General features: G+C 43.9%; 1 protein-coding gene across 3 annotated transcripts; it reads left to right on the top strand.

Annotated features, from left to right (window-relative positions):
• The first annotated feature begins 11,331 nt into the window (after positions 1–11,331).
• Positions 11,332–43,132, top strand: TFCP2L1 (transcription factor CP2 like 1). Of its 3 annotated transcripts, XM_056349467.1 has the most exons (16): positions 11,332–11,528; positions 15,265–15,416; positions 29,913–29,989; positions 31,565–31,670; positions 31,944–32,050; positions 32,635–32,787; positions 33,674–33,784; positions 35,491–35,582; positions 36,832–36,882; positions 36,998–37,046; positions 37,143–37,236; positions 38,122–38,212; positions 38,861–38,961; positions 39,978–40,120; positions 42,191–42,242; positions 42,692–43,132. In XM_056349467.1, the coding sequence occupies exons 1-16, from the start codon at positions 11,467–11,469 to the stop codon at positions 42,727–42,729; spliced, it is 1,479 nt and encodes a 492-aa protein (XP_056205442.1). In that variant the 5' UTR covers positions 11,332–11,466; the 3' UTR covers positions 42,730–43,132. The 3 variants fall into 3 exon arrangements, with proteins under 3 accessions (XP_056205442.1, XP_056205444.1, XP_056205445.1); XM_056349469.1 differs by lacking the exon at positions 36,832–36,882 and having other exon boundaries at positions 11,333–11,528; XM_056349470.1 differs by lacking the exons at positions 11,332–11,528; positions 15,265–15,416 and adding an exon at positions 15,451–15,478.
• The last annotated feature ends 28,061 nt before the right edge of the window (positions 43,133–71,193 follow it).

Below are 71,193 nucleotides of genomic sequence, written 5' to 3'. Positions count from 1 at the left end.
TAATGCTGCCCATGAACTTGGTAACGTGTGACTTGGCCAATGCATCTTCTAAAAGCCACTAAAACTGTTCCTTTTCCTTGCCCAAGGGGCGCTGGCTCCAGAGTCACTGGGTTTCCTCCCTTTGCTTCTGGAGCTCGGGCTGCCCAGATTAAATCATGTATTGAAAAATTCCATAACAGCTTCTGACCTCAATGAATAGCATATTCAAGGCCACTGGAAAGCTCTTGCATTATCTAGTTCAATGGTTTTCAACCTTTTTTTTCTGTTTTGTTTTGGTTTTTTGTTTATTTCCAGTAGAGATGGGAATCCCCCAATATTCAGATCTATAGCCAGCTGGCCAGCTTGGTGCAATCACTTTCCACAGACACCTTAGGAGCAACCTGGGCCCTTGCAGGGTCTCTGGGTCACTGGTTGAAGTCTGCTGTGGTGTGACTCCCATCTAAGAGAAGTCATAAGATTGCATCTGCAATTGCTGGCATCTAAATCACTGTAGGAAACAATGCAGAGGAACACTTCTGGTCACGTTTATGCATGCAAAGCTGGGCTGAGCTGGAGCTGGCAGCAATACACCTTCAGGTTGGATCAGGCAAACAACAGGTGGTCTACAACGAAGGACAGCCTACACCCAGGTTGAGAAAAAGCCCCAGGCCATCGAAAGGGTGATAGCAGGAGGATAAAGGCTGAGACTGGAGTCCTGGGGCATGAAGGGAAGGGAGAAAGGGCACTGAGTCAGCCCTGGTGACCCACAGAGGTGGGGTGGGATGGAGAGACAAAAGAAGGCAGTTGTTGTCAGCTCCAGGGTTCAAAAAGCACATCCCAAAGCAATGAGTGGTGTCCCTTGCACTCTGTGTCACTGTGAGGGATCCCCAGCAGAACCTCGCACACATTTGGTGCTTGGATGATGGACAGATGCTTTTTTTCTTATTGTATGTGGGTACAAGGGCATGAGTGAAGGTGGATTTTTTTTTACAATAAAATCCCCTTCCCCTCCTCCAAAGTCTTATCTTGTGACTTGCTCTGTCATCATTAACCAACGGGCGAGTATTTCCCATGGTCTCCTCAGCAGATTGCACCCTGTGAGCAAGGCTGATGCTCTCTGTTCCAACCCTGTGCTGGTTGTATTAAAACACACCTTTTATTTTTTTTTTGCCTCTGAGCTAGGAGATTTGGCATGTCTCATGTGTCTTCCTCAGTATGTATCACTTGGGTAATCTTTGTACCTTCTGTATAGTTAATCAGATTTTAGATTTTTCTAAGTGAAAACTTAGAGAAAGAACTGTGGTAGTGAAATTATTGAGATTGGAAGGTCTGGCTAAGGAGTTATTTTTACTAAAAGCACATTTCTTTTGACTGAAAGGTGACAACCTGTGACTGTTCTCAACTGCCCGCTGCTGAGCTAGGATAACACCCCGTGTGTCACCCCGATGGCCTCCACCAGGAGCTATCTCCCCATATTGTCGTGTTATTTGCTGCTTGATTCCTCAGACTGGGACAGTTAACAAGCTACTTAAGGAATCCATCCCTCTTCTTTTTAAAATATTATCACAATATGGGTTTTCTTCTGGAATTCCCCATGGATTCCAAGTCATGCTGAACATTGGCACCAATGGCACAAGCTTCTCTTCAACACAGTTTATGCTTGGATTTGCTGGGTCAAACCCATGTAATTTTACCCACTGCTAAAGTTAGAAAAGTCTAGACAAGAAACCTCCAGGAAGAAGAACTCAAGAATAATTTCTTTGATGCATTTGGGAAAAAAAAAAAGCACAGGTGGCATGTATAATGACAAAATCCAAATGGTAGGCACTCCAAATAAATGAAGGCTATTGAAAAGCAGCTATGAAGATTAGAAATAAATCTGACTGCTTGACACTACCAAGTCAATTTGGGTTTATTCTGTTTATTCGTAACAAAAATATGAGTGCTGTCTCATGTAATAACCGTGGTGGTTGTTACTGCTCGCAGCAGGTGTTAGGAGCTGGATGCTGGGCGGTGGGGTCAGTTTCCCATTCAGTGTTACTACCTCCCTTCTGTTTGTGTTACAAAAAGTTACTTCCCAAGAGATGTTTATAAACAATGATCAAGTTTCTTAACCTTGTTTTGATAAACGAAAGCAGATGTTTGGCAGGATTCATCAGTTTCATCTCCAGTATTTATAGACAGTGGGATCTCACTGGCATGGTCCAGGGAGTCTAGGACACTATGCATCCTATCCTGAACAGATGTTTATGTTAGGTCAAACAAGGAAGACAGATCTATACCTTGTAAGCAACTACAACTATGACCACCGTATCCTCCTATTTCATACAGGTGTATGTATTTTTCACCTCTTTAATCCACCTACAATAACCTGCCTTCAAGACAGCAAATTTCTTTTACAATGGGCAACCTGTACCTATAGCGTGTAACTCTTGATTGAACTATTCTGTGATAATAGAGTTGCTTAGCTGATGCCTTATAAATAGACATGTCAGGAGCAGTTTATTCTATTCCCTGGTAAGGGGCAGCCTGGAACTAGTCCATGTTGTATTTCAGTGTCAAAGAAACCCACGTCCTGGGCTGAACCAGCAAAATTGTTTTATGGATAGAGTAATGTTGTATTTGTATGATCGTATGCAGAGGCTGGGTAGTAATTTTGTGTCATCTTGGCTCTGGTGATGGGAATAAAGAGGGTTGTGAAGGAGATGGTTTGGGTGTTAGACATTTTAGTCTCAGTTAATTGATTGCCAACTCATCTGAGGTGGTTAATAGGTTTGGAGAAGCTGATGGGATGTCTGTCTCAGGACATAATTATTTCTGTTATTCCTTTCTCCAGCTGAACCTAAATGTTGGTTAATTGGCACTGATTGATTAAAGGAGAACTAGGGAAAACTTCCTCTGAAAGTCTGAGGCTTGTCTTTACTATGAAATATGGGAGGACCTCTAGCCTGACATAAAAATCCTACTGAAGACAACAGTTTCTGCTTGGTACAGTGAGCTTCGATTAGATCCTCAGTGTCTGTTGTCTCTGGTCCAACAGCTCTTCTGCAATCAAACCTAAAGGAGACAAGAAATAGGTAGTTTTTGCCATGATATAGCTAACACTAGTGAATACTGTGCATCTGAACTGCTGTTGACCTTCCCTAACTACATCATGGGAAAAGTTAAAGCAATGGTCCCCAGGAGGGTTTTGCAGTGAGGTTATTTATTTCACTATGAAAACAAACTGACAAGCCTTGGTTTGGAAGTGAGGACGTAGCAGTGCTGCACTTTGGTCACTTGAACCGTCTTATCTGAGGATATTCATCACGGTCCGTGCCCTCAGACTGCCATCCCATCCGGATATGGGAAGTCTTTACGCACACCACAGGGGCACCTCAGTGGTCAGGTGATTTGTACGTTAAAAAGACTTGAAGTTGGTGCTGATTTGCCTTAAAAAATTTGCAAACGACAGTGTCTTAAACCACTGTAAGTACAGCTGCCCTGGGTTGTGTGGGAACGGGCTAAAATTGTCACATTCCTATTTCTCTCACGAAGTTTATTGTAAAGACGAGTCAATGTACCCCACTGCTGCTGTGGGAAGACAAAGGGTCTGATCCTTCTTCCACCTACATGGCTTTTACATTTCTGTAATCCACTATTTTTTGTCAAACGATTCTTAAGTTTATCTCTCTATGCATAAGAAGAAAGTGAAGCTGCAGACTTCAGCATAGCATATCCCACCTTGAAAGAGTTGGCATCTCCCTGGTCTGACTGTATGGCTGTTACGGAGACCTAGTCTGTATAGGCTGGGACTCATGGCCCTGGGATTTTTTCACAGGTCTGTCACTGTCTCAGGGATGGGAAGACAATTTGCCCTTTAGTTTCCTGACCCATAAGGTAAGACCACTTGCTTGCTCCCTAATGGTGGTAGGATATTTATTTGCATGTGTAAGGTGCAGCCACGCTGTGCGCCATCCTATGAAGTTAAAAGAAATGTATTAACTTTCCCCACAGGACCTGCAGAAACAAGAGGTGACACCTTGAACAAGCAGGAAATCTAGGATATTCTTGGGGAGAAAGGAATATTGAGGAAATAAGTGTATTTGTAACCAGCAGAAGAGATGAGTGTCTACTCACCTCACCTCACCTTACCTTTCAGGGGACTTGCGAGGCTTCATTATTGGACTTGGGAATTGCTGTGCAAACACAATAAAAAAGAGTCTTAAATTTGACTTATAAACATTAAGGGAATAATGTGTTGTTAGAATAATTGCACAAATTACTGTCATTGCAAAACTGCTTTTAGGTATGGGTATTCTAGTTGGGAATAATTACAGTCAGACTATATGTAATACAAGAAAACCACACTCCCTTTTCCAGTTTATCTTCTTCTTAGTCTTGAATTTGTTGTGCAAATCATCTAACTAGAGCATTTCTATAAGAAAAACTTCATTTTGATGGAAGAGCACTTTGAAGCAAAGACCAAATATTATAATAATAATGCTCATTATTTTCTCATATTTTGAGTTTTGACAAGTCATAGTATTTGTGAAGGACTAGTGGTCTTGTGAGATGTAAATTGTGATTCTGCTAAGGTACAAAGAGTTGTCTGAGAGACTACTGAAAGGCATTTTGAGTACGTGAAGAGTCTTAAAATGTTTTCCTTTCAAGGAATTTAAACCCTTTCTGAAGTGTTTAAGGGGAGATGAAAGGCTCTGTAATGTACTTCTTCATGCTTCGTGCTGTCCTACAACAGATAAATGCCCTGGGGTGGAGCATTTCAGATCTTTCCACATGCTCAACTGTGTCTAATTGTTATCCTGGAATTATTTCATGTCTGAGGAGTTTACATTGGAGATGATGCATCTGTTTGTCACTGTTGCTTTGCCAGGTCCAGATTATGATAATGCCTTTCCTCCAGAGTTAAAAATAACCACTTTTCAGATGGTTTTTGCTTAGAAGTCTCAATGGGGAAGGAAAGCACATGCAGTAGGACAGCATGTAGACTTTTTACCATGAGTCTCTTCAGAAGCTGGAAAGCTGTGGACATCCCACATGTCCTTGTGCATTACCTGTGTGGTAGAACCTGGACATTGCCTTGAGCAGGAACAGGACTGTGGGGCATGTACACTAAAACCTGTGTCAGGACCATAGTATCCCTTGCAGCTGGATTTCATAGACCCGTTGAAATGTTGGTGGGAAGGGACCTCTGATTGTTTCTAATCCAACCTGCACCTCAAAAGAAGGCTGCAGCCTACACTGCATTGAGTCAACCGTGGCACACTCCGCTGGAATCTTGAACACCTCCAAGAACGGAGATGCTGCAGCATGTCTGGTAACGTGTTCCAGTCCTCTAATAAAAAAGTTCTTCTTGGTGTTTGATCTAACCCCCCAGTCACAGCTTGTGGGCATTGCCTTGATCACTGCTGCTACTGAGAAGGGTTTGGCTCCATCATCTTTTTAAATGCCTTTGCATCGCCTGTGGGCTGCTGTTTAGTCCTGTCTTCATCAGCATCGGGCTCAGCAAGCCTGATGCCTTCAAGCTTTGCTCACAGGAGAAGGGCTCTAGGCACTGAGTGTTTCAGCAGTTCACTTGCTGCATCGCGTCCAGCTTCTCCATCTCCCACTTGAACAAGAGGCTGAAACAGGTGCAGCCTCACCAGCACCAAGCAGAAGGGCAATAACTTCCCTTGATCTCCTGCGCTTTGAGGAGTGGTTTGCCTCAATTCCAGTGAGAAGGAACTGTTGTCTCCTATTTAAGATGGCTTTCAAGATAACCCATGGGTCCTTTTCAGTAGAGCTGCTCTTCAGCCAGTTGGTTCCCAGCCTGAACTGGTGCATGGAGTTATTCCAGCTTGGTCCAGTAGTTTGCACATCTCTGCTAAACTTAATGAGGTTTGTATTGGCCTCGAGTTTCCCAGGGTCCAGCTGGATCAAAGCACTCGTGCTCGGCATGCCAACCACCCCACCCAGTTCGGTGTTGTCTGCAAATCTGCAGAGGGTGCCTTCTCCTTCTTGTTCAGGCTTTTAGGACTCTCTTCCCATGAGGAGAGAGTCTGGATTAGACATCTTCTGGCACCTCTTCTTCTGCTTTCACACCCCTGCCCCTGGCAAAGCTGGTTTAAGCAACCCCTGCTGCAGCCTGGCCCCAGCTGCTCCTTCCCCCCCTTCCCACTCCTTGGTTGAGCTGACACCAGCGTTTGGGGCAGGGTGGCAGACCAGACTGGTGGGTGGGTGTGGGATACACACAGCCATCACAGATATTTTCGTCTTGGCTACAGTTTTTTTGCTGCAAAGCAAAGCTTCCTCAGACAGCGGAGCTGAGAGCAGAGATGGTCTGTTTTCGGTTCTGGGTGATGATGCTTTGTCTCCAGCTGTTGCTCCCCACAAAGCTCCAGGTAGTGATGGTCCCCCTTTCTCTGCCAGCCTGGTGTGTGTGAGGATGCGGTGTATTTATACCACTCCAGCCAGGCCAGCCGAGGCTGCTAGGAGCAGGCAGCACACACGGTGACCTCAGGCAGAGGGACCGCAACTAACCCCTGAGACGTGTATCGGTCACAGCTGTTTGCAGAGTCAGTGCCTGCTGCTGGCCAAAAAGTACATGGGTTTTGTTGTTGTTGTTTTGGTTTTTTTTAAAGTCATGTGCTGCTTTCCTACTAGTGCTGTCAGCTCCAGAGCCCTTCTTGCAGCAATGTAAACACAGCTACTGCGTGTGCTCCATCACAGAGTGCCGGTCCCCGTAATTGCAGCCTGTAGTTCACAATGAGACAGCCAATGCCAACAGATGTATAATGAGCATTTTAAAAGCGCTTATTTTGTCATCCAATCATCGATCATCCTCATTGTGTAAATATTTTCTGTTTCCACAACAATATGACTTTAAAAGAAATGTTCACCAGGAAGAAAGAAAATTTTGATTCTGCTGATAAAATCAGGACAGTCAAAATGATTAATATGACATTGGGGAGAGCTCGCAAATGAGGCTTAATTTCTGTGGCAAAAAGACCTCGTGGATTCATCAGTGCTTGGTTGCGCCTGGAAATTCAGTGGCAGCTGGAAATTTGATGGTGACCTCTGATAAGCAGGAAAATCGTGAGCATTTTAATGAATGACTTGAATAAGAAAATAAATAAGCCAGTCTGTGCGGCATCCTTTCTGATATTTGTTTTGCTATTAAGTTCAGTTAATGAGGTTCTCATTGTGTCATGATGACTGTGTTGACAGCACATCACGACATATGACCATTGCTGGCATTTTGGCTGTCGGGGGAAGGGGATACATCGCCTTAGACACACCAGGTAGGACAGGGAGGTGGCTGTAACAGGCAAGCATTTGCAAGCCTTTGGTGAGGCTACCTCAGAGATAGTAAAGATAGGAAGATTCCTGGTGAGCATCTTTGTTCTCTGTCAAACTGGCCACAGGACGTAAAGGAATTCCTTTCTTTTCTTTTCTTTTTTTTTTTTTTTTAGGAGAAAAATCTAGTCTTAATTCACATCTAGAAAATGGGAATGGAGAAAGGGGGCTTTAGCCACAAACTTTGGGAAAGTTGTACTCATGGTTGATTACTTTCCTTGCTAAATTGTGCAGTCTGTTCTTAGCCTTGGTTTAGTAATTTGTACTGTTTATTCCCTGACTCTTGTATCTTTGCTGTGAGGTTTAGAAGCATTTGTTATGAAATGCTGAATTCCCATGCGAGTATTTATAGACTATGTTTGAGTCACCTGTTAATCTTCCTCTGGGTAAAACCAAACTAAGCTCTTTGTTTCTTTCACTATAAGGCACATTTTCAAGACCTTGTTCATTCTGTTTTTCCTCTTCAGTGTCCTTCTCAGTTGTAACACCAAGACTACATTCATACTCCTGGCAGTAGCCATTGCCCAGAACTGTAGGCCACCAGCTATGCTCCGAGGTGCTGTTCGGTAGAGGGCAATGGGAACCCCTCTAGGCTGGTTTCCATCTGAAAAGTGGAACTGCACAAGATGAAGAGACCTCAGGCATCAGTGGGCTACATGGGAGAGCCTGCACTTGCCACTGGCTGCCCCAAACCTTGTCAAAGGCAAAGCAATGATTTTCTGGCTTTTAGAACAATAAGGGCTGCATAACAACTGGTCCTTTCTTTGCTCAGAACATCACAGTTGATTAAAACCTTGGGTTTTCAGTCTTTTCTAGTTTCTGGTACCTTCAGTGTGTTCCAGGGAAGGCAGACCAAATTAACCGGTCACAGTACAGACACTTCTCTTGGTTATCTTGCGGAGCCTACTTAAACATGGTTCCCCTGTTTACTCCTGATCTCCAGGTCAGAGGCTGGAAACCTGTGAGCTAGAATACACACAGAGGCAACACAAAAGGCACCATGCTGATCCTTTTTCATAAAGCATATTCAGTGCTTGGGTGACCATCCCAGTAAGTCTTCCCACGTCTCAGCAGCTCATTTCAGATCCCTGCAGTTCATCCACACAGGCTGTAACTTTATGGCCCATGCATCAGGAAAGAGTTGGAGTAATCCCTGAATAACCTTGACTAATGCCATAAAGAGCTAATGGCAGCTTTTGGAAGCTCTTCAATACAGTATAATATTCAGCCTTGATACTTTAAGTTTATTTTGGGCTTCATGAACACAGAATTGCTTATCTGACATCGAAGCTACTGTTAGGCTTTTCAGAAGCAATTCAGATGTTTATGGTGGAATTCATAAAGGTATAGAGATGCTTTGTTTCCTTCGAATTTGGTGGCAGTTAAGTGCTTAATTACTTTTACCAGTCCATCTCTGCAGTGTTATAATGCTCCACGCTCACATCCCTTTAGCCCCTTGGCTAACGGAAACACTTTTTTTTCCAGAGGAGAAAGGGAATAGAATATGTGACTGTATCTCAGTCACTTCAGTGCAAAGTCTACTAAGTTGCCTCTAAGTGCTAAGAAATTGATATAAATTTTCACTTTTCAGCAAAGCAGATGAAAAACATACATGTTTTCCACTCAGTGCTTAGCTAAAGGGATTATAATGACAGTGAAGCAGCAAAACAAACTTCTGGGGTAGTAACATCTTAAACTGAAAGTGCAGGTATTAATGCTTGAAGGTTTTGTGTTTGGCGTATTTTTGTGTGTGCTTGTTTCGGGTTGTTTTTTGTTTCAATTAAAAGGATTGACTGACTTCAAAATATTTTTCCTTTTTATGCCAGCTTGAACTCACTGGCACAGTGCTCTTGAGTGCAGGCACAAATGGCTACAGGAAAATAATTTTATTTTTAAAATACTTTTTCACATAAGGATTATCCCTAGGTCCCTTCATAGCGTTACCTCAAGTAGAAGAATCCAATGAACAAAATACTCGCTCAATCCCTTTTAATCATATGAGCAAAGCATTTTACTGTGAGCTATTGAAAAAACATCTAAAAAGAGAGATAAAGAGCAATCAGCGCAGCAGAGGGAAAGAAATTACTTTCATCTGGGAGGGAGTAGGAGGGCAAAAGGAGGTTCGGGTGAGAATGCTGCGGTGGAGAAGACTGCTTCACTGAGGGGCTCTGTTAGGGAAGGAGGAAGAGCAGACGCTGGGTGATCAAGGGAGCCCCAGAGGGGAGCAGAGGACGACTTGGTCTGTATGATGTGGTGGGTTTTGAAGATCAGGAGAGTGTATTTATTTGATGCTGTGATGCAAACTTCCGCACTGGGGGAAGAGCAGGAGTTAGACCAGAAGAGGGCTGAGATTTCTTTCAGGAGAGGTAGACAAAGAACAAAGATGTCTTTTTAGTTCATCAGATTTGGCTAAGAAAGGGATGGGAGGACAGGAAGATTTAGAAGGCAGAGTGGCTGGTAGTCTCTGTAAATTTTATTAGCAGATCTCACCTTATTTTCTACATTCAGCAACAGGCCCGAGAGGAAACGAATGGGAATATTTTCAAGTAATTTTCCCTCCAACATACTTACTTTCTAGAAAGATAGCAAAAAAAAATATTGACATGCCAGACTTGATGGGATCCTTTGTTTTGTACTGAGCAGCTGCTGCTGCTGCTCAGATGTTGTGTGAGAAGAGCAAAGTATTTTTGAAAGCATAAAAAGGTGACAAGGTAACTCCAGCCATTTTGCTTTAAAAGAACCAGCTGTTTGCCCAGCTGTGTAATAAAAGAGGAAAGAGAAACTACACTGAATGGAATTTTTGTGCTACTTCTTAGTATATAACTGAGACAAACAGATATATATATAATGCATCTTAAAAACTTTAAGACTCATAGCACCTCTGTGAAGCTACTTGGTTACCCTTCAGGTTACCTCCTTCTTCACCTCATGACACATCAGGACACGGACTGCCAATGCCTACAGCTATACTGCATCCAACTCTTGGGCTCAACCTAATGATGATCTATAGGCGCAGTGTCAATATCGATATTCTATAATCGTAGCCGCATCTGACAGTGAAATGCCACTATCTCAGCTGTAAAGTATGGCAGTACATAATACATGCCAGGAGATGCCCTGGGTAAACTGCCTTTCTCAACTGAAATGTGACTGGGAAGCTTGTGGGTAGGAAGCCTTCTCCCGCAAAACTGACGGGAAGATTTGTAATGACTTGGGGTCGTTAAGGGTCTGTTTCCATGTCTGCTGGTGGATAACAACAGGACCTGGCTCTCCTTTTGTTTCCCCTCCCCAAACTATCAAAGGTGGGAAGGACCGATGGGACAGGGAGATGCCCCAGGAGCCGGGGTTTCGGAAAACGATGGGTACGGGCAGCCCTGTAGGTGAGGCTCAGGATCTGCGATCTAAAATGGTAAAGAACCAGTTTCTCCTTACGGAGCAGGGGAGCTGGGCTGGGAAAGCCAGAAGGGTTTTGGTTAGGGGTGGCTTTTGTCCCCCACACCGTCCTCTGGTTCCTTCACGTCCCCCGGCAAACCGCTTTGGAAAACGCCCCCTGAGACCAAGCCCAGGCCGGTGTGAGAGCCAGCCAGCCAGCACGGAGGGGAACCCCTCGGCTGCCCCTCATCGAGAAACCCCAGAGGCTTCGGCGGGACCCCGGCAGCGATGTCACACGCGGGCCCGCACGCCCCGCGGCCGGGCCTCGGGGGTCGCTTCAGGAAACACGGGCAGCTGGGGGCCGCGGGTCCCCGCGGGGCCGCTCCGGAGCGGGGACCCCCGCGCCCCAGCCCCGCCGCCGCCGCCCGTGGCGGGGGTCGCCGTGCGCGTCCCCGCTCGCCCAGGGGCCGCCCCGCCGCCTCCGCCCGCCCCGCGGGGCCCCCCCGCCCGCGGCCGCCCCGGCCCCTGCGTGCCCGGCCGCCGGCGGGGCGGGGCGGGGCAGGGGAGGGCTCGGCCCGCTCCGGCTCCCCGGCCCGGCCAACCCGCGGCCGCCGGGGCTGAGCCATAAAAGCGCCGGGAGCCGGCGGGGCTGCGGTTCCAGCCGGCCGCAGCCGTGCCCGGCGCCTCGGGGTGGGCAGCCCGGCTGGCCCCCTCCTGCCGCCCGGCCTCCCCCAGCCCCAGGGACGGCGCCGGGCCCCCTCCCCGCCCGCCGCCCCCAAGATGCTGTTTTGGCACACGCAGCCGGAGCACTACAACCAGCACTCGACCGGCAGCTACCTGCGGTGAGTCCCGGGCAGCCCGAGCCGCCGGGGTGCCCTCGGCGGGGTGCCGGGTGGGCGAGGGCTCCCGCGGGGCTGCCTCCCCCCCGCCCCCCGTCCGCAGCGCCCGGCCCGGCGGTGCCCGCAGCCTCGCCGGGCTGCCCGTGCCGGTCCCCCGCAGGGGCGGGGGTAGCGCGGCTCGGAGGGGAGGGTGCGAGCGTGGCTGGGCGCTGTCAGGAGGCGGTGGGAAACCTGCCGGCAAACCGAGAGGGCGCCCGGTTACCTCGGGATGGGATTTCTTTCTCTTCTTCTTGGGACGATGCATAAAAAGCTCAGATTTTCACTTTCTAAACTTGTCTAAACCAGCTCTTTCCTGCTTCCGCACAGTTGCATTTAATTAAATGTGCCTAATTTAAGCACAAGGGCTACTAAACAATAGCCTGTAACATGTGTAGCACAATTCCGTATTTCCTCCCTCCAAAAGACATCAAAGCAGGCAACTTTGGGAATTTCCGTTCTGCTGGGTGCTTATTAATAATTTTTTTTCTGAATATGTAAAACTGAGCTCTCAGCTGGTGTCAGTTGCTGCAGCTCCGCTGAAGTGTGATTTTGCTGAATTGCAGCAGTGGTGAGCCTGGCGGTGGCCCAGGAGCCTTCCTTTGGAAATGTCCCCCCAAACCCCGCTGCTGAGAGAGCACAGGGTTTGTCTGGTGAAGCACTGAGTGTAGGTAATAACAGCCCTTCCAAGGAGACATGCGACCTTGCCTATTCCTGCGCCTCCCTATCAGCGTATTTGCAAAGGATTTTTTTTTTTTTTTGACTCGGTAATAATCTCCCCTTGTCAAATGATAGGATACCATGAAAGTCTTGCTTTCTGGCAGCTTCTCCACTTCTTTATAAAAGGTTCTTCACCTCCTCTCCCTATACCAGTAAGTCTGTTTTAACAGCATGTGTGTGGCAAAAGTCTTCTCTCTTGCTTTGTGCTTGCAACTCTGATTAGTTTAGGACAGCGAGAAGGGTGGCAGCAGAGCAGCATCAGCATTGGTACTTGGGCATACTGTCTCTGCATTAGAGAGTATTTATGGTGCTCAGGCTGCTTCGTTAACTCCATGAAATTGTTGCACTCAAGAGTTGCAATTCAAGTTTTGGAAAAAGTAGGCTTCTACAACAGTTCCCATCCTAAAAAAAAAAAAAAAGGGTGGGAGGGGGAACCCTTAAAACTCTCCCAAGTTTTCACCTTTACGCTGAAGCTTTACAGTTTTGGTCTCAACCAGCAGCCCACTTATCTGGGAAGGGAGAAAGTTACCTGAGAGCTCAGTCTGCTGGCAAAGAGTAAAATACATTGTGTGTTTATATGAATATGTATGAAGATTTATGAGGATTTTTCTGTCGTATTGTCTTGCTATAAATGCAAATACGACTGAGGTACGGCAGAATTCACATGGTTGTCTCAGGTACACACAAAGCCTTTGATTGCTGCAAAGTATAACTGATACAAACTTTTTCTACAGCTGCTCAAGGACTGTGCTGTTTCAGCTTCCTGTGCAAAGTTGGTACAAGTGGGTATGGGGAGCCTTCAGAAAGGCAAAGCTTGGCAGAAAAATGCCCCTCTAGAAATGCATGTCTTGACACATTCCCATGGAGAGTGAGCTGGCCAGAATTAGAGGTCCTTATGGAAAACAAGGGTTTTAGTCAACTGACTATCCCTGAAACACCTGAGGCTGTTGCTGCCATAAAATGTTTTAGGGCTTTTAGTCCCAGATCAATCAAAACCACCGTGGTCGCAGTAGCAGATACTCAATAAAACTGAAATTTTGTCCTAAAGCACTGACAGGTTACCTTCGTACTAGCAGCCTTTCTGCCAGATCAGGTATCTTTTATTCCCCCAGCTAGCATCAAGCCAGCAAAAACAATTTAATATGTTTTTCTGGCCAGTTAAAAGGAATTTGTGTTGTGGGCTCAAGTCTGACCCAGACTTGATACTTTTAAACCTGGGCCAGATTTTGTGCAGAACTGCAGAAGCTTTCAGGCTTCAGAATTTTTTTACCTGTTCTCATCTGTAAAGCAACATGCATTCCAGTAGCACTGGGCAGACGAGTGTGTTAAGAGCAAACGTTGGCATCCAGGGTGAGCGAGATGACTGTGGAGCAGTATCAGATCCTGTGTGTAGCAATGCTATCTATTTCAAAAATCTACTGCAGGCATTTCTGTCACTTCATTACTGTAGTAAATCATCATCACTAAAGGGGGAAAAAAAAGCCTCCCTATGGCTGCAGTTAGGCAAGAGCTGTGATTGTGTCAGTAATGCCAGTAAGCAAATGAGGCTGGATGCTTTCGAGTTGGTGATAATATAGAGGGAGTGGGGTTGAGAAAAGAGAATGGAAACGGAGATGGGTGTTTCTTTTCTCCTGTCTGAATCTGAAATGACACGGTTTGCTCTCTGGCTTTATTTTGCCATAAATAGGAGTACCTGTGTTGGAACCTGGTGCTTGAGCAGTTTGCTATAAACTGCTGTGCAGTTTCACTCATGACCTGCATAGCCTTCAAGGTTGTGGGTGCTGTGAGTGAACACAGGGTGGATCATTAACTGAACAGGCAAAGAAAAAATTCTTAATGCTCTTTCCATAAGGAGCATGCCCGTACATGCTGGCATGTTCCTGAACAGTTTTTCTTAAAGATTTTTATGTATGGGATTACTGAAAGGAACAGAACTGCAGCCTCTGTAATAGGACTCTTCATACATCTGGGGGAAATGGAGGAGAAAAAAGAATTGCTTCTTATTCTGAACTGTCTCTGTTCAACATAATCCTCCTAATTTAGAAAGGTATTAATGTCTTAAGTAGACGGACACAATGATCAGAAATGTTAGTGACGTGGGGAAGGCTAATGTGGTTCTTCAGTATCAGACATGTTGACATAAGGATGCTTATTCCTGACATCTCATTTTGTACTAATCATTCTGTTGTGCTCTCAGCCTTGCTAATACCAGTTCTGCTCAGGGATTAGTGCGGGCTGGGATCAGTCTGACACTAAATCAGCAGGCAGGTCAGCGTGGAAGCCTTGTAAAGGAGCGAGAACTGGGATGGTGTACAGGTCCTAGAGAAGCTGCTCCTGAGCACCTGTGTATGCATTTGTTGAAGGTAGCCCAGTGCTGACAAGAGCTATGTAACGCCTTGAGACCAGGTTTATCAGAGTGCAAGGAGATGTCAATCGAATCAGCAGTTCATGCCATCATTTACTTGAATGTCTCCTTTTTACACTGGAGCTATCTACTCCTCACCCTTGGCTGCTACTTGTAGACATTTTACTAATCTGACATTCAGCTGTCAAAATAAAGTGCCTTTTCTTGCCTTTTTTTTTTTTTCTCCCTGAAAGGCTTTCATCTGAGAACCCAAGAACTCTTAAACAAGTGTACTTCCACAAGGATGAGGAATCTGTTTTTGAGAACTTTTTTCCTCATCAGGAAGACTGCTTAATTGAAAAGTAAATCAAATTTATGTTTTAAAAACATAAATTAATTCTCAGAAAGAATAATATTTTGCTAATGGTGTGTTCTTTTGTGTCTAGTGCTGACATCCTAGAGGCAGAAGTTGCCCCGTTACATTATACAGGCTAAACTTTTTTTTTTTAAGCCATCCTAACTTGGTGTTTCTCCAGAGGCCATCCCCATTATCTCAGAGCATGAGAATTCAGTGCAGGTTGAGGCTAGGACACTCCATAAAGTCTTTGTAATTAAATGTGTGTGAATTCTGCATTGCAGAGATGTCCTTGCACTGCCGATCTTCAAGCAGGAAGAACCGCAGCTGTCTCCTGAGAATGATGCCAAACTGCCACCCTTTCAGTACGTCCTCTGCACAGCCACGTCACCTGCTGTGAAACTGCATGAAGAAACTCTGACCTACCTCAACCAAGGTGGGGTTTGCACTGCACTGAAGGAGGGCATATTTTCTGGGAGCAACTCATGAGAAAGAGATGTAATTCTGTATTTGTGTCTTACCGGGAGGGCAATGGGATGGGGAAAAAGAGGGATAGAGATGGGGAGAGGGGAATGGAGGAAAGGAGAAATATTTGATTTTTTGCATTCATATATCAGACTGTCAACTGTTATAAAATAATGAAGTACCACTGATTTAACTGTTGACTTAAAGCAGCATTATAGCATGCACAGTTCCCTGTGGCCAGGATGCTGGCTTGATCTCAGACAACTTAAACTGCAGCCTTCTACCTTCATTTAAAAGGCCAGATTAATTAAGCAGATTGGCAAAGTTTGGGCTTGGGAGGGCTCTTAACATGGTAAGTCCCCGAGCACTGCTGGAGGGCATTGCCAGAGGATGAGTTAGCAGGTATCCAAGGGCTCCTCAGCCATCTGGGCAGAGCATGACATCGCTCCCACTGGCTGGGTGAGGTGGCTCTGCTCGGTCCCTAACTTGACAAGTTACTGGGGTTCCGTGCAGCAAGGTCCTCCATAACTGACCTTATAGGCTAATTTTTACTCCTGGAAAAACAAGCAATGTGTGTTTCTCTAGGCTTTTTCTTCCCCTTTTGGCAGAATTTTTGCAGACACATCTGTGGTTGGAGTTTGGCTGTCACTTTGCAGCACCTCCTGCGCATGGGTCCTGGTGGTATCAGACCTCTCCAGGCACAGATTATGCTAAAACTTAGAACCTGGCAGAAAATAAGTGTAGTAAACAAGGGCACTAGCCTAGCAACAAGCTGAAGGCTGTCTGCCCTGTTACTGAGATCCTCTCCTGCTTCAGGACACTGTTCAGCTCTCCAAGGTTTGTGCACTGAGCGTGAAGCTTGCTCAGGTGCCTCTCTGGCTAGGTTTCTCTTAATGCTTGTTCAAAGCAGAGCTCTGACCTCCCCTGGACTCTGACCTCAGATGCAGTTGGCTGCTGGATCTGTGTTGCTAGTGATCATAGAAACCCATAGAAGGATCAGCCAGGTGCTGCAGGCTGTACTCGAGGAGCCCAATGTTTCCCGTCACCTAAGCTGGCACTGTGCTGTCTCCCAGGATCAAAAGTTGCTTGAGATCTCTGACTGTCTTCCCGTTTTATCCATTCAAATACAGCAGACCCCAGGAGGAGATTATGTGGCATATCAAGGGTGAGATGGAGATGAATCTTCCTGTGAAACACAATTCTTTCCTTTTTCAGAGTAAAAGATGTTCTGTTGTGAAAAGCAGTTGATGGCCAAATATTTCAGCATACATGAGGCAGAGCCAGTTGTGTTGCTTTTTTTTTTACCTAGGTAGGGCAAAAGTTAGTCAACTCTTTACACAATGCCATGAGTCTTAAAAATCTGTGTGACTAGAGCAGTCTGTTTTTCTCTGCAAGGTAAGACTGTTACTGCCTTTGCAGACAGACCATGTTGTGTTAGGCTTTCTCCTGCTTACTGTTGCAAGGAGTTGTCTCCTGCTCCATCTTGATGCAGTACTGGCCTGGATCCTTGGCAGAACGCTAGTTCCTGGATATCTTTTGCATCTGTCTTTCATCTCTCAAGGGGGAAGGTGGGATGTGTCCTTGCAGAATACACCCTGGAGAGCAGGAGGCTGGACAGGCCTGGAGGAACAAAGCAGGAATGAGGCTGGCAGGAGCTGTGCAGTGGGGCCGAGTTGGGAAGGTGCTGGGGGAAGAAGTGGGCACCCCATAGTGCTTCTGGCTCGCCATGGTGGATGGAAACGGCACGTTTTTGTAGAGTCCTTGGAGTGATTAGTGGTAAAAGGTGGTGCATCTGCTGACAGTTGAATAGTTCACTGCTTTCTGTTCCTCTTGGCAGGAGCTTTACATCTTCCTGCCACCTTAGGAGCATACTCACCTTGTTAATTTAAGCTGCCAAGCAATTTTTCTTGTTCCTAACCCTGAGATGCTCTGGGTTTCCTGAAAAACCTCTTGAAATTCAAGACACTCTATGTGTAGATAGGTTGGTGTGGTTTTCCTGGGTTTTTTTGGTTTGGTTTTTTTTTTTCCTTGAGAACTTGCAATGTACCTGCTTTAAAAACCATTCTGCTCCACTCTAGCAGCTGCTTCAGAGTCCATGCCATTGCTGCGCTCTTGCTTCCAGCATTTTGACTCCTAGTAGCAAAGGCAGGCCTTGACTGTAAATCTGTCTGATGTGGTCTACCTCAATACAAAATCCTTTAGACCAAAATCCCCTGCCTGTGCTAGTTAGGAGTCTGCTCCCGCATGGGTATGAGCTGCTGCAAGAAGCTTGTGGATTAATTGAAGGTAACTGCAGATATGGGGAGAAGAGGATGATGGACCCACCCTTCAACCAGATGTGGTCAGAGCTGGGCGGTCTAATCTCAGTTGGTGGGATATCAGCGAGGGCATTGCCTGGGGTTAAACAGATGAAGATTTGTCTTGCAATTGCAGGACAAAGAATCCATCTGAAGTGGCAGGTAACTTCCCATTTCACTTGGAGGTTTCTGTTCAGGAACTTCTGCATAAATGGGTGTTAGGTCTTTTTTTGACATCTGTGTCAAAAGTATCTTCCTGATGCATTGACCTTTTGGAATAAAACCAGGAGGTGTGTCTGTTTAAAAACAAATTAAAATGCTTGAGTCATATTTTTTCCTTTCAGCAATACTTCTCTGTGAGAACCACTAATTCTTGAGCTGTATAGTTTCCCAGCATGTACCTGTTGTAGGTATTTTCCCATCCCTTCTCCAAAATCAGAGGAGGGTGCTGCAAGTCTTTACCTTGACCTGCTCAACACAAGCCAGGGAATCCCACCCAGGTGCTGCCACGCTTATCTCGATTGTCCTGCCTGAACTAGGGCTAAGTGCAAGTTAAAGGCTCTGACAGAAAATTAATCCCCTTAATAGAATTACGTTGTATGAGCCTGAGGTGTGTGGCGGAGACCTTGAGGCAGCCCAGGTCTCTGGAGCCAATACTCACAGCATGGCAGCAGAGCTGCCACGTAGACTCCAGAGCACTGGGACCCAGTTGCAGTGCTGTAGCCTTCTCATGAAGTAATTTAGACCGTTCCTTACACCTTGCTGCCTTACGCTGGCTGTAAGCAAAGGGAGGCCTCTTGCCCCTTACCCTCTTTCTGTGCTTATCATGGTCTGGCCAAACACTGTTACATAAAACTTCCCTTCTTCCTTGTATGCTTGAGTTTTGTGATGGATTACTTTAGCAAATGGGTAACTTTGTTAATGGATGTCCCTCTACCCTGTCTGTGCTGGTGAGGGTGACAGTCACAGCTGGCTCCTAGTAAGGCAGGCACAAAGACATAGTGGCTGCCCTGGCTCCAGCAAAGCAATTCACATCCAGTGTGGTTACTTACTCGATTTGTGAGGACTGGGTTTGGGGTTTTCTGCTTGCTGGGTGACTCTTGCCACTTGCTGTCCAAATGTTCCTTCCTGACTCAAGGTCTTTGCCACTCACTAAACAATCTTTTGTCACTGTGAAGCAGCTCTGCTCCGTGCTCTGAAACACTCCACATGGCTGGCTCAGTGGCGGCTGGTGAGTGGACCAGCTTAGAAGAGGGTCCATGTGCAGAACTGGATAGAAGAAAGGTCAGGTCTGACAGAGCTATGGAGTGGGAAAAGCTGGAGGAACTGGGCAGCAAATTGAAGGCCAAGCTGCACAGCAGAGATCGAAGAGGAACCGGTGCAGAGATTCAGATGAGATCTGAAAGGGTTTCATATGGACTGGGAAGAAAGGTTGTCCAGTGCCTGTGTACAATCAGGAGAGGGGTGGGAGAGGGCCCCAGGCTTGTGGAGCATAATGACTTCTCATGAGCCTTGCTTCTTGCTGGACAGACCCAGTGAGATGGTCCGTGGCATTGAGGGGGAAGCGGTCTTTGGCCTGGACTCTCCACAAGAGTGAAGGAGGAAGTAGTGAGGGCTCATGAGATGGAGACCAGTGTTTTCAGCAAGGGCAGGGGAAGCGTTTCTGAGGGAGCTCAGCTGTCATGTAAAGTTGAGTTGGGGACATTCAGCAGTGGCAGGCTCCCAAGCTTGTCTGCTCCAGTTTGAAACCATGAGTGCTTGCTGGCTGCAGCTCTAGAACCAGCCTGTAAATGAAGTAACTAGAGTCAAGTCCCTAGCTTGGTTTCCAAAGACTGACTCATTACACTTGTCTTCCCGATCTCTTCCCCCCTGCCTTCCCACATTCTTTAGGAAACTGGAGCCAGAGCCATGCTAGCCCAAATTGAACATGATCTTAGTTTGCGAATCTTTAGGGCAGTTCCTATATTAAGAAATCTGTACTGGACTTCAGGAGGGTTACTCATCCAACAGGATGAAGTATAGACTTACCAGTTTGGTGTCTTAACACCACTTCACCTTCAGTCCACAAGACTGGTAAAGGTGTTGTCCTCACATCAGGAGCTGCTGCTGGCATTGCTGCGTTGGTCAGGGACCACATCTGTCAACAGAGCTATGCTGCCCAGAAGCCTGCAACACAAACATCGCCTAACGTTTTTGGAACTAGCCTGCCTTTTAGCACTATTTCAGTGTCTCTTGTGGATAGGGATTTTCAGACAAACAATCAACCAGCAACCATATTACAAACCACTGCTTTAGCAAGAAGGCTTGATGCAGTTGCATATTCCATGGTCTGCAGTCTTATGGGGTGTGGTTTGAATGTGGCTGGCTAGAACTAGTTTCAAACGTGGACAGAAATGGGAGTAATGAAGGTGGTTCCAGGAATTGCACCAGGAGGAATGTGGAGGAAACAAGCACTGTACAGTAGATTTGAATGCTAATAAATTGAGGAAATAAAATATTCCTTTAAAAAAACAAAAAAGCCAAAAAACCCCCAAAAACCTGAAAGTCATTGCCCAAGGGAATGAGCTTGTAGTGCCAGAACCACTTGTGGACTGTGAGCTATTCAAATCATGATTTTTGTTTCATGACCAGCGTTGGGTTGGCTCGGAGCCTCAGGTGTAAATTACTGCAAATAAAGGGTGGTTAAGGTTGATGGCAGAGGGTCACTGAGAGCAGGCTGTGTGACGAATCTGGCCCTGTCCCCCAGTGGTAATTCAGAGTAACTGGCCGTCACCTGCTTGAAGAGTTTTCCTGGGCTCTGTTCAGCTCTCCAGATCTGTGGTATGTGACTTGTGTTCTTGGCCATGTGAGGATTTCAGTGTACAGCTGGTTAGGCTTAGGAAGGCTGGCCATCTCTGCTTTACAGTGTCTTCCAGGAGTTGTCTTTACTGCCAGTCCTAGACAGTTCAGAAAAGAAACAAGCCAAAAACCCAAACCATGAGAGAAAACTACTAACATCTGAGAAGACCTGTGATGATATTGGGAGCTTTGCTGTGGAGGCACTTAAGAAGCAGATGCCTCGTGAAGCTAAAGATAGACTTAGTCTGGGTCACAGCTAAATGAAAACCCCAAATTTCAGTCCTCAGGTGCAAACACACATATCCAGGTTCAAGACACATGTGCATGAGCTGGTGCACTTTAAACTGTGCTGTGTTTAAAATCTGCTGGTTGTTGTTCTGCCGCAGGTTGCTACAGGCGTGTTCTGGTTTCTGCTCCAAAGCAAGGTGCAGAAAGCACTGGGCAATGAGCAGTCCTGCCAGAAGAGGACACCTTGAAGCCGATTGCTCTTTGCTTGGGTAGGAGATGAAATTGCTTACAACAGAAGACAAAAGAGACGCTTTGCCTCCCTTAAAAAGTCTAAAGTTCAGATTTGGTTGTCTAATCTTCTGCAGCCAGAGAGCCCAGTTTTAAACACTGAGATTTACAGTAAATGAAAAAAGCTGTTTTGTATTGACGTTAACTCCTACGTAATCGAGTTTTTATGGGGTCCCAACTGTCTGAATGTTTGTAGTTTTCCTGGAACAATTCTTTATTTGCCTAAATGAAGTGTAGAGAAGGCTGAGTGACCAGCGCTGCCTGGGTGTGCTTCTGGTTTAATTATAGATCTGTTTGTGGGGATATTTTTACTTTGTCCCATGCTAAAAACTACCTTTTTTCCTAAGAATTACTGTTGTTACTGACCAGGCCCTGGGTATTTTGGGGAGCTCTGGTGCTGTTGGCCTCTCCTGTGTGAAAATGTGCTCCACCCTTAATGTAAAATCACAGGCGCAACAACGACTTGGTGTCGTTGAGATTGTGAATGTCAGGTGCTCCCTGGTGGCTGCCCACCTATGCATCCTTGATCCCTCATCATTGTGGGGTGCTATACTGTTCCTTGATCCCTTCCCATGCTGTTCCTGGGTTTGGATGGCTTAAAAAATGGCTAACAAAGCTGGTTTGTCCTTTCGTATTCTCAGATGGGCTACTTGGTGTTTTCGGTTCTTGCGGTGCACCTCTTTGCCTTTGGAGAAGGAATTTGTCTCCTGTCTGACTTTGAAGACAGCTCTGAGTAGGTTCTGGTGTCTCAGCTGAAGCCATTAATTGCTAGCAGCAATTTCCCCATATGTTTGGAAACTCTGTCTTCACTTGGCAGCACAGGATAAACAACCCTGTCTCCAAACCACACCATCCCTAAGCTCATCATGAATCTTGCTTCAGATGACAGGGCACCTCTGCATAAGTAGAGCATCTGACTTCTGTTGTCCCTAGGAAGCTAGAATCTCAGTTGTCTTTTAACCAAGAGACTGTTTTCTATTCTTTCTGTAATCCTTTCTTCTGTTGCTAACATCTGGATGAAATTCAAATGGGATTGTGAACTTGCTGGATTGTAGCCTGTGTGCAACTCCTACTGGAAGCCCCTAGACTGCATTTTGTTCTCCTGCTTCCATAAATCTTCAATATCTGTGAAGGAAGGAAGTGCTCAGAAGTTCTTCTGACAGTAATGAGAAGTAAGAGACTATCTGTACAATTTTTTCAGTATAGTCCATGTCCCTGTTTTACTTTCCCCCATTATCCATATCTACTTTGAGATTCCTGTAATTATGACGGTGAAAATTTTGCCTGTCGTTTTACAGCATTTGATGGTTATATCAACATGTACCTATCAATCTGAGAAGATGTGGAAATTTTCCGATTAGCTTTTTCTGATTTACAGTGTCCTAAAAGATCACCTTTTAAGTAGCAATAAGAAGCTTAAGAAATACTGTAGTTTTGACATGATTAGCCATTTTATAGGAGCAATATACTTTTTTTATAGAAGTAATATTCTTTTTTTCCTAAAGAGGCTGGAAAAAAGTACCTTTTTTTCCCCCCTTCTGCTTCAGACCAAGCATTTATTATGTGTTCCTGAAACTAGACAGCAAGTACTTGAGCAGTGAGATTCCTCTTGTCCTAGCTTGGTGCCATATTTGTGCCTGGTGTCAAAGGTACAGTCTGCTTTGACAGAACAGTTGCCAGTCTCATCTTCTCCCCTGCTCTGTGGTAGGCACTGGCTGAGTAGCCATGTGCAGGAATGGGACTTGCTTTCTCCCAGTTTCTTACTGCAGAAACGTGGTGAAGGAAGTGACTCACCTGAGGGCATCTGAGGGAGATGCTGGGTGGGGTCAGGAGTCGTACTCAGCTCTTCTGCATCCCTCTTCAGCACCCTCAGCCAGAACCATTCTTCTTAGTTATCTGAAACTCAAGTAAATATTACACACAAAGCTACTCTTACAGAGCTATAAAACCTGTTGTCCAAATTGACTTAAAACAGGTTGAAACCAGAAAAAGCCTGTATTTTTTACTTACACAGAGGGGCTGACGTTTTCTGAGCTGGACAGATGTGACTAAGATAGTCTAGGGTGTTTCAAGTATATGCTAGAGAAGTGGAAATACAGGAATAAATTATTTTCACAGGGCAGATATTTTTTCAGCTTTCCATCAGAAGTCCGTAATGTCTTCACTGATTAATTTATATTAAAAATTGAAGTTTATACCATGGCTTAGATTAGGTGCGGTCCAACAAAATGGACAAGGTGCATGCAAGAGAAGTCCAAGTGCACATGGTGAGCCTAGCAGCTGGGACTGTTTCTGTGTCTACTGGTTGGGTTTGCATCCTTGATTCAAAGTTAGACTGTAGTCGTGGAGGAATTAAATGTGCCTCCCTCTCTTTTGACTGGAAACCACTGTAAATGAGGGTGTTTCTGTTGGTGCCTGTTAGCTATGAAGTGTCACCACTGTAAAACAGACAGTCTTCAAGAGTCTGGGAAGAGTAGGGCTCAGTCAAATGCTTGTATAGTAAATGAGCACAGAAATTTTTTTCCAGCGAACTTGGCTCTGAGGCATGTGTTTGGCTTTCCCACAAGAGAGTGGTAGGGCAAGAGAAAAAAATGGACAAAGAAACCCCCTTGAGTTGCAGGCAGATTGTAAAAGGAGGAAAAACATAGGAAGAGACATGATGACAGTGAAGCTCAATGGTGTGGTAGTAGATTTAGTAGTTGGATTGGGCTGCTGTGTTCCTGTAGTCTTGCAACGCTGGTGGTAGTGGCATGTAGGGCAGGTACCCGCAGTGCTGGACTTAGATGGGTACCAGCGCACAGTGGAGCTAAGGTGGCTCTGCTGCACAGAGAAACGGGAGGAGGCAGGAGAAGGGCAAGACTGAATACTAAAGCAAGGCACGTGTAAATCATGGTTCTTACTGCCACGCTGCAAGCAAGTTTGGAAGGAGACCACACAAAAGAGGAGTTTGTGAGTGTTGGTCATGGCTGGGCAGCTTGATATGGGTACAATCTGAACACTGAATACCAGAAGCTGGGAAGATATGGCCAGGAAGGGGCTGTCTGTGTTCATCCTGCTCCGTCACTGGGTGCTTATAATTGTCTGCTGTGTTGAAGATGAGATGTGGGCCTGCATTGTCAGGATGACTCTTGTGTTGCTTTTGCATTTCCTGGCCCACAGTTGGTCCTCCTTTGCAGGATTTCCATGTTCCTAGCATAGTGGGAGCTTTCAGGGTGGCCTATTGTGTAGCTGGTGAATTCATAATATCCACTGGATAAACATCTCCTACAGCATCTTGTCAAATGAAGCTGCAGTAACCAACTGCAGAATATCCACTGCCATTTGTGTCTCAGGGACAGAGGATTCTGCCCTTGCTCCTTGTCCTGCAGAGTGTCCACACATGGGATGCTTCAGAAAGTCTTATGCTAATTTTTATTTTTGCTTTTGTCTGGCTAAAAAGGTGTGGGCAATCAAGAATGCAAGTTCAGATGCCAGCTCTGTCACTCTTGCCTGTTTACCCTGGGGGTTCCTTAATTTTTTGTGTCAGAAAAATCTTTGTGCCTGATGCCCTGAATAGTTGTATTTGGCTGTTTCAAAGATGATCCTCCTGCCTGCTGGATGTGCTTCGGTTTGGGAGGATAAATGCTTACCTTTTTTTTTTTTTTTTTTTTTTTTTTTTTTTCTCCCTACTGTGTGCTGCATTTGACTGTCAGCATTCCTTTGCCTTTATCTGTGCGCTATTTAGGATGTCCATATAAAGTTGCTAAATGGAATTTTTATTGGCCAGCTTGGCTTAATAATCAAACAGTTTCCAGGCTGGTTCTGTCTAGTGCTGTGTGGATCCATTCTGAGAAAGAGGACTTGCAGCTGTTTTTTTTGTTGTTGTTGTTGTTGTTTTTTCCACAGATTTTTGTTGGGGCTATTGCTTACTCTAAGGTTAGGGTTTAATTAACTGCTGGAAAGGCAAGCAGACTACTTGGCTAGATTAAGTAAGGCTTGAGTCATATTGGTCTGGAACACCAGCATCCTAATTGGGAATTAGTGTATCATATCGGTGTATCATGCAGAAAACCACAAAATGTGTAGTACAAGTATGTAATGCCAAAACAGAATGTAATCTTGAAACGTAATGCCAAAACAAAAAAAAGCAAGTTTTGTGTGTGGCTGTATAGCAAATTATCTTTGAACAAAATGTAAGTTTGAGCTTGAAATAACGATAACCTTTTATAATCAGAAATTGCCTAAAATTCCTGATGGCTGACTAAATTCCAGCAATGGAAATCAGTTAAGCTGTTGTGGCTTGCACCTTTTGAGCAGGTGAAAGCATTTCCATGTTGAACTAAATTATTTTTCATCCATAGCAGATTGTTGACTTTTTGTCCTTTGGTCCCCAAATGAAGTGGTCATGCCTGCATTTAATGTGTGTTAATTACCAAAGGCAATAAAAGGTTAAAAAGTAAACGGTCTATAAATCCTCTTTAAGATAGATGCAATTGTTTAAGAATCACCAAGCAGGAACTCTCTGGACCTGGGTGGTTACTACTTTGCTGGATATTACTCTTGTTTGTAAAGCAGAGTTGCTCAAACTCTAGCCTAGGAGGAGATTGCATAAATTTGCTGTTGCTCAGGGAATGTCTGTTCAAAATACAAATTACAGTGTATCATCACCCGCCCAGGTTTTTATTGGTGCCCCTGAAGCTTTCAGTGAAGCCAGGAGACAAATTGCATCTCAGGAATTTACTGTGGTTTTCTAAAAATTTATTACCGTACTGCTCTCTGCCTGAGGTAGGGAAGAAGGGTTGCATCAGGCTGTGTGCAAGGGGAGCACCGGGTCGCCCAGGCAGGCGGGAGGCCGCTTTGGCCATGCTGGCGATTTGCTTGCACATAGTGGCAGGGATGCTTTAGGTGCCCTTGTGTGCCTGCACCCAATATTACAGTACGAGCAGAGACTCAGCTCACTGCCAGCTTTGAAGCTACCTTGGACTTGTGCTGCCTGTGGTGGTGCCACTATGGCCAGCGTTGAGAGCACGGAGGGAAAGGGGTTTCAGCAAGTTGCTGGCCTTGAGCACTGGGCTTAAGACTAGCATTCAGCAGTCTTGCATGTCATCTGGGTCAAGTGGGGCTGCTCTAAAGCTGCCGCTGCTCTCCATTGCCGTAGATGTGTTCTTCAGGCTTTTCTTTCCATCGGAGCCCCGTGGATGTTAAACCCTTGGCAGCTGAGGATCACATACGACCCTGGTCAAGGTCAGATCGTTCAATCACATCGTTGCAGAATCTCAGTGTTGGTACCTTCTGCTGCTGTCTCCAGCTTTACAACCAAGCGATGACTCAGAAAGATGTAGTCTAACCTGTATTAATATGTATTTCCATCTGAGACAGATGGAAAAACTCAGTATAGGGAGCTCTCCATATTTCAGCTGTCTGTTTTGGGCTTAGCTAGTTGCAGTCTGTCTCGGCAACTGGGAATACAGTTTGTTTTAGTCACGCTTGCAGCCACATTTCTTTACAGATTTTGATACCCAAGTAAGAATGATCTGTTACTGATTTAGTTTTAGCAGAAAACTGCCAGTTTATGCCTGCTAGTGCTGGTGAGTCAGTGATGCAGGATTCATGGATGATCATGTACCAGAGCCTTGAGTGACTTCTTTGCCCTCGTTGACACCAGGGGGACTTCAGCTTTCTTGAGGTTAGGTCTCTGTTACTCCCTTTATTTTACAATGGAATCTTGTTTTCTAACATCCAAGTACTGATTCTTTAGGGCTTTTTTTCCCTGCAGTTGTTCTAATTATAAGGCTGAGATCGTAATTCACCATTTCAGGAGCTTTGCTGGTAGCAGTGGTGGAGAACATAGGGTAAACAAGATTTGGAAGGTATTTTTCAAGGAAAAAAATATAATCCAAGCAATTTGGTGCTATGAAAGTACCAGTATCTGAATGCTGTCCATGCTATACCAATGAATTACGGGTACCATGAGCTGCAAAGCAGTGAATTTGCTGGAATAAGTTGTAGGGAGAATTAATTTTTCAAAATAAATACCAAAACTTTTATACATAAAGGAATTGTGAGGAATTAGGACATAATTGTCACTGACAGAGTTCCACAGAGAGGGAAATAAACTGTGTGTTTTCTGAAGCCTGGCTGGGAGCAGCCTTGTTTTGATAACAGTTCTGTGTAGTAACTGGAGTTAAACATTCAGAGGTCAAAGGGAAAGCAGTTAGCACAAATGACCATTTTGACTGATTATTTTTTTTTTGTGGTGTAAACCAAGTTCCAGGGCTTACATCAGATGACCCACATATCTTTCATGAAAACATTTTATTCCCTCTTTGGCTTTCCATTTAATATTAACTCTGTCTCCACTACAGTTTCTTTTTTACCAGTAGGCAGAATCTGTTTTGAACTCCATCCAAACTGAATCACTCCCGTCAGGAGATGTGCGGTGCCAGGTTGTGGTACTGTTCCTATCCCATGCAAGTGGTTGAAAGGTGCATGCTGCGGAGTTTTTGAGTGATAGATCCTAGTTTGACAGGAACATGGCCGATGTTTTTGTCCCTGTTATTTTGTTGCCTCATTGGAACTACAAATAAGCAAATCAGGCTGACCAAAGATTAGGAGTTTATCAGTGCACAAAGGTGTCCCCAAAACCTGCTCATTCCTAAGATACTTGCTGAACGGGTGGCAGTGCTTCTGGTTCTATCATTGCCTTCCTCTATAGTACAGCTCATGCCACTTCTTCCTCTGTCCCTGCTACCCCATCTGAATACAGCTGTAGATGTTTTTTACTACCTCTTGGACTCTCATGGTCTCAAATCCTAGATTAATTTTCTATAACGATCAGTTAGCCTTATTTTTGCATGGGAATGAACTGTTAATGCAAGACGTGCTTGGCTGTGTAAATTTGGGGCACTTAACTGTATTGCCCTATAGCTGGTGAAATCTATCCCCAAAGCGAGGCACTGAGCAGCCAAGTACTTCATACAAGAGATACACACATGTGGTATATACACGGGTACGTAGTACAGCCCGTGTGGCACTTCAGAACATGGTTTAATGGTGGACTCGGTAGTGCTGAGTTAATGGTTAGACTCAACGATCTTTAGGGTCTTTTTCAACCTAAATGGTCCTATGATTCTATGAGAGAAAACCAGTGTTGTGAACCTGAACCTGATGTTTTTATGATAATGCAACAGTATTGATTATGCGGGGAGATACGTACGTATCTCTGAAGACTGTCAAGTGAACAATATTAATGTCTATCAGTGGGAACATCAGAAAGTCTCTTGAGTTAAAGTGTGGAAGACCTCAGTTTCACAACTGTGATTTACAAAAGCCACTTCTGTTGTCCAGCAGCCTTCAAAGGAAGGTCACTGTTGTCATTTTTGGTTTGCTTATGTGCAAAGAGATGGGTTAAGATCTATGCATGCATCCAGTGCTTAATTTGGTACTTCATACGGTTTCTTCTCCCCTCTACCCATGCCCTAAGCCACTTGCTGGATTCAAGGGTCGTTTCCTGTTTGCAGAACTCCTGTTGACACGAGTAGGAGTGTTGTGCAAACATTTGGGGCTTCAATATGGCCTCTCTTGTCCTTTTTTTTTTTTTTCTTTTCCTGCCAGCCAGCTGAATAAGCACCATTATCCTGGTGCTGTAGCGATAGGGTCTGTACTCACGTGGGCAACTGGAAAAGCTAGGATTCCCAAAAGGGAACCTGCCTGAAACACGGTGCCCTTCTGACACATCTGCTGTTGTAAGTCTTCTATTTCTAGATCCAGATCCAGAAATATAGCATTTTTTTGTCTCTGCTGGCAGCAACTGCTTAGAGGGAGATAGATCTGCTTTGCAGTTTTCTGCAGGGCGGTCCTGCAGAGATACTGGTTGAGCCAGAAAATCCAAACTGATCTCCTTCTCGGTGCCTGCTCTGTCATACCCTGTACATTTTTCAGTAAAAGGGAGGATAGCAAGATGAACAAGAAAAACCGGCTATGAGGTATACATATGCTCCGTTAATCCTAATGATCCTGTCCTGCCTCTGCACCGGCTGTAGGTTTATTGTGAAGAGTTGACCCTATACGATGAACTTTCGTGGTGTCTTAGCCATTTATGTGTAAGCTATTGAGACATCATTCTCTTTTGTCTGCTGTCAGGCTTGGAGGGAGGTGTTATTTCAGAAACCAATTCTACTGAACTGGCTAATTCCTTACGCTGAGGGTGGAGGGGTGCTGAAGCATGAATTCTCTTTCCCAGCACTGGTCCTTGCACACACTGTAATACCCATTGCTGTTTTCATGTGCATGTCTGAAGGGGTATTTGTGCCCTGGGCAGCCACGTTCAAGGCCTTATGGAACAAATCTTTTATTTCTGGTTCACCAAAACACCTTACAGGCCTGACTGCTCCCTGAAGGTGGCAAGAGTTTGCTCAGGTTGCCTCCTCTGCAGAATAGTGCCTAGACCTGTTGTGCCAGCAGCTCTTCACACAACCATTGCTTCAGCAGAAGGTACAAGCAAAGGCAGTGCTGTTAGAGCCATATAGCCTGGGGAGACAACTGCCCTGAATTTCTTGCTGACTCTCTGAAAGGTGACCAGAAAACTGTAGCACCCCGGGAGACAGAAAGGATCGATGCCCTTAACTGAGAGCTTTTAGCTGCCAAAAGATAAACCTTCCCCTTGGATTTCTGCTGTGCTTTAGTGCCTACTCGATTACTGGGGCAAATGCATTATGTTACCAAAAAATGAGTTTTCCCTGATCAAACATATGCTTTATTAGCCACTTAAATGCCAGCATGACTCTCTCATTGCTACAACATATTAAACACCTTGGAAATGTTTCCTTAAACTCTAGGTCAGTCTTATGAAATCCGTCTACTTGAGAATAGGAAATTGGGAGAGTTTCAAGATTTAAACACAAAATATGTAAAGGTAAGGAGAAATAGATTTCTTTTCTTCCTGCTACTACATACAGCCTCTAATGAAGGGCCTGACTTTGCTCACACTGAGACAATGGAAAATACTTTGCCATTGTTTTTAATGGGAGCAGGGCTGATGGAGTCATTGAGTGCTAGTTTCATGGGACTATCTGGCTTGGCTTTACAGGGCTTCAGGGGAACCTTTATTCTGGTTGTGATCATGACCCCAGAGTTTCACTGTGAATATTGGATTCGGGGGAATCCCAAAGTTCAGAGGTGAACACGGTCAAAACTGCTGAGAGGCAGACTTGTCTCCCTTCTTAACCCCAGCAACGTGCCTGGGTTGTTACATGTCAAATGGAGGATCCTGGTGTTTATATCATTCTGCCATGCAGATTCTACATAGCTCCAGTTTACTTTGGTAATGGGCATGATTATGAACATCTAGAACTTGATCGTTTAGTTTGGGGGATTTTTTTGTGGTTTCCCCCACTCCCAAAACAGTTCAAATTCAAAAACTTTGGTCCAGACTTTGGTTCTGGATCCAACCTTCAAGCCTTCCTCTCCCCAATTCTTGGCTGTTCTGCCTCAGGATTTCTTTTGAGAAGTGGGGACTAGTTGCAAAATTTGGATTCAAGTTTAGGCAGTTCTCAATTTGTCTTTTGGCCCATTTCAGGAAGCATGTGGTTTGGGGTTCCAATTTTGCAGGCATTTCCACTGTGGCTTACTTGCTTCTTGGAGCTAGGGTTTGATTTGGGGTGTTTCTCAGGTTCATTGGCAAAAATTGCTCACTCATTTGAAATGGAAGTCCCAGCAGGAGCATGGACTTGAGAAACTGGGATGTAAGTTGTCATTAACTCACACAAGTGTAGCAATCTGAATATGCAAAAGGATATATTAGTTAGGAGTACTTTGGACTTGTCTGCCCTTATTCCAGCCTTTTTTCTCCAGTTATTGAGGTGGCTGCACCATTGCAGACCAGAGATGAAAATACTCCTGTTACAGAAGCTTTCCTATTCTATACTTGTTTAACCACACGGGGGAAAATCCAATGACTGGCTGTTAATGGCTGGAATCAAGTTTAATTCCCATTGACAAGGTGTCTGGGCATGCCAGCTCCCCCGGTGCAGGGACAGGTGAGCTGGCTTTCGCATTTGTTAATCAGACTGGGATATACTGGGGTTGGCCATGGTACAGACACATTAAATATTACCCCCATGTGAGCTGTTTTTGGGTATGGAGGCAGTACAGCAATGTTTACATGGCACAACACCTGAGATTAGGTGGACGTTGCTATAGTGCTTCCAGACCAAATCCCAGAAAGCTGTACAGGGCTGCGTTATGCAGTGTAGTTATGTAGTGTAGAAATGCCCTGTGAAGGGGAAAGTGTGTTGCTCTCTTACTCGGGGGTCCCTTAGGAATTCATTAAACATGGTGATGGGTCTCTTAGGTAGACCCTCTACTCTCCTCCTGAACTGGGGTGAGAAACATAACAGATCAGCTTTTGCTTCTACTCTGGAAAACCAAAGTCATCTCGAGAGAAGGGCCTCTGGATCACGTTGTTCATCTTGCTATCTTTTCTTAACAGAGCATAATTCGTGTAGTTTTCCATGATCGACGCCTGCAGTACACAGAGCATCAGCAGCTTGAGGGCTGGAGGTGGAGTCGTCCTGGGGACCGCATCCTTGATATAGGTGAGACTATTTCATTATGATTCCTGTGCGGTGTTTGGAAATGAGATGCTGAATGATGTATGGATTGTTTGCATCTATGTTTAGGGTTTTTTTTGTATCTTACTCTCTTAGGAATCCTGTATGTCTTTGGGTGGGAAGGTGATCTAGCACTGTAGGTCCCAAATAGATATATTGTTGGTGGATTAGCTTTTCACATACATCTTGTGATTGTATGGAAATGCTTTCTCTTCTTCAATTTAATATTTTTAAAATTTTAGGGGTTTTCTTCTACAGATATTCCGCTGTCAGTTGGTATCTTGGATCCCAGGGCCAGCCCAACCCAGTTGAACACTGTTGAATTTCTGTGGGATCCATCAAAGAGAGCCTCAGCATTCATTCAGGTAAGAGAGAAGTGATATTTTTGTGACAAACACAATGGCGAGATCTCTTATAAAGATGTGGAGAGTTAAGGAAGCCAAGACATGAAGAAGAGAGAAAGATGCTAATGATAATACACAAACTCACATGACAATCATGTATAATTAATTTGTAGGGTAATTGCTAAACCAGCTTGCTAGCAACTTGCTAGCTTTGGAGTACTACCTGCTATAGCTAGGATTTTCTTTTGGAAAAGAAAATAATTCACGTTGCTTTCTAAGCATGGGTTTTGTCTGGAGGAAATGGTTCACAACCTGTTAGTTTTGCTTGTTTTTCTTTCATGAGCGTTTCTCATCCCAAACACCAACTATCTGTTTTTAATCTGTATGTGGGATTTGCTTAAGTTCAAGGATGCTTTTCCTGATGCCCTGTTTCTTTCTGGGCTGCTTGTTCTTCTAGTTGTTTTGTCCTGAGGAACAGAAATGAAAACGTATGAACTCTTCTGCCTCTCTGTTTCTTGGAAGGAGCCAAAACCTCATGTTCAAACAAAATCTGAAATTCAGATTTGCACAGCTTCCAGAGATAAGCACAGCTTTTGTTTTGCCAGGTACATTGCATCAGCACAGAATTTACTCCACGGAAGCATGGAGGAGAGAAAGGGGTGCCCTTCCGGGTGCAAATCGACACCTTTAAGCAGAACGAAAATGGTGAATACACAGAACACTTGCATTCTGCAAGCTGCCAGATCAAAGTGTTCAAGGTATGAGGTAGTTTTGGCTTTGTCATCAACTAGATTAAGACTCAGAAATATGCAGTTTGTAAATTTTGTAGGAGTGATGTAATAGCAGAGTAAAAGAACAGACTTTTAACCAAGTATGCTCAAGATCTTGAACAGGACTCTTGCACGCAAAGCGACCTAAACACTGAGCTACACAGCAATTCTAGTTAAAATGAGATGACCCAAGTGCTGCACCAAGACTTACACTAGTCCATTGTGCCTTGAACACTCTACAAATACTGAGCTATTTAGGGTATCCACTGTATTCTGGTGCTCCTAGGCAATGGAGACATGATGGCATCTCCAGTTTCTTTCAGTCCTTCATGAACGAGAGTACATCTTGAAGATCTCAAATACCCTCTTTTTTATTGTAGCAGCGTTCCTCTCCATGCTACCTGGAGGAGGGAAAGATTCAGACAGAAAGCATCTCTGTAGCTCCTAGTCTGGGCTTCGCAGAACTGTAGCCACTCAACAACAAGGTTTTCATAGGCCTGCTATCTCAAAGGATCTGCTGCTCCAGTTTTGCTCCTGTGAGCAGTGTCTTTCCTGTTCCTGGAGAAATGGTACAAGTACCGGTTGAGGTGCATGGGCCTTATGGTCTGAAATAGTTGGTATCAAATCTCAGGGCTGTGGTCAGCATATTTTGGAATTGCAACAGGCGTTAATGAGGGATGTTTTAGAAACAGTAGAGATGCTTGTCTAATTTTTTTTGTCTAGAGAATGCAGATCTGATCTTGTTCCTTATGTAGAGTCCCCATAAATCTTATGGAGACTTGTGAGCAGATTAGGAAAAAAAAAATATCTCTTGGCCTCTGTCTCCAAACTTGTAATACTTGGCATAAGGGAAAGCTTGTGCTTGTGCTTATAGCCTAAAGGAGCAGACAGAAAACAGAAGACTGACAGGGAAAAAATGGAGAAGAAGACCACCCAAGAGAAGGAGAAGTATCAGCCTTCCTATGAGACAACTATTCTCACAGAGGTAAAGCGTTTTAGACACATTGTACTACTTCAGCATGTTGGGATATAGATTTGAGATAAAATGCGGTCTTACTGAGCACTGTAGATTCTCTTGTAGAGACACATATGCCCAGATTTGATTGGAATTGGGAGCAGAGTGAAATTACAAAGTGTTTCTCACTGCTGAAGTCTATAAAAAATGTCCATGTTTCTTATGTTTCAGGCTATAAACCATCCCTTAACAGCCTAGCTTTGAAAGAAACATTTTCTCTTTCTGCTCTGCTCTTGGGTACTTGTCATGGCACTGAGATGCCAGTTGTATGAGGTATTTTCTTCAGAACTGTCTGTCAAAAGCTCATGCTGGAGATGGGACACTTGAACAGATGAATAAGATTTCTGATTAAATTATTAATCTGTTTTTCTGTGAATGTGCCTCTGAAGCTACTATCACATGCAAGATCTGAGAAGATTCTGGCTTGTACTCTAGGAATATTTTCAATGTCTTATATTCTGGTGCATCTGGCTAGAGATGTATGTGTTTCTACCCCTCCCTGACGTTACCAAGATGTATACATAAGTTTATCCTAGGCTGCAGAATTGCTGAGCAACAGGACATAAGACAGTGGTCTAGAAGTGCTGTTCTGTATCCCTGTGGGAATGTCTTGTCACTTGATTTAGTTCTTGTTTTCTTGAAATGGCTTGCTGGACTTCTAAAAATGAGGGGGTTTTCTTAATTTAAATGAACTTCTTGCTTGCGAGATCCAGTCCCTCCCACTTGGTTTTCCTCACGTTGTCAGGAGTGACCATCATGTTTTCTAATTCAGTGTGGTGGTTTTTAACAAGGCTTTTGTGTACACAGACCTAATTCTACTGAGTTGGCAGATCCCGAACTCTCCCTGTGAGCTCTGGTGCACTTTGACATATTGCATGGGGAAATGTGGGTTGCCAAAGAGTTAAATATTTGCTAGGGCTTGTGGAGATGATAACACTCTAAAGCTACACTTGTCTTTTTATCATTGCAAACAAGGATACTACAGACTGTATTCTTGAGCCCTCAATGGCAGGGGGTTCCACAGGGCTAGATTTCTTCTACTGATTACAGTGGCTTAAATTCAGAACAGTCACCAATTCTAGCTGGGTTACTCTGGTTTTACAGTACTGTGATGGAATACAGAGTTTGACCTATATTTGTGAAGGCTTTTAGTAGCTTTGTGTCTGTCTATCTTAAATTTTCTCCATGTAATACCCATTTATAACTCGAGCTCTTTGACTAATAGCCAGGGGTTTTAGCAGGCTGGTTCAGATTCTGCTCTTTCACTGGTATAAACCTGAAGCAATGCCACTGGAGCGTATTTGTCACTCTTGCCTGGATTTAATTAGGGATTTATAATTGAGACCAGGGGTATTTCTGTATCATTGCTGCCTTCAGTCTGAGTTGACTTACTGGCGTTGCTCTGACTTACAGCTGTGCACACTTTGGCCCAGTGTTATTTGGGGACAGGCTTTGTGAAATGGGAGAAATGTGGAATGCACAACTGGAATCAATCTGGCCCCCTGACAGCCCGCTTGGAGAGCAGTGTAGAAAATCCATGGCTCGTCTCCTCCTCCCAGCAGGGGTGATGAGCTGAAGTTAGTGGTGTGGCAACAGCATGACTGTGGTATGAGGGGAGAATCAAATCCTTTATTTCCATCCTTATGAAAGTATTCCCGATGCCTTTCTTCCAACAGTGCTCTCCCTGGCCAGATGTGCCTTATCAAATGAACAATGCTCCATCTCCAAGCTACAACAGTTCTCCCAACAGCTTCAACCTTGGAGATGGGTATGTAACAAATAAATGCTTTATCTTTCCTGTTGATATGGTAGCCTTTGTGTGCATGTGTTTGGTGTGTCCATGTGTTTCATACCCTGGAAGAAGAGGTCGAGGACCACCCTTCCTAGAAAGGGGAAAGTATTTCCCACAAAGCCTTTTAAGACCTTCCATCCAGGAATTCCCTGTGACACAGAGTACTGTTTGTATGTCTGCTGCTTACGTGGTGGCTAGGAGGTGACACCAGGTCAATTCTTGCCATGAATTTCCTCTCTTCTTCTTTTATGGAGGTCAGAGAACATGGCATGCCCTGTAGCAGCAATTCCCAGTATCTTCTAACAAAAGTGTGAGAGGCTTTTAGCCTTCACTACCTCTTCAGAGTTGGTATTCCTTCCTTCCTTTCTGTCTTGAGGTAGTTTGGGGTGCTGGATTCCCGGTTGAAGGGGATGTAAAGAAATCCTGTTGGGCAAAACGGCCTGGGTTTTGAGAATCTGTTTGAGAACAAAGGGCTAACAGGAGGCATGTTTAATTCATTAATATAACCATCATAAAGGAACAGTTTTAGTGGTCCTGAAACACCCAAGATGATAGCTGATGACAGAAGCACACAGCAGGGTCCCTCGGTGCTTCTGAGTCCTCCCTGCAACATACTTTCCCCATGGAATTGGTGCAGGCCTTTCTTTTCCTCCTCGAAGACTCTAGGCAGCCTTGTTGCCTTCCCATACAGCTTATTAATTAATCAATGTTGTATTGCAAATTTTCAATGAGTGACCTCAGCCTGTGAATAATGACGAACACTGAAATGACAAAAATTGGTGTTAGTAGAGAGATCTGTCAAGCGTTTTCCTCCAGTGGTAGATTATTAACTCTTAGGGAAAATCCTTGACGTGTTGAAGTCCCCTCTATATTTTAGGAGGATTTAGTAGAAATGTGGTTTTGTGTAATATAGTTAAATTGCAATTTGCCATGTTTAAGATAACACCAGAGTTGAATTACAAGGTCCTTATTCAATTTTTGTGAAGAATCATTATTAGACAGTGGATTTAGTTGGGGGATTTCTGGATCATAGAAACTTTGAGTTCAGTCACCCTGTAGGTTACAACTTCTTTGCTTTGGTGTCATATAAGTGGGTCACCCGTATGGAAAAGCTTGAATGAGGTCACTAAACTGAGATTTTCTCGCAGTGTTGAGTAGGACCTCAACTCTCCAACAAAAGGCTCAAGTAGAGTGTTTTTTTTCTTCTTTTCTTTTCTTGGTCCAGATTTTGGACGCCTTTTTTACAATCTGATAGAGAAAAAAGCCAGCCCAGTTGGTATGTAACTTGTGACAGTTGAGTCAAATGGAGGAGGGGGAAGAGGATGAACACTGCAATGTAAAATTTAAAATAATGTTTTTTTTCTCTTCCAACTTTATATAATCTTTTTTAGCAACAGTTCTCCAACCCACCAAGTGGAGCTCCTGCCTCCCAGCAATGATGTAAGTACTTGAGATCATGTTAATGTGGTGCTTTTCTTTTTTAGGACACTGGTGAACAGTTCATTTCAAGACCTTCTTATTCTTTTTGCAATGTAGCATCTCCTTCCTTCTGCTTCTATTCAAGATGCCCAGCAGTGGCTTCATCGTAATAGGTTCTCTCCATTCTGTAGACTCTTCTCAAGTTTTTCGGGTGAGTTTAAATAGTCCAATTATTTTGTCTTTATTCTCTTTTGTAAGTGCAGCTTATGCTTCTTACCAATAGCATCTGCTGCTAGCCACTGTTGATGGGATCACTGGTCTGATCCAGTGTGGCTGTTCTTTTGTTCTTACGTTAGTTAGCATTTGCCAAAACAGTCTGTAGAAATATAGAATAATTAAAGATGGAACAGAATAAATTAAGATGGAGAGGACTTGACTTCAAGCAGGGGATTGCATTTAATGAAGCAAGCCCAGAGCCTTGTGCAGTTGCATTTGAGTATCTCCAAAGCTGCAACTTCCACAATCTCTCCAAGTGACCTCTTCAAAAATTTGATTACTCACAGTGAAAAAGCTTTTGCCTTATACCTAATCAGTGTTTCCCATCTTCCATCTCCTGCATGTTGCCTTTCATCCTGTCCCTGTGCATCTTTGAGAAGCATCTGACTCCACCTGCAGCTCTGTCTTCACGGTGCCTTCCCATTAGGTAGTTGTACACAGCAGTAAGGTGGTGGAAAGGGGAATTTTTAAAGATGCTGAAACCTTGAGGAGCCTCTCTGAGTTGCAACATGATTAAATAACCTGGTAACATGGCTGTTAAAGCAAATTGGGCCATTTAAGGGCCAATGTTAAATATCTGACTTGTCTCCGAGTTAGCTAGAATACCTTCCAGTGCAGCACTACTCTTTTGGCAGCTTCTAGCTTTCTGTTTCACAAGATTGATTTGCAGTGTACACCTCTATGAATTTGCAACTTCACTGGGCAAATCTGTCTGAGCTTTATTGATTCTCTCCCTCTGCCCTTTCCTGCTGCCCATACCCACAGTTTGGAAGCTAAGATTTGCTTAACTTCTGAAAAAAAATCAATTTGAAATATGTAGGTGCTGACTTACTGAAGATGTCCAAAGAAGATTTTGTTCAAATCTGTGGGCCTGCTGATGGAATTCGGCTCTTTAATGCAATCAAAGGAAGGTTTGTACTTCTTCCTTCCTATTTTTTTTTTTTGTTATGGCAGCATCCCTTGGTAATTTTAGTGTTAACTAGAAGTTAATCCTGGAGCTGTAGCATTTAGACTTCCTTTTTAACACTTAAGAGGTCATCTCAGAGGCTGGAGATCAAATCCAAGCACAGCTCAGAAATGTTGCTGAGAGGAAGCATCATAATGTGGATCTCCAGTGGTGTATTTGCTACCAGCTGATAGCTTCCATCCACTTTGCATGAGACACAGCCTGCGATACTCTGTGCTGCATCTGCATCACCGGTAGCAAAAGCAACCAACCAACCCCTGGAGCTTCAAATGGCTCTTAAACCTATTTTTATTGCAATAACATCATAAATTCTACAGCTAGGCAGGATTCAATTCAGTAAAGGCAGGAATGATGAGCTGCTTGGCAAGTGCTGTAAACTGTTTATTCTCGTCTGATCCTGAAGTGACTAAGGTGCTCTGCACTGTACTGTCACCTCCCAGGGAGCTCTTACTAGACCTCCTAAGACATCTAGTCACCAATAGCTGGTTATTTATGCACAGCCTGCATGGTTCCATCTCTCATGGTTTGGTAGCAGACTGGAACAATTTTAGATCTGCTAAATAACTCATTACTGTTTTTTAATAATCTGTAGAAATGTAAGGCCCAAGATGACAATTTATGTCTGTCAAGAACCAGAGCAAAACAGGTCCCATCTCCACCAAAAACGAGAAACTATAGATGGCAGTCTTTGTGGTAAGTTTTTATGTATGGTTTTTGTTAAACACTTAGCTGGTGAGAATGCTTTCTGCCTGAACTCCTGCGTAGGACAGCTTGGCGCCCAGAGTGTTTGATGGGGTCCTGTTTATCCCACTTCTGCCACTTGGGTTAGTTTCAGGGCTACAGATTCCAACTGATACCTTCTGCCCGGGGAACAGACCCAAGCTATAAGCTGTCTACAGAATGCCACAGCAAAATCTCTGATCAGTTCTTAATAGGGACCATGGCATTAAGAACTACCTTCCTTTCTGTAATTTACTTTAAATTATGGCTTGTTTGGAAATATTCTGGGAAAGGGAAGGTCTATATGTCTTAAAGTGAGGTTCTAATTCTTGGAAGTTTAAAGCCTTTGGGGACTCACTGTTCTTAACTATCCCTCATGACGTGAGGTACGATTGAAGGAGAATAGAAATCGCCCTTGGTTCTTGAACACAGTATTAACCAGGCACAGCTTTTCTACCTGGTTGTTTCTACCATTTGGATTTGATTTAAAAAATAATGCTGTCATCTACAGTTATTTGATACGTTGTAGTCTTTAGTTTGTGCCCATGGGATCAGTGGGATAGCATCTAATAAAATAGTACTTTTGTGTAACATAGTATTATATGTTTTACTGTTTAATTGCATCTGATTTAAAATGTCAAAATCAATAAAAGTAGATTATCCAAAAGTATTAACAACTTTGAAAGGATTTTTTTTTTGTGCCCCATGACACGTGTTGCCATTAGTCCCTGTGTTTTCCTCTGGGCAAAAGTGTTGTGGGCTTTATTTGCGTGCTCCATCCAAATACCCAAATACTGGGTATTTTTCTACAAATTATCAAGCTGGACATTTGGGGGCTGCTTTGAAGGTACTATACTTGTTTATCTACTGTCAGGATTTGAACCTTCATCTTAAACCCATTTGGTTGTTGATACTGAGCATCTTGGTGTTATCTGTAGTTGCTATTCTGTAGTTACTCTAATTCTGTAATTACTTTCAACTTGTTGCAGTATATCATGCAATCTTCTTGGAAGAATTGACCACGCTGGAATTAATTGAGAAGATTGCAAACTTGTACAGCATTTCTCCACAGCAGATAAACCGAATCTATCGGCAGGGACCCACCGGGATCCATGTATTAGTGAGCAATGAGGTAAGGGGTTAATGCAAACACTGTCAGAGCTGTAACAGTTGTTTGACTTCTCGAAGTTAGAATGACCTTTTATGTTTTGGAATGACTTGTCAAGGCAAGGAAGCTTTACAAGGTTACTAACCCCAACAAGTTAAAGCAAATACTTAAAGCAAATCATTCATGCATACCATTGATTCTGGTGTGGTTTTGAGATCTTCACTCTGTAAAAGAGGTTTTTGTTTGTTTGTTTTTTAAACAAACCCAAACACAACAAAACTCACTTCCTTTTCATGTTGGCTAATTAAAGAAATTTTGAAGTGAGGTTCTAATGTGAGAACCTTTAAAATAGGAAAATTTCTTAAAGAAGGAAAGTTTGAAAATCTGTAGGGCAATTAGTCTTACATCTTGGCCAGTGATTACAGCCACTGGGTCAGAGTTAGTGCTGCGTAAGTGCACACTATAATTTAATGGACCTCTAGCTGTTTGTGTCCCATTATATGATGGCTTAATTTAGTTCTTTGCATTAACTTGGCAGGTTAATAGTGAGTTACCCTTCTTCTTCTTCTCCCCCTGCCCCCACCCAATTACTTACTCATTCATGCACCGGAATCACTTAAGGAGCTTCATTTATAAGAAACATTGTTAAAACAAATGAAGCAGAGCATAGGTCTCAACTGGAGCCTAAATTGAAGGCTGTAATGCTTATTCCTAAAGTTTCCTTGCTATTTCAGCCTGATTAAATCTGAAACCTTGATGCTTTATGGATGTAAAGTGCTTGGAGGCAACTCTTGATAGGGGAATTGCCTGAACCAGCTTGGGTATAAGGATTTAAGTCAATTATTAACAATGTTATTGCTCTTTTAATAATTCTTTTCTTGTTCTAGTACTATAGTGGCAAGAGTGAGGCACTCTGTGAATGTACTTCATGCATCATTAGGCACAGACACACAGACTAGCCAGTGAAGTTTGATTTGCAGGAGCAGGGAGTGGATGTTAAACCCAAAAGAGAATAGGGAGATTAGTCTAAGTTGAAAAGGATATTTGGTGTAAGAATTTACAGCTGGAAAGTGCTCTACTTGAATGATACTCTATAGCTTGGAGAAGGCTTTTGCTTAAAGCCTGACTTTCTGAATTGATCAGGGAGATTCTGGTCACCTTACCTCTGAAGTTAGGTGTCCAGCATCTGCTTCAACTGTATGAGACACCTGAAGGTAATTCACTTCCTCTGTCCTGCACAGCTACTCTAAATTGGGAGGAAGCGTTGACTAGGGGTGAAGCTTAAATGAGCATTTCAGATTGGATAAATCAGCTGAATCTCTTAACTCGCCCCTTTAGTTAGGGGCCTCACTAGAAGCTGCTTGTGTTTTGAAAATCTAGTTGTTTCTCATGAATAACTCAAATTGCTTTAGATACTGATCTTGCTTCCCATGATCTGCCTTGCCTCTCATGGCAGTTTCATTAAGATTCCTGTGCCTCAACAAAATACAAACAGGTAAATGATTCCTGCAAGCATGTATACTAATGTCTGGTCAAAATAACCAGGTGGACGCTGCTGCTATGGCTTTTCAGTAACAATAGTCCTTCATTCAGCAAGGGGTCTGTTTCTCAGGGCTGACCACCTCCAGATAATATTTCAGATGCTAACGTTCATTCAGTTGAGCTTCGTCATTCAGCTGGATGTGCGTTACCATCATTAGATTTTAGGAGAGGGACTGTCTTCATCCAGTCTAAACTAGTATAGCTTCACTGAAGGCAATTAGGAGCATGGTCTTTAATAGACTAATTGGAGCAATGTAAGAACTTGCAGGATCAAGAGCTGCAAAGAGGATGGTAAAGTGCTGAACAAGCTAGATCAGTTCCAGGTAAGCACTTTAGCAGGAGCTTCTCTTAAGCACATTAGCAGCTGCAAGGACCTTAATTAATCAGTCATGCACTTTAATAATCTTATGGGCAGGATTACTCAGGACTGTGTAGGACTAGACACCAAATCTTGTTTGATACCTCTCCTGTAAAGTCTATACCAGCACTAAAAGAAACTTGAGTTTAATTGGTAAAATATTTTGTGTTGTCTTTTTTCCTTCTGCCCTTCAGATGGTGCAAAACTTCCAAGATGAATCTTGTTTTGTTATCAGCACATTAAAAGGTATGTATTGCTGCTACTATTACATGTGGCTCTAAAGATAATTTCTCTTTTCAGTTGCACTAAACATTATCACAAACCCCGTCCTGTTCCTCTGAAAAGATAAGTAATCTTATCTTTTAAATAGCTTAAGTCAAGGTGTTGCATCAGCTTCCACTGTGATACTGATTGATCTATGCTTTCCTCTCAGTTACGCTGTTACAAAACTTTGATAAATCCATTGATACCGCTGACATAAATGAGCAGAAAACCTTTGGGTAAAATGATAGAAGATGATAGTTTGTATGTTGTATTTTCTTATGTAAATGCTTTGACCTAGATGTTCAACATCAATTTACTTAAGTGGGTTGTGGAACAAGAGTGCAAACTACCTAAGAAGAAAATTTGGAATTCTGTGTCTTGTGCTGTTTTCTAAGAGCAATGAAAAAATGCTTTGCATTTCTTTATTACAGCTGAAAGCAATGATGGCTACCACATCATTTTAAAATGACCGTGCTACACAGAAAGACTTTAACAGCCTATAATTTAGTGCCTCACTGAGATTGCTACAACCTAGACTGGAAACATGAAGAACCTTCAGGATAAAATGCTCCTATGAACTAAGAATTACCAAACAGCTTAAGGACAAAACTTGCTTTTACAGATACACATTTTTGGTGGTGTGTGGTTTTGTTTGTGGTGGGTTTTTTTTGTTTTGTTTTTTTTTTTTGCTTTGTTTGTTGTTTTGTTTTTTTTTAAGGTGGAGCTGAGAACATCCTCAAAGCTTGTACGTGTTTCTTCCTCCCTCCCTTCCTCTTCAGTCTTAAAAATTGTCAAGGTTTCTGCTTATTACTTAGAAACATCTGCCTTGTGCTAAAGGGAAATGAAAGATAAACAAAACCCAATTCTCTACACCCCTCGTGGTTGGACGAATTGATTTATTTACTGTTCTGAGTGCTCTCTTGCTTTCAACACACACACTGTTGCTGATGGACATAGGCTCCCTGGGGCTTCTCTTCCACCCTCTGAGGTGGCAGGCTTGGCGCTACATCCAAAGCCAAACTGGGCAATGCAGAGGCTGGATTTGGTGCCCAGTCCTCACCCAGAGTGTCAACTCTGGAAGCCCACTTTTAGCTGTTCTCCACCTGTAGATGTGCTCAGAGTCCAGAGACCTTGGTCCCTCCTGACAGAGCTTCTGTAATAGTCATCCAACAGAACAAGTGTGCGGGGTTCCAGGGAGGGCAGACAACCTGAGGCAAGCAGCTCAGTACCATATTACATCTCTAGCTTTACAGCAGTCTCCCTGAATGGAGTATATGAAGCTTTTCCGAGGAAACGTTTTGAACACTGAAAGTTATAGTGCTCATGAAAATTCATGTTGTGGATTTATTCTGCTTTACAAAGTGTTAATTAACTGCTATCTTGACTGTAACTGGGAATTAGATTTTATAATCGTAATGATTTTTTTTTTCCTCCTGTTACTAAAGTAAAACTGAGTTTTGATTGAGTCTAGGTAACAGATCGTCTTAGTTGCTGCTTCTTATATTCTTGCTATTTCATTCTTGATTCCTGTTTCCAATATCTGCAACTATGGTCAGCTCCACCCTCCCTTGGTTTTTTGGGATGCTGAAAAAGTGACTTCCACTCGTGTCAAAGGCAAACTGGATCACACCCTTCTTGCATGGATGGAGTAATTTCACTTTTGGCAGCTAATTAATAAGGCTGTTTCCCAAACTGAACGTCCATATAGCATCAAATTCTGATACTTGAACATTTAATTTAATCCTGAATTGAGATGGAAGGCTGAAATACCAAAAATTTTCCTGGAATGGAAATTTTTCAAAAAATGAGAAATTGTCAGTTGGAAAACACTGAATAAAATGTTTTAGCCTTTTGAAATGGAAACATTTAATTAAATCCATTTGGCCCTTAAAGCAGCATCACTTTGAGCTACTGTTGCAGACCTCAGAAATTACCATTCAAGTGCCATGTGCGCTGTGTCTCCCTTAGGGCTGAGCTCTTTGGCTGGGTTACAGATCCCATGATGCTCTTACTGTGGGTTAGTCAAAGAGGGAGTGCGTCATGAAGGCTGGAGGGGTGCCCAGGAACCCAGTCTTCTGGGAAAGAGGGGGACATGGAGCCCGTGAGTTACAGCTCCCAGCTGACACTGGAGGAATTCGGACAGACACGGACTGATATTTTTCTGACAAACCCAACATGTTTCAAGTTTTCCCAACAGAAATAAACAGCAGAATATTGAGAAAAAGCAACCTTTTTTTTTCATTAAAAACACTGAGTTTTGCACAAAAAAATCCCAGCCATCCCCACCAATTTTTACTTTTTTTACACCAAAAATAATACTAGAATAGAAAAATTGTGTTACAATGGGAAAACCTTCAGCCAACTTGGTTAATTAAATAACAGTGCCTACTTAGGCACGATCTTGCTCAACTGGCTGTCCTGGATGCTCCATGAATTGCAGTGTTTCTCCAAAAAGGACTCCCAGGCTTTGGGACACGCAGATTCCTCCCCCTGAAGTGAAGGAGCTTTAGGCTTCTTGGTTGAGGACCAGATTGTGTAGGTGAGGAGGTTGTAAGTGGTCTCCCGACAGAGAGAGGAGGACAGACAGAGAGGCTGGGGGAGCTTTGGGGGAAGAAATGCCTTTGTGGAGGGTAGGAAATTCTGTCTTTTTGAGAGGAAGGTGATGCCAAGTCAAGCTCTCCCTTGCTTTGGTGCCTGTGTCACCTCCCTGGCTTTGCAGCCTGCTCTGCGCTGCTGTGCATGTGGAGGTGGGGGGGAACAGCTGGGGCTGAGGCATCCAGCTTGTGGCCACACAGTTACAGCTGCCTTCCAAAACCAGGAATAAATTCCAGCTGGTTTTGTGAGTAGGTGGGACCGATGTGCCCCTATGTACCAGGAGCTGTTTGGTTTATGCTGTGGAAAGTGAATTGGCTGTGCTTTTGCATCCTGTTTTTTAGCACTGGCCCAATACATGGCATGTCTGTTGGCACGCAGCTGGGAGAGGTGAATCTGACCTGATGAGAAGGGTTTAAAAAAGATCTTGGAGCTGCCAGGAGTGTGGCATGTACTGTACAGTATATATACTGTACTATACTTCCACGTGTGATAGCCTTGTAATTCAGGGGATGCAGCAATACTGAAACGGCAGCGTGAAGAAAGGGAGAGGTAGCTTTGCTCCCAGAGCTAGGGACTGAGAATGGTTTGCTTATTTAAAAAAATATAACTTGTTCTTGATTATTTAAAAAACAAATCTTGCCTGTACAGAATTATACACAAGTCACCACAGTGTTTTGGTAGCACTTGCTTGATTAATTTTGAACAAAAATAATGCTCTTTTAGGGCTGCCTTATATTTAGATTTTTAAAAATGAAGTAGTTTCATACTGATACAAGGGTGAATCTGACAATACATCTGTTCTCCTTTCTGTGCTGTAAGAAGGCATGCCAGAGTAAACGATCCCCTAGATTAGAAGTACTGTCCTGCTGGGTGGGCTCTATGTTTAATCAGTGTTAGCCTCTTTGTAAAGCTGCAGAGCTTTAATGAGTAAGGCTTGCGCTTGCTCAACAGAGTAGTTCTAGTCCTTGTTGAACCTATAGTGCCAGCAGAAACTTGGAGGATTGTGGTCAGGTAACATACATGCCCTTGAAGACGCAGTACAGCTAGTTGTGTGTTCAGGAGGATGCTGAGTTACTGCAACTTGGAATCATAGAATATCTTGAGTTGGAAGGGACCCATAAAGTTCATTGAATCCAACACCCTGCTCCTCACAGGACTACCTGAAACTTAGCCATGTGACTAAGAGTATTGTCCAGATGCTTCTTGAACTCTGACAAGCTTGGTGCGATGACCACTTCCCTGGGGAGCGTGTTCCAGAACCGACCACCCTCTTGGTGAAGAACCTTCTCCTAATGTCCAATTTGAACTTGCTGTGATGCAGCTTCATGCCATTCCCCTGTGTCCTATTGCTGGTGACCAGAGAGAGATCAGCACCTCCCCCTCCAGTGCCCCTCTTGAGGAAGGTGTAGACTGCAACGTACCTCTGGGTGTTAGGAAAACACGATTCACCCTTTGCCCTTGTTGCATGATGCTGCGTAACCAGCCGGTTGTTGTACGTGGGCAAACTGGCCATGAACCATGGTGGCTGAGCGGCTAGTGCAAGTGATCAGAGCAATGTTGGTGTGAGATTGGACTGCGGGTGAACCTTCCCCTCTACCTCCTGAAAACATAAAAGCAAACCCTTGCCCTGTTGGAAGTTGGTGAGTTTGTCCATGCAGGAACCAAGCAAAGCCTTCAGGATTTGTGTTAGTGGCTTGTGTGAGGAGAGAGACTAGTCTCAGCTGTGTCAGTGGCAGCAATCTTACACTCTCCCCATGGTTACAGAGGGTCTGCCATCCCTGGAGAGACAAATATGCCCTGGTTGAAGATGTGACAGCCTCCAGAAGGAAGCTTTTGCCTCCTGAATGCTGGAGGAAGCACAAATGAATAGTTGGGGCTGGGTGTCTAGATTCTAGATAGGCTAAAGGCAAGGGAGATGAAAAGCTCCCTCTCATCTAGATGTTCAAAAGGGTTCTGCATTTACGTGTGTATCCTAAGTGCCTCTTACATTTATTCTTGCCTTTTGTTGTTGTTGTTGCTCCTGTTTCTTTTTTTAAAAGAAACAAATGAAACCTTCTGCTCAAAGTGGTTTAAATGACTTGTTTCTGCTCTATATGTGAACTTTGTACAGCAGGCCTTTATAAGGTCTGGGGTTTAGGATTATAGTGAATAGTATGGTATCCCAAACTGTCCACCTCTTAGGTTGTATGTATGACAACAGCCACTGAGAGTAGAAGTGGGCTTGTTGCAGGTGAAAAGGCAGAACCAACATGACTCCAGCCAGTACTGCAAACTATAAACCTGGGTTCTCATCTGATCCGTACTGGCTGTTTGAAATTATTTCATAAATTGCAGCATTTTCTCTGACAACTGAGTACATTGATACAGGTCAGTTAGTATGACTCTGGTGATGGTCTGAGAACTCATAGAAATGTCCATGCAGGGCAGGGCAGGGACATATAGTCCAGTGATAGAAATTTGTGCCGTCTGCCCAAGGTGACTGGGCTGGTGTTATTAAAATTAAAGCTCCTGTTCTTTCAGCTGGCCCTGCTTGGTTAATTGGCTAAAATAGAAATAATAATTAAATCTGGAAAATATTGGAGTTCTCATTGTCTTGGTGTGAAATTTAATGGGACGAAGTTTCAAGACTTGGAGGTGGTAAAAGGATTCTTGCAGCTGAGAAGTCCGGAATGGCACTGTCCTTATACTGTAACATATACATATTTATGCGTATATATATACACATACGTACTGTACTGTATCAACACATATATGTGCCGAGTACTTGTGTTCTTTGGCTTTAACTGGTACTCTGCTTTGTTTAATTGCAGTTCAATGTAAAAGACTCTGGTTGATCAAGCTTCAAAACCCAGCTGTTCCTTAGGTAGAAATGTAAAAATCCATAATAGAGACTCTAGGTGATTTGGACATGGTACACTTGGAGTGATGTAAATTTGACGAATTTCTGCAATATAAATCCCAGGCCTTGGTGAAGATGAGCATATTCTTGCACTAACACTGCAGTTCTATATTGCAGCTTCTGAAAATTAAAGAGAAATAGATTGCCCAAGGCTTTGTAAAACTCATAAGAGCTACTCCCTAAGCAGAACAACCGTATGATGACTTTCCTTGCTCAATGTTGTAGTGCTTAAACATCGGCTGTAATTCTAACAATCATCTGGTGGATGACTGGGACAGGGCTTCTTTTTTTTTTTTTTGGTCTGTTTCTGGTTTTGGTTTTTACTGTCCTCAAAGAAATGCTTGTAGTGAGATTGTAGCTTCTCTTTCTCCTCCAGTTATGAAATGGTTTAACTTTATGCTACTAATAGAAATACTGTCTTAAGATTGTTATCTGTTTGACAGCACAGGGTACTCAAAGTGGGGAGTGTTTCGCTTTGATCATCACAGCTGTGGGTGAATACCAGAAGGCAGACCGGAGAGGTATATTTAACATCCTTGCCTCTCTTTAACAAATGGGTTAAGCTGGTGCCTAATTTTTTGTGCATTTCTGATTTGTACCTTCCCCCCCCCCCCCCCCATTCCCTCAAAATTCTTCCATTCTTCCGCTCCCTGAGGGGATGCATTGGTGAGCAGCTGGTGTGTCCAACTTTAAGTAGCCTGCTGTTGTCCCATTTTGCTTGGGGTGAGTGTTTATCTTTCAAAGGGCTAGGGGAGTTACCTCTCTTCACTGACAATGCAGCCGTTCAACAGGTGATGCTGACCACAAAGTCGGCATGATGGGCGAGGGTGCGTGGAGGTGGGTCGGTTGGAGGCTGAGGCGTACCAGTTGTGAGTTAAATACTGCCACACTGTCTTCTCATTTGTTGGTTTTTGGTTTTATTTGTACATGAATAATAATAATAAAGCATATTTTGCACTGGCTCTTGTACTGTTGTGCAGAAGACATCTGTATCTAGAATCTGTGCTCCAGTCAAAATGCAAATAAACCTGTTTGTAAGAAGCGTGGGTTTTGTCTCTGCTTTGCTTGGCGGGGATGGTGCAGGAGAGCCTTGGCATCGGCTTCTGCTCAGCATGCAGCTGTAATGTGCTGGGCACCCTCTCAAAAGCAGTGGAAGCGGAGTTTGCAAAGTGCTGGTGAGAGCGCGTCAGCTGTAGCCAAATGTCCTGCAGCATTTTCTTCGTGTTGGGACTGGCTTCATTTCTCTACAGCACAATGCAGTGACCAGTTCGTATGTAATCCAGGTCAAGGCATGAGGAGAAATGCTGAATTCTTGCAGAAGCCATGACAATGGGCATGTACTTTAGTGAGACCACAAGCTGTGTTAGATGACAGCTGGCTTTGGTCTTGCAGTGCTCAGAGGATGCAGGCATTTCAGAGCTTGGTCCTCAGTAACACCAGAGATGAGTGAAAAGTCCTTCCTGGTAGCCATGTTCTCTCCCGTGTAGCAGCTGTTAGACACACACACGGGAGAAGAGGCAGTGAGGTTTGGACATGAAGCATTTGCAATGCTTTGCCTGGAAGAACTTTAGTATCGTAGTCATAGAATGGCTTGGGTCGGAAGGGACCTTAAAAATCATCCAGTTCCATCCCCCCTGCCATGGCAGGGACACCTTCCACTAACTAGATCAGGTTGCTCAGAGCCCCATCCAGCCTGGCCTTGAACTCTGTCCTCTAAGGGTTAAGCCGTAGATCTAATAACATACATGTTCAGCAGGCTGATGGATGTTCAGTGTCATTTGGAAAAGATGAATCCCAGTTTGCAAATAGTATCTCCCAGCAGCCAAATTTCACGTTAAGGCAAAGGAGAGGGAGTGGGTGTACTACCATGTAAGGGTGCTGCTCAATCTGAATTGACCCCAAGAGCAATTTCAGCTCCTTTCTTTTGCTGAAGAAGTATTTGAATCACAAAACTAGAAAATGCAGCATGTGCCTCTGGATATATCAGTTCATATGCAAAGTGTAAGGGCACAGACGATGTTCCTAGAGGAAGGTAGATGAGAATTAATTATTTTTCCCTACCGATGACTTGGGCATCCCTGAGAAGAGAAAGGGGACTGTCCACCCCAATTTCTGTTACCTTGAAGTTTCTCCAGAGGTAGAATTCCAGCTACCTGAAGCCTGAGACTGTTGAAGTTCATGGTTAGGCGGTACCATGTCTCACAGGGCTGCTGGGGTTCAGGGCAGCTTCAGCATAAGTTCAAATCCACTTGCAGGCAGCAGCAGGGGAGCTGGATGGGTCGTCATGATGGCAGGGTGCTGGTAGGCACTCAAGGGTCTAAGGTTGGCAGGGCTCTTCAGGGCTGGCTGGAGGGTGCTGTGCGTGTGAGGCCACTGACAATAAGTGTTTTGTGGCTGCATGAGCCCTGCCGGCTGCAGGGGCCATCCCTGGGGCTTTCAGGAGGATGGAGGTGAATCCCTCCCTGAGCCCAGCCCCCCAAGGTGTGGGCTGCCATGCCTTGGTTCCCACCAAGCTCCACACGAAATTATCCCTTTTCTCCTGTAAGCCTGACCCACATGCTGGCAGGGATTGATAAATGCAAAAAGGAATACCAGTGACGGTTTTTACCTAAAATTGCCTGATAAAAAGGGTTCAAAAACAGGGAAAGGGGTAATACTGCACAGTGTAATTTTTGTGGGAAACACACCAATGGAGAAGCTTGCAAGGAAAAGACTTCCTAGGGAACATACCCAGAAGTCAGTGGCAGCTGTAATTAAGAGTGGACAGAAGCTGAAAAGAGCTTTTTATGAGCGAGGAGACCCAAGAGGTAGGACTGAAGCTGCTTAGCCAAAGCATTGGCCTAATCTCATCTAAATCCTCAACAGTAAGCAAACATTTTAATTTTCCAATTTACAAAACAATGCAGTCTTTCAGTTAAAAGTATTAGCCACAGCTGTGGAACAGGCAGGGAAATAACATCCCTCATACCCTTTCTGCAAAGAAGCTAAATGCTTCCAGGTTTACCTGGGTAGGAAAGATTTGACACTGCGATAATTTAAAATTTGGTTTTAGTATATTACAGCAGAGGCTGGTTGTCCTGATCAAACTGAAGTTTCAGACAAGTGAGGACTTCCCTGCTCCCCAGCGATGTGTGGCCCAGGGAGCCAGGGCAGTCGCTGGATGTTGGGATGCGCTGGATGTTGGGAACCAAGGTGTCAGGTGCTGTGAGTCAGCCTAGGAGAGCAGAACGAGCTGTAGCTCCTGTCTTGTCTCATCACAGAAAAAAACATCCTTTCTCCTATTTCTTGGAGAGTGGTGATGCAAATCAGGCTCTACACTCAATGTTACACTATGCTGCTATAGTTAGAGCAACAAATAAAATCCACTTTGGAGACTTGAGTGAGGACAACGAACAGCTGGAAAAAAAGAATGTTTTAAATGAAACAAGATTAAGCAGTAAAAGGTGGTACACCACCATCCTGGGTAAAGTGTCCCCGCAGGTGATGAGTGATCTTGGGGTATAAGATCACTGGTGTCCTTATGCTGGGACTTGTAAACCAACATGCTTGCTCCCTGCTGTGGATGTGGAGGCATGTGACCCTGATTTGTCCTTTTTCCTCTAAGGGTGCCTGACAGATAATGCCAAAAGTGCTGCTCATTATGAAAATATATACACTTTTGTTTTTCTTTTGTTATATATATTTCTAATCCTAAAATCTTTGATTTTTGACTGTGGCAAACAGTGCTGCTATCCATTTTGCAGCCTAGAATAGGCTCATTCTGATTTTACTGATATTAAGTCATATGCAAGTATGATATAGCTGGAAAAAAGATTGATTAGCAGGGATCCAAAATTGGCTGAGTGCATTAGTGCACTAAGAAATTTTCCAAGAGTGAAAATTTAAATGCTGAAGTTAAGGCTATGCTTTAGAGAGGAGCTATGCTAGAAATACTATGTTGGATACACTCAAGCAAATGCAGCTAGGAGGAATTTCTTTGCGAAAATATTTTCAAAGCTTAGCATCTCCCAGAAGAAAGTGTTCCTGGATGGTTGGCACCACTTTGGAAATTAAGATTTCCATGACATCACCTAATTTAACCTGTGGTAGTAAAACCAGGGAAGAGTTGAGTAAAGGAATGAGCACGTGCAGGAAGAAAAATATGGCTGAGGCTGCATGGCTGGAGCAGCCCAGGAAAGGAAAGCTCGAGGCAAAAAAATGGAGGCCTCATACATTAAGACAATTGGGTGCTTTGGCACAGTTGTCCCGAGGGCAAAGAACATTGTCCTAGGCAAAATTATTCCAGAACCACCCACAGTTTCCTTTTTAAAACAGATTTACCTCATTTCATGGTGGTGCCTGTGAAGGCAGAACTTTTGTTTCTTGAGCAGCCATAGTTACTCACTGTCACATGCATGGCCTGAAAGAAATAAAGTCCAAGTGAGAACATGGGGATAAGTTTTATGATTGTTGAAGTAATTAGTGGGAGAGAGGAAGAAAAAAAGAGGCATTCTACTTTGCTTTTTCAAAAGCTTTGTCTTTCTTCTGGCTCTGCCTGGCTTTGCAGCATTGCCACTGCATCTGCAGAAGAGGAGTGCCTGTTCCCAAACAAATACGCACACAGCCATGTGGCTGGTTTAAATGCACGTCCACCTCCTGAACACATTGCTCAGAAATGTAACCTCCTGACACTCTGCTCAGAGGGACACCTCTCTCCATAGCTGTTTAAAAAAACGTGAGTTCTCAAATTTTGTCATGAAGGCAGGGAGGAGGGTTTTGCACTATCAGCTTTCTCCACTTGGCTTGGGAATACGGATAATGGGAGCCTGAGCTCCCAGTTAGGCTGTTCTTCCTGGTTTCTGGAGGACATTGTGTCTCCCTAGGGATGATACTGGGTTTTTTTTGATACCAGCCTTAAGTGACAGCTCGAACTGAGTGGTGGGATTGTCCTGTGGAGTCTCATCTTTGGACACCTTTTTAAGGAATACTGGCAATTCATATTTAAAATAGGTTATTTCTGGTTTGTCATCAAAAAATTTAGTTGATTGCCATGTAGTTAAGGTTATAATCAGAAATTATATTTATTGTTTGGATGCTGCTTTTTTACTCCTATCTTCCCCCAAGTAACTAATAACTGCACACACTATTTCAGGACTGTTTGGGGAGGGGGTTCAGCTAACTGCTGGTGTAAGGATGGTGTTGCCTATGTGAAATGACAGAGTAGCCATTCTGCTTCACCATGGTAGTAGCCATTGTGTCCCAGAATAATCAGGGGGCTGTATATCAACACCCATGTCACTCTTGGTGGATAATTGACCCAGCCTTAAAGACTGTCTGTGATGGAGAGGGGGGAGAAGCAGAGTGAAGCACACCCATGTTACTGCAGCAGTAGGAGCATGGCCGGGGTGGTTTTATTCCTGTTTTGTGTGTCCCTGCTTGGAAGGGAGCTGGATGCCAGCTAAAGAAATGGTCTCCAGCCCATCCGCCAAGAGGCATTCCAGCAAACCCACCACTATTAGTTGATGGTGACTAAGGCAAGGAAGCAACTTAGCTTTCGCTTCAAATCCAGCATGAATCCTTTTTAGCACCACGAGGACAAAGTGGCAACACACTTCTGACTCACTTTGAAACTCAGCTGGCTGGTGGCAAAAGGCTTACTAAGCAACCTCTGAGAAAAGCAGCGCTCCCACTCCCACGTTATTTCTGCGGTAGGGCCATGCCCTTTATGCAGCTCAGGAGCCACAGAGAGCTGTTTGGCACGAGTGCTGGACAGAGACGTGCAGTGGCCTCAGCTGAATGTTGGAGGCTCAATATAGACGGAGAGGGGACCACCGTGATCCTGCCCGATATGCACAGCTGAGCATGTCTGCGTGGTAAAGAGGATCCTGCTGTTTCATGTGAGTGATGCAATTTTGTGCCCAGTTTTGGGTTGGTTTTATTTTGCACTTTTCAATTCTTTGTCGAACAGTTGAATTTTCCATCTATTTGTGGTGATGATTATGGTCACATACTGGCCAGCTACACAAGCAAAGTAATTGAGAAAATGAGTCTTTTGATTCCTGGAGACTCCCACTTTAGAACAATGAAACAATTTTTCCTCTCTCCTGAATGTCACCCAGAAGTGTTAATCTGTCACCTTTCAGGCTCTCACACCCACAGGTGATGTCCCTCAGTCTCTCTCAGTGAGGAAATCCTTTAAAATTACACTTAAGTGCAAAGCCTCTGAGCCCCAGTGGTGCAAAGAGCAGGAGCAGAAGCCTGAACTGAAAGCCTGTGTGAAAGACATGTGCGTGTTCATCAGGGCTTGGTGTCTGCAGAGAGGAACTAGCCCAAACTGCCCAGGTCCACCAGGCCCTGCTGCAGGGGAAGGATCCCTTGGCTGGAGGGAAGGGCCACTGGGGGCCCTTTTAAGCTTGTTTTTTTAATGAAATCCTCATGACATTACAGCAATGTGGAACCTAGACCATCAGACTCCTGAGAAGTCCTGACCAGATGTCACCAATCTGGTTGAATGAATATGGGAACATGTGTGCAGGTGATTTCAGGCAGAATAAGGTAATAAATATAAAATGCATACATTAAAAAAAAGAAATGAAATTTTACATGGCACCCATTAAGCACTGGAGGAATGGTAAGAACTTAAACATCATGTGCATCACTCAGCTAATAACTGACCTAAATATAGAGGTCTGTTGTGACAGTGTGTGTGTTGTCTGTAGTGCCTGTTTAGGGTGCATCACTAAGTATAAGACAATTTTTAACTCTAACTGTTAAAAAATTAACATGCCATTTTGGTAGCTGGGAGACACTGAACCCCATCCTGGCAGAGTGCTGGGTGCCCCAAGGCTCCGAGTTACACCCCCAGGGTCCTTTCTCAGCTTGTTTTCCTGACACCTTCAGCAGGGTGCCAGGTGGGTTGAGGGCAAGGAAGCCTTTTTTTTAGTAACTGTTGAGGAGGAAAATAATGGGCCTTAATTAAGAATCACACTTATTTACCGACACATTTGACTTTTTAGGGAGGTCTTGAAAGGAACCCAGGGCTGGAAATCCTCTTTCTACCAAAGCTGGGAGAATATTCCTGGGAGATGCAAACAAGCCAGCAGGTATTCCTGGGAGTTTTAATTTCCCAGATTGATTCCTGGTGGGTCAGCCTTACTACCACAGAGAGAAGGAGGCTTCCCTGCACCTGGTCAGGGGACTTGGCTTTATAGATCTGGTCACTTGCCTAGGTGGCTGTGAGAGAGGCAGTGCCGGGGGGGGGGCATGATGGACTGAGCGACCCCTCCCAGGTGAGTGGCTGAACTTTGTTGTTAACCACTAGTGTGTACTACGCTTCTTGCTGGGCTTTATTATGCTCCTTAAAGGTCTGTCCCAGGTCTTGCAGTGTGAAAATCCCTAGTGCTTTCCTCTTTCCCCACCCTTAACAGTATTTTCCCTGCCTCTTGGTCTTTCTCTTTCATTTTGTCACGGGCTAGGCAGAACTCGGTCCGTGCCAGCTGTGCTACAAGCTCTGGTGTCGTAGGAATGGGTGATGCTTCCTTAGGAACGAAGCTAATGGCATAGTTTGGAGAAGTCTTGTGATGGGAACTTCTAGTGATCCCAAAGATCTCTTTCTAGTGAGTGATGCTTCATCTGTTCTTTCTGCCTTGTTCCTTAAGGGTCTGTGTGACTTGAGGTTTTGCCTGTCCAGCCATGTAAACGGGACAGCTGAGCAATTCAGAGCAAACTTCTTCTCTTCTAAGGGATAAAAATGGGCACATAAGCAAGTAGCTTTCAGACCCCAAACCACAAAATCAAAGTTTTGGGGTAGCCAAGAGTATTGTCTGCTGCTGTAAACTGTGCTGATCCCTCCTGATGTCGCTCACCTGTGGGTGTTTAATCTATTACTAGCCCAGTGCTGGTTGTGTAGTGCTTGGCATTGGTGGGAGCTGGAGAAGGATGCAATTAAACTAATTACAGTGATTTTTCACTCAGTGAGATAATTACTCTTGAAAACTGGCAAACTTGCTCCCAGCCTTTATGTCTGGTTTCACTGTCTTCTCAGAATGTGTGATTGATGCCAACCTGTGATTGTGACAAAGGCTATAAACTCATAGGCTCATAAAATAATCTAGGGTGGAAGGAGTCTCCAAAAACTATCTGTCCCAGATGCTGCTCAAAGCTAGTCCATTCCAAAGGCTTCTTGGTGTTGTGTAGGGTCAGTAAGGGGAAGCCTGTGGCCAGTACTAGCCAGGAAATCTAAGCAGAGATCATAATGCCTCATTCTTGCTTTGGGTAATCAACGAATACGCTCACTAAGAAAATCTATTCTCTTTTTAGCGTTGGGTGGGAGAAAAGTAAAATAACACAGGTGTGCCAAGCCATAATTATCTTCCAGATCATCCCATAAGAATGACTATTGAAAAATAAAATTGGGATGCAATTGTTTACTTAATATTCTTCCTATTTTCTGGGAGAAATTACTACTTGGCAACTGTTTTCTACTAAGTCTGGCAGTTCTTGTGGAGATATGATTGCCAGCTTATCTTATAACTTGTCATGGTGGAGCTGAACGCATATTATACTGCAAACAAAAATTTAAGGTTTTGCTTGCTAATAGTGTTGCTTTGGTGACAGGTGGGATTGGCAGTGTGAGGGGGCTACTGGGCTTTAAACTGGGGTGAAACTGCAGTGGATGAGCTACTCCATACTGTGGGGATGCCCTCTTGCTCTGCATGCTGTGGTGCAAGGCAGCATATGCTGCCTTTTGAGCAGCTTAGGGTACTGGTGCTGTGAATGTTTTAAATCTCCAAACCAGGATCTTGTGCAATTGACTGTGTGTGCTGTAAATTTGCAGCTCTGCTTGCTTGCTCTGCTGTCCTGTGTAACCGAGATGTGAGAGTGCACTAGCTCAATTTTTTTTTGTATATAGTAAAAGAACACACAATCAAGAGGAGAAACGACTGTGGAGTTGGTGGGTAAGAGATGCTTGAAGTAAATGAAGATGGAAGTTATTTTCCTGTCAGTGCTTTTAAATTTGAATGGAGAGGCTACAATTGGAGGGACTTTCTACCGTGAAACTAAGATAAGTCTTAGAAGCTGAGAAGCTGAGTCTGGTTTGTAGGCTATAAGCATAAGAAGCATTATGTGGTGTCTTCATGCCTTCCCTTTGAAGGAAAGCATGATTGTTTTGCCCTCCTTAAAAAAAAAGGATTCTAGCATGTGCTTTGGCAGTTTCCTTGTTCATCTGAGTTGTGACCATGGGCTCCACACTGAAGAGCCCAGTCCTAAGTGCAGTGCTCTCATGATGGATATGGGCCATACCGTAGGAAGGCTTTGACCTTTGAAAGACCTAAAATGTGGAGGACAGCATAATCTGATGAAAATAATAAACAAGTTATATATTTCAGGTTTTTCCACCTTTTCATCTCCTACATGACACTCTGCTGTGAGTAGTCCCTATCAACATTACTAAGGATCTGTGGGAACCATGGTCTGTTTCATAATAAACTCCTGTGGATTTCAGTTTAAACTGCCCTCAGACAGTCCAGTCATGTCTCTGATATGGCTTGTAAGAAAGAGAAGGCTACTTTGTGTTTCATAAGTGGCATTTTTAAAAATAATCTATATTTAGCATGAAAATACCACTTCAAAACAGATTCAATAAGTGGTAAGTTTAGGTTTTGCCATTCTAAAATACTCCTGCCTTGTTTCCAAAATGGGATATTCTGACACAATTCAGTAGATTTTTTTTTTTTTCTTGGCAAAGCATAATTGAATTCATTATTCACCTCAGTAAATGAAGGGCAGCAGAGCAGGGTAGAACACCAATTGTCTAAGGTACATTTTTGTTTGTTAATTTATTTAGCCTGTATGCTTTGTTCGCACTGCTTTGAGTATGCAAACTGTCTTCTGAAAAGATACCTGACCTGGTGGCTTGGCCAAAGCACCTCCCGCTATATTTGCGGTTGTGCATGCTGCAGGTCCTGGCCTAGGAAGGATGTGGGTTTGGGCAGCATGACTGTGGTGTCCCTCATGCCTTCAGCTAAGAAAGAGTAGAGAAAACCCAAAGAGCATCACCCAGTTTACTGCTCAAACTCTGGGCAAACTGGCTTGTCTAGGTCTTCTCATCCCTTGGATCCCCACGCGTCCCTCATAGCTAAATAGCTTATTAGATGTTCTACTGATGGATTGCTATGCAATATCTCAGCATCTCCCAGGCTCTTCTCAAGAGCCTGGGGAGGTCAGGAGGTGCTCTTCCCCTGGTTTGGTAAAGGGATTCTAAACCAAATAGGTTTAGATTTAGAGCCTCCAAATTATTTGGGCACCTGACTCATCTCCACGCAATTTGCCCAGATCCTGTTGTGGACTTGAGGACAAATGACTTGGGAATGGGCTGAAGGCTGTGGCAGAGTAGAGATTTGGTCCACAGCACCCTGAGTCCCAGTGATGGTGCATGCTTAAGGGTAGGTCTGTCTGCCAGGGGCAGCAACTCCTGATTTCCATGGCAGCAGTCACAAGTCTTGATTCCTACTTTGAATACACGACAGGAGTCGGTGGCGTAAGATGTGGATATCATAGATATGGCAGAAGTAGGGAGGAATTTTTAAAATCCTGTATTGGATCAAGTTTTTAAGCATGTCCCATTCGGGAGGAATGAGACAAGTGTGCAGGGCTTTGTACAACCTGGGCTTTGCTGTAGCCACGGCTGGCACGGGGCAGGGCCATCCACAAGACCCATGGAAGAAGGCAGGATGCCTCCTGGCTACAGTTGCAGCATCCTGGGGAACAGGTCAGTTGAGATCTGTAGGTTTAATAGGAACTTAGCGTTGGGTTTAAGCCCTGCCTTTACTAACTAGTCTGTGACATGTTTGATTTTTTTCACATATTTTTAATGGAGTGCCTTTGAGAGACCTTAGGAGGACATGGTGTCTGGTGTGTGTGTGTGAATTTAATGCTGCCAAGGGTGGGGTTTCTCAGTCCACGAGAGGCAGCCATGTTTGCTGAAGATACCCTAGTTCTTACAAAACTTGCTGGAAAAAGGGCAGGTTTGTCTTTTGTTTTTGTTTGCTTGTATTTTTTATTTTTTTTTATACTTTTGTAATACTTGGTTGGACTTTCAGAGGAGTGGAGGTTTTTTGGTTTTCTACAGAAGCTTTCTAAAAAGGAAATTGTATTGTGTAAAATAGCTTTGCTCTGGCAGAATCCTGTGACAACATCTGTACTAGTGAAGCGCGGATAAGCTTTCTTTACTACAGGGTGACGATGTGCAGTATACCATTGCTTGGTGTTTGGGGTTCCCACATACTGTAACCAAGAATGTTACTACTTCAGTGGTGGTCAGTGAAATAACACTGTTACAGAACTAGTCAGGGAGAGCATCCCACCACAAAGAACAACATATTCACTATGTATCCTTGAGCAAGGGCTATTCTGTAGCATCACGTAGCAGTTGATAGGTGGTAATGTTTCTTTTTGAAGGGCTTGCCTGAGCACTCTGATGTTCTTAAGCAGATACAAAGGTTCATGGGTTAGTAAAATATTTTCCCCAAGTAACTATGACTGAGCTATTGGCCTGGTTTTGCTTAAAAGCTGCAAAATTAGGTGAGGTGTATGTCATTCTGCAGCCAGAAAACTTGGATGTCTCTGTCAGCTTCCTTGAGGTTCACTGGAACAACACTTAACAGATGCTACTGTGGAGAAACTGGTGCTGCAGCAAATAGTGGGTGAAATTATTCAGGAGTACTCATGCTCATAGCATGAGCTTTAAGTCTATTAATCTTTCTGCTCCTTTTCCACCTAATTTGGCACAGCTCTGTTGCCACTTGGTTGCTGATATTACAATGCAGGTGTTGATAAGCACTTGCCAGCATTCAGAAACTTTCCATTCCCACACTCTACAAGCCCTGGCCATTTTTCAAGCCTGTCATTTGTAGCTGTTTGAATTGTGGAAGAACAATGACAAGTAAGGGAGAAAGTGTTACTACTACTGATATTTATCAGAGAGCCTCCTTTAGTGCAATTACTAACTGGGGAGATAAAAAATGTGGTGGAAAAGAGTGTCTGTGGGTGATGGAGATGCATGGAGGTTAGTGCCGTCTAAGAGAAGCCATATAAGTGCTGGATCAGCATCAAGCAGTTACAGCATATCACACCATACAGGCTGGGCCCTCCACATGAGAAAATGTAGCAGGGAGCCGTGGCTGCACCAATTCCCACTGTCACCGGAGATTTAGGGCTCAGAGGTGGGACTCTGCCCTGTGCAGGCAGGAGCAGTATTTCATCCTGCTGTATGGGTAAGGCAGGAGTTGTGGGCAATCAGAGCACCTGCTGGTGACACTTCTAGCCTGTGCCTCACATCTCTTCAGAGACTGTGCAGCTTGTGAACTCCCAAGAGGTAAAATCCTCATGTAGACATTACAATGAGCCTGCTCGTCACTGCTTAGCACACCAAAATAAGCCCTTACTCCTCCCTGGTCCTGCACGCTGCCTGGGTTGGGGTGGGGTCTGGCCAGACAATCGAAATAGATCGATATATGTATTTATGACCAGGCTTTTGCACTGTCCAAACATTTGCCGTTGGTGCAATGCTCTGCTACATGCTTTTAGATAAGACCAGAGAAAGTCTGCCACGCAGCTTTCTCTTTCAAAGTATTTTCCCCCCATTTCCTTCTCCTTTCAGCTTTCCTACATGTGATTTGCCCTACTCCTACTGTCAATCCTACACTGCCTGTCTCAGGATGGGATGTCTGTGGGTTGCCGGGGCTGGGCTCTAGCAACAGGAGGTGTTTGGCTGTCACACTGCCACAAGGTATATTCCTGCCCTGCATCCAGCTTGTGCCTGGGCTGCAGTATGCTGCCCGTGCCGTGTGCCAGAGCATGCACAGTGACTAGTCTGGGTTAGAAATAAATGGGTTTGACTTGATAATTTCCTGATCTGATTCATACTATAGCTGCAACAATGGTTAAATCAGCCCAAGACGATGTTTTTGAGGTTGCTGGGGAAAAAAACCCACATTTTCAACTATAACGGTAGCAGTCTTTAATGAAAAGTGTGTACCTTGTCCTCCTGCAGACAATACCAGAGAGGCCAGCAACAAAGTTGTGCTACACCCTGGAGAGCTGGTTTCCTTTTCCAGTTGAGTTTGAATGAGAGGCCAGATCTTGGTGTATCAGTAGCCTCCAGGAGTAACCCCTGTGATGGTTCAACTTCACCCCTTCCTACCATACTGCAACCACAAGGCTGTGATTGCCCTCTTGGTCCTCCTCATCTCTTCCATTGCCTAGGCTGTCTCTGGCACAGGTCGTGGTGAAGCTTCACTGTGAAAGGCGTGGGTGAACTGGGCACTTAAAGTAAAGTGTCTCTTTATACTTTTCCTTTAATCAGGGTCTGTTGCTTGATCTGATTCTTAGCACCCCCATCCCAGGCTGCTGAAGCCTGTCAGAAGGAAGGGCTGGGTTGTATGGCTTGGTTGCTCGTGGCAGAAGCTGCCATTAGTGAGGCAGGGCAGTGTGGGGGATGGGGACAGTCTGTGTCCAGGTGGCTGTGTCAAGAAGATCACAGGACTGAGGTGCCTGACAAGGGTGGAGGTGGTTCTCTTGGCATTGTCCTGTGCTGCTGCAGGTGTCCGTGGCTGAGGGGCCAGAGGCCATGACCACCCTTGCTGTCTGCTGCTCCCTTCTTAACCCCCAACTCTTTGCTTCTCTACAGGGAATATGAGCATGGGTTCTGGAAGCTGCATTTGACGGAGGTCCTCAGCTACGGATAAAACAATTAACTAGTAAGGGTAGCCCACAGAGAAATGGAACAAAAGTCTGTTGAGGGAGCAGGCAGCAATGTGGATCCAGAGCTGCCTGCAGCTCCCTGCTGCAAGTACAGTGCAGCACGTGGTGTGAAGAGCTGCAGCCCCAGCTCCTTACCTCTTGCACTTGCTTTAAAAAGCAATGCAAGTAGCATTATTACTTGTTATGAACTATTATTTAATGACCCAGCGGAGCTCTCCCTGTTTTTGTGCTTCCACTAAGTACAGCTCCTTAAAAGACATACAAACCCATGCTCTTTCTTTTGTTTTCCCTTGAGAGAAATGTGGAAAATGACCAAAACCCTCAGTGTCTCTCAATGACTTTGTGAGAGCCGTCGAAACATCATACTATGTAAAGCTTTAGGATTGCTCAAATCGGGAAACCTCACACAGAGCTCAATTTTATCTGCAACAGCAGACATAGTGTCATTGGTCTTTTAAGAATAAAGCTGCGAAACAGCTTGATGTGGTTTTTTCTTTTAACCAAAAACAATGTGTTAAAGAATTCAAGATGTGTCATTTAGTAAAGTTCATGGCGTGTGTAGAAGTCTTAGGTTCTTCTACCTGCAATGACACATAAATGCCAGCACCAGTAACTTTGCTTAACTTATGTGTGACTTCTTCCATAAGGTTTGAATCAGAACTGCTCTTTCAAGATGAGCTATGACTGCTTAAAGTTCTAGCAAGACAGCATGACCACAGAGGAGACTCAGTGCATGTGCTGGTTAATCATCGCAGGTAGCCCTGCTGTGGCAAAACTACTTTCACATGGGATTTGGCAGTGCAAAAATACAAACTGGGAGATGTGGTGACTTGGCAGAAGTGAAAAAATAAGTGCACAGACCAAATCCTTGCACTGCAATATTTTTTAGAGGTATTAACTGGAAAAAAAACCAAACCCAGAGTGCCTGTCGTTCCACAAGGCAGCATGGATTGTAGTTTTTATTTAATCCTGATTTCTACATTTCCACTTGCTGGTTCTTCTGTGCAGCAAAATGGGAAGCCACCAGCCTGCTGCTTCCTTTGGGAGAGGTGGCTGATATGTGGTAAGACAGACTTAATTTGTTGCTTTGAACCCAGTGTAGTACAAATTTTCCTTAGTGTGCTGGCCGTTTCTGATGAATGAACGAACAAACGAACCAGCTTGCTTTAGCCTGGTCACAGGCCTTTTTAAACCCAATTGCTGACTGCAGAGGCAGGAGGTTCATTCTTGTAAATTCTAAACAAAAATAAGGCAGTGATGGAGAAACCAGATTTTCAGAATTGAAGAAGAAATCTCCTTCCCACCAGATCTGGGAAGATGCTTTTCAGAGCTGAAAAATTTACCCTGATCTTGTTTCTAGCTTGACTATTGCTTGCTGTATGTAATGAATATTTTCCTGGAGGAGGAATAAGTGAGATATGATTCAGAATCAGTTTTTGCTAGAAAAGTGTGCTATGTCATCAAGCTTTTTAGTAGATAGTGATTGAATTATGCTATGATGGCAAACTCAAAGCTGAAAACAAGACAAGTCAATGCAATGATTTCTGCCTGCTAAAGGGATACAGGCACATGCTGTGATTTGTGATATTTTTCGCTATCACATGTCTAAAGGTGTTTAGCTATGTTGTGACAAGCTGTTAGACCAGGCATCTCGATTCACAATAGGTCATCACCTGAATTCCACTCACATCCCACTTGACCTAAAGCAACTGGATTCCCTGAAGGGATGGGAAGGTTTGTAGGTAGAGGGTAAGGTCGAAGTAATTTGGTCAAAATCTGTAGGTAGACACCATGCCTTTTGTTAAGCTGGCCATTGTTGTTGGAAAAAGTAGGTTTTCAAGCACAAAAGAACACTTTCAGAAAGACTATCTTCTCCTTCCAGACATTGCCATGCCTGTGCCCTCAGGCCATCACAACCACTGCTGTTTTCTGAAAACATTCATTCTTTCAGTCTTCAAGAGCTACTTAAAACACTGCTGTGTTTCCCTTAATTTGCAACTCAAAATACAAACAATATCAACTTTGGCTTGTGTTCAATAACAATCCTGATAAGATTTCTCAGTAATCTAGACTGAGCAAGTTAAAAGTAATTTCACTGACGCAGTTCAGTGGTATACCCAAATACATCAAGATGTCATTTATGACATACTTGTTTTCTGAGTTTGACTCAATCCAAAGACATAAATAATTGTAATGAATTATTCATCCTGTTTTAAGAAAAAAATGTTCTAATCATATGTTTTAGGTTTCTTTCAGGATTCTGCTTTTTGCTGCAAGGTCTGGAAATAATTAAACTTGCTAGACTCCAAAAGAAATGCATATGGAAAGGAGAAATCTGGAGGTAGAACTTCAAATACCTTATATTAAAGACAGTGAGGAGTGAATAAATAGCATACCGAGATGAGCTAACCTGGGATCACTGGCTTTGGGCCTTGGTCTTCTGTAGCTGGTAACTATTTAGAAGCCTTTGAGCACTGGGTGACTGTGGGCATGGCTACTGATGTGAATAGTCTCTAGGAGCAATATCTGGTTACAGAAGCACCATGTAAACCCTTCTTGGTCAATGGGACTGTGTTTTAGGTCATGCCAATTTGTTCCTTTTCTCAGGTCTGTGCCCTATCCATTGAGAAGGGCTTGGTTCCTTACAGCTGCAAGCATTGTTTTCCCTGCGTGGTTTACTCATGGTAAATGTGCCTTGCTCAACAGCATGGAAAAATTATGCTCAAGCCTAAGCCAAACTTGCAGGTGTAAAGAGCCCCTGCGTGAAAGGCTGCTCTAACTTGAACATAATTTCTGTAGGTCTTAATTATTTGAAGAGATAGACTCAAGGTCTACTTAGATTTCTAATGCCCCAGCTTTGGGGTCATTCACTAATTTGAAACCATCCCTAATGAAGACACCAAGCAGCTGAAGAGATGGTTTTAAAATATCCATATAGCTAGTAATGAAGAGGGTAAGCATGACATCAGTCTCCTTGAAATGCCATGAATTAGGAATGTGGGTAATGCTGGTTGGGAATGTAATTGGATATGAAGTAGTCTACTGATGGTGGGTGAATAAAACGATGGTGTATATGCACTATTACTAGCTCCTGAAGGGCTCCAAATAATATTACAAGATAACTGTCTGTACAGCTGGGTCTTCTCTATCTGATTGTCAAACTCACTGCAACCATGTGGACAAGATTTTTTTTTTTTTTTTTGGTGTTTGTTTTTGGTTTGTCTGTTTTGTTTTAACCTGCATATCTCCAGGATTTTCCGGTGTGTCCCAAGCTTGGAGGAAAAACTAATTATCACATTGCTCCAAAAACTTTTGGACTGGAAACATTTGTGCATCTTTGAGACATGAATATAATTTCAGTAATGAACCAGGCTTTTAAGAAACCAGAGAGGTTTCTACTTGTTGTCTTAAGACTTTAAGAAAGCTCAAGAAAGGTGTTTTTCAATCTTTTTTTATTTTTTTATATTTATTCCTGGCTGTATACTTAGCAATACGTCTGTATGATGTGAGAGCTATTGAAATAGATTCTCAGTCAGGATTGTATTTCAGTGTTGGATGGAACAGTAATATAACTGTCATGAGAACATTAGGGATTTTTGGATAAATTATATGGTAAAGAAGGTAGGGGTTTACATGCACTGAGCAGTGACTGTTCTGGGGTGGGTTTTTTTAGTAACTCTTAGTCTTTTGAGATATATTTTCCATACACAGATTCCTTCTGTTACAAGCCTTGACCTGATAAAAATCTGGCCTTAATATAAATTGATCTTTTTATTTCACAACATCAAGCTCTTAGGAGGAGGACATAGTGGTGACTTGTAGAATGTACCATTTCTTCTTGGCAGGGGTGAACATTTCACTTCCCAAAAATAAAATAAAGATTTATAAGAAAATAAATATATCTTATTGAAATGAATGAGAGGCAGGGGCTGGCTAAGATGTGTGATATGCTTGTAACAACCCTCAAGCTTCTTCTCTGGCTGACTAGATCCATCCAGAGAAAGCTCCTTCAACTCCATGATCAACCCACAGAAAAGCTTTTGTAACTGCAGAAGTACCTCTTGTGCCAAGCATGAAAAAGGCAAAAGGATGCTCGAAAGAAGAGGGTACTGGTAAAAGCAAGGCAACTTGGAATTTTGTCTGGTCTCAAATATTGGAGAAGCTGCCTTTATTATTTTTATTTTGTGGAAAAAGATTTGCAGAAGATGCCATACTGCTGTGTAATTTATAGTTGCTCTGATGGGAGCACTGGGGAGTCCCCTTTTTTCTCTGGACCTAAATCTCCTCTAGCAGAACTGGCCTCTTTGTTCTGCTGCAGTGAAAGCAGTGACAGCAAAGCTGAGTAGGAGGAAGAAGGATGGAGCAAGAGCTGGAGGCTGATAGTTGCTTTGGGACCTTGTTGCAGGCTTTGGTTACTACATTTTTTTCTTTCTTATTCATTGTTTTCTTTTTTTTATATCACCCTCAACCTACGTCAAACTTTCTTAGACTGCAAATACCAAGGGCTAGTTTGAGATAGACACTCCCATAAAATTTTCAACTCCTAAGCATTACTGCCCAGGAGCAATTTGCTTCAAGAACAAGTCTGAACCTTGTCCTTGATGTATCCGGCCCTTTATGTAAAGGTTTTTGGGACTGCAGTGCTGGGGAGGCAGGTAGCTGCACGCAGGGAAGCAGCCTGGCTGCGGGATGCGAGTAGGACTGGTGGCTCATGCTGTGCATGGGAGAGGTGGATGGATGGGAGACGTGGGGAGGCTGTCCGCAGGTGAGCCAGGGAGGAACCTGTCTGAGATGGCCTGGGAGGGGATGATATAGAATATCCCCTAAGCCCAAAACCGAAAAAATATTTTAATCCATCCTGCAGGCCTGAGGGGACTGCTTGGTGCCACTTGCTGCTTGGATGCAGCAGTGTGGCTTATTGCCAGTGTTATCAAGAACTGTGCAAGCTGTTAGGACTACTTGTCATTTTGGTTACACTGTCCTACCACAATCCCAATCTTTGCAGAAATATGCAGGGAAGCAGAATTGAGCCTTGCCTCTGTTCACGATCACACTGGGCAGTAGCTTGTGCTCCTGTACCTTTGACTGAATTGTCTGTCAGTCACCATATTCGAGTAAACCTGTGCTTTGACTTCTCACCCAGGTTCCCATCTGCACCTACTCAATGCGAGGGAGGCTCTCCACTCTGCAGCAGCCCATAGGGTTTTTGTCATCTGAGCTGCTTGAAAAGTAGTAGAGGTGCAAAAGGAACCAACCAACCCATTACAGAGAAGTGGTGCAGTGCTGCCTTTGTCCACTGCTCTGTTTTGGGTGCTCAGTGGCTGCAGTTTGGTTACCACCAGTGAGGTCTTGCAGAACTGACCCTTCATGTCTGACTGGTCTGATGTCCTCAGTGCTCATGTGGTTGGCTTGTGGGATGTATGGGGGAACAGTATCCTCCTCCTTGTGCTTCTGTAGAAATGTTACATTTCTGAAATGAAGTATGTTCTTTGCAAGTCAAATAGCATGGGACATTTTCACAGCTCTCCTGGAAGCCCACAGGCTTGGCATATTGCATACTGAATAGCTGCCAAGGGCAAGAATTTAGGAAAAAAAAAAAAAAAATCCCTCACAGGCAACTGCCAGAGTTTGGTGCCAGATTAATCAGAACTCCCCATTGTTTCTCTGAGACAAATGTTCTGATTAAATCTATTGTTGTTGGGCTTGATGGGACAAAGTGTTACTGAGTTACATCATAGCTATAATGTGGAAACTGGAACACAGCACAATTTATGATGGAATGTTCCCTGGTATTGTTCAGAAGTATCACCACAGAAGAAGTTTGTGGGAATGATTATTTGAAATCTGTTGGTCTAACAGAGGCTTGAGCCCAGCTCCAGGATGCCTAGCTAGGCTCTGCTCCATAGCTTAAGTAAACTATTCCACCTCCGTGCCTCTGCTTCACCCTTTATTAGCAGTGGTGTTAAAGTGCTTGTCTGCCTTCCTGCAAGCATTTGCTCACACTTCCAGTTGGCTCTGGTTCATGCACCAGTGCTGGTGTTGCAGACTTTGGCCAAGTGCTTTGGACTGGTTGTTTTCTTTTCCTTCTGTGTAACTTGGTCATCATGTTCTCATTGCTGGAGCATCTTGGAGATGACTTGGAGTGACTCTGGGTGCTGCCTGCTTCCCTTGTTGGGGAGATTGCTTCCTATGGATGTCATGCTCCAGGCTCCCTGCTGCCTGCCAGGGCTTGGAGCCTTGAGGTGGGTTGGGGGTGGATGGGGCGGCTCCATTGCGCTGGCCCAGCCACGTTGCTGGGACTAATGTGGCAGGCAGAGCCTGGCATCCACTGCTTCCATAGTCGTCTCCTCTGCAGTCCAGAGCACTGTTTAAGAACTGCCTGGTCCTACACGTGGAAAAGAAGCAAGTAAAGCATGAGTTGTGCAAGAGGCAGCAGTGATGAGCCTTCAAAGACGCTGCTGCAAGACATCAAAAAGTTTGGAATCAGAGTGTCTTGTCTAGCCACCTTATGTGACTCTTGGAAGACATATATACCCATGAGAGGCAGTTACTGCATGGGGTTGTAATCCAGATTTCATGACGCTAGTACATCTCTACCTAGACTGAATCCTGTCTGGTTCCTGGGAGTCCTTAGCTAACAGGGCTTACAGATGCAACAAAGCACACCAGATAACTTGAGCAACCTTACTGTCATCAGTATTAACCTGAACACTGAAATTCAGAGAGGTGGTCAGCTGTCTCTTTCTCACTGATAGATACAGGATCATGTAGGAAAACAACAAGGCTTGTATCGAGTGCCTTCTGACATTTGGTAACTGTACACAAAGCATCAAGATGTCTCATCTATTTCAGTTGCAAGGAGAAAAACTTCTATTCATTTTGCAAATTCCTTCCTCTAATTTTACGGCAATTTGAATTTTAAATTCTTATTGTTATGAACAACTACTTACACATGAGGTTCCACAAAGCAAATCAAAAAATCTGCTCGAGAGGCACTGACCTGTTGCAATAGCCATACATGTAACAGACATACATGTTCTGCAGCCTGCAAGGTCAGCTCTTGTCTCTGTTAGGTGTCACTGTGTTAGGTGACAGGAAACTTAGGAAAGACATCAACAAAGCATACAGGGGTTTTAAATGTAGTTGGGTGGGATTTAACTGGTCAGTTTTATCATGATAGTGAATCATAATGTCCTATCTTATTTCTGTAATTGTTTGAGATGCTCTAAGTTCCTGGACTCTGAGGAAGAATTTTACATGATGCCTTTGAAGGACTTTGCTGGCCTGGCTGAGTCATCCACTCCCAAATGCCGTTCTCCCTCCTCGTGCTGTTTGGAGTGGAGGAAAGGGGAATACATCTCAAAGGTGCACTGGTGGCTGCGGCATGTGCTTAAACCACATCTAATCTTCTTGAACACTGAGGCTGATTAAAAGCAGTCATGGTGGTGCTCTTATGTATGGGGTTGTTTTTGTGAAGTATTCATGTTCGAAGTACTTGGGTGTATTATAACTTGGTATCTTGAAGGCCTCTGAACAATTGCCTCATTTAAAGGCTCTCATATATATGAAGAAAGTTATGGTCAGCTGTGACTTATTCTGGGATAGGAGGCTTCAGTTCAAAAATGCACAAATGAATCACACAATAGTAAACGTTTTGTAGTTATATGAAAGCCCTGATGTTCTTGAGGAAAGACTTTTTTCCTTTTTTTTTTTTTTTAAAAAAATTTTAAGGGCTTTCTACTATAAATGGCCAGTGTAAATTTACAGGACTTCAGAGCTTAAAAGAGGATGGAGATGGAAGTTTTCTTTATGATGCTGTGTCTTTTCTCATGTTCTGCTGTGCTGGGGTCAGATGAGGCCAGGGAGCTGGGTGCAGCTTGGCCTTTAGCACCACATATGAGCCGTATTCAGTATGGGTCTTGGTGGCACATCTGATACTTGGGAGGGAGATCCTTTATCCTCAATCTCGCTGTTTTTCTATACAAAGGAGGAGAATAGGCAGGACCAGCAGCTTTACCTGTGCTGGGCTGTAGCAGACCACCTTCCTTTCCTTTGCCTCTTCTTCTCGTATTTGTTTTTTCTTTTTTTTTTTTTGTTTTGTTTTGCTTGGGTTTGGGAAGGGGGGTGAATTCTAAGCTAAAACAAATTGCAACCTGTGGCATCAGCAGTCAGCTTCGATGTTACGATCTCCTGAATTGTGTTGTCCTACCTTTGTTGGCATTATGGCCTTAAACATACCACTCACTTAAGACACAGACCATGCTGTATGCTAGTTTTGCCTGACAGCATGTGTTTCAAAAATAAAAGGTTTCTCTTTGACACATGTGTTTAAAGGAGAAGATAATTGAAAGGAACCTTAACATATGTCATTAGCCACCAGATGCAACATAATAGCAAAGCCAAATTTGGCAATAGCAAAAGGGTATTAGCCAAGTACCTAGACTAGCAAACAAAAATCATTAATGTTGCCAAAAATAGTCTGTCAGTGATATTGAAACGAGTGAGAACAGTTCAGCTGACAGCTTGAAGTTCAATATTAGGACCAGAAGTGTACACAAATTTTAAAAAATAAAGTGATAGAACTGTTTCAGAAAGAGAGATGACTGCATGGGTTAGTTGCCTCATCGATGGACGAAATTAGGTTGAATGCCAGCTGGTGAAACTATACCACTGACTTCCATGAGCCATGACAATTTATGGCCTCTGACAGCTCCATTTTCTGGGGTTTAGATCTGAGAATGTGCTGGGCGATTCAGATCTGGTATGTCATCTGAGCTGCCAACCCAGCGCACCAAGCATGGCAGAAGATGTATTCTGCTGCAGAATGTTAAATCCATTAGGGTAATAAATTGTCTCTGTGTATGGCAAGCAAGAGTTATCATGGCACTTCTGGGTTTGTGGGTTAAGTGCAACCACCAGCTAACACAGGGAAAATGCATAGTGTTAAGGGATGTATCCTTGGACAATGCAAATGAGCTATGGTGAAGGAAACGGCTGAAAATGTGTGTACTGTTGTGAAGACTGAAATCAAGACAATGTGAACCAGGAGTGTGTGTTCTCATCCCAGGAGGGGAAAAATAAAATAGTCTGAAACTGTTTTAGGAAATAGCAGCTCAACATAGTCACAAGGACACCACAAGAAATAACAAAATATTAGTTGAAGAGGTTCCAAAGATGGAAAAGTATTGACCCAAAAACCTCACTGCTTCCAGAGAGCAATGAAATTATATGAGATCATAAAGATACAAGGAATGGGGGGAGGAAAGCCTACCAGCGGTGAAGCTGATCATAGGACCTGAGCACTGAAATTAAATATTATGCAAACTTATAACTAGGCAAAACATGAGCTGGGTTTTTAGCATAAGATTATCTAGTGATGTGATTTTGTCATCAATGAAAATCAAGGAGGGAAAGTAGCTCAACAGACAGAAGGAATGAAGCCTTCCTGAGGGGCAGGTAAGGGGGAGTAGCTTGGCATGTGCAAAGGGAGTAAGTTGCCTTCTAACTTTAAGGAAGACATTAGTGGTTGATGGTAGGAATGAGACACTAGACTCGTGCTTTCAGAGAGCAATACGCACCAATCTTTTGACTCAATAATACAGACGTGGCTTTTGGTGGATAACGATATCTGCTGGGATGTGACAGTGTAATGCTGTTACCAAGCATGCTGATTTAACTACATATTTTTCTTAAGAT

The sequence above is a fragment of the Falco biarmicus genome, chromosome 8 (assembly GCF_023638135.1).
Source record: "Falco biarmicus isolate bFalBia1 chromosome 8, bFalBia1.pri, whole genome shotgun sequence".
Classification (NCBI taxonomy): domain Eukaryota; kingdom Metazoa; phylum Chordata; class Aves; order Falconiformes; family Falconidae; genus Falco; species Falco biarmicus.
The sequence above is the reverse complement of the archived record's forward strand: the minus strand, read 5'-3'. Positions and strand labels throughout refer to the sequence as shown.

Bases quoted from the DNA above. Each gene is read 5' to 3' on its own strand.
- TFCP2L1 (XM_056349467.1), top strand. From the start codon at position 11,467: ATGCTGTTTTGGCACACGCAGCCGGAGCACTACAACCAGCACTCGACC. The intron at 33,785-35,490 runs GTAAAGCGTTTT...TTCTTCCAACAG, and splicing joins AGACAACTATTCTCACAGAG to TGCTCTCCCTGGCCAGATGT. The intron at 35,583-36,831 runs GTATGTAACAAA...TTCTTGGTCCAG, and splicing joins AGCTTCAACCTTGGAGATGG to ATTTTGGACGCCTTTTTTAC.